At 45.5% G+C, this 72,089-nt stretch overlaps 3 protein-coding genes across 4 annotated transcripts in view; 2 read left to right on the top strand and 1 right to left on the bottom strand.

Moving 5' to 3' along the window:
* LOC123081004 (vacuolar-processing enzyme gamma-isozyme) overlaps window positions 1-2,259 on the top strand; it is a 5,664-nt gene extending 3,405 nt beyond the window's left edge. Inside the window, exons 5-9 of the mRNA XM_044503965.1 lie at window positions 1-186; window positions 543-591; window positions 675-887; window positions 1,017-1,223; window positions 1,647-2,259. The exon at window positions 1-186 is cut by the window's left edge and continues 14 nt beyond it. Of these exons, the coding sequence (XP_044359900.1) occupies window positions 1-186; window positions 543-591; window positions 675-887; window positions 1,017-1,223; window positions 1,647-1,829 (838 nt within the window). The 3' untranslated portion in view covers window positions 1,830-2,259. The remainder of the gene's footprint in view (window positions 187-542; window positions 592-674; window positions 888-1,016; window positions 1,224-1,646) is intronic.
* A 39,339-nt stretch (window positions 2,260-41,598) lies between these two features.
* Window positions 41,599-43,895, top strand: LOC123081002 (suppressor of disruption of TFIIS). Of its 2 annotated transcripts, none has more exons than XM_044503962.1 (9): window positions 41,599-41,819; window positions 42,043-42,124; window positions 42,273-42,338; window positions 42,510-42,607; window positions 42,699-42,736; window positions 42,848-42,935; window positions 43,023-43,295; window positions 43,388-43,453; window positions 43,545-43,895. In XM_044503962.1, exons 2-9 carry the CDS (start codon window positions 42,061-42,063, stop codon window positions 43,698-43,700), a joined length of 849 nt encoding a protein of 282 aa, XP_044359897.1. In that variant the 5' UTR covers window positions 41,599-41,819; window positions 42,043-42,060; the 3' UTR covers window positions 43,701-43,895. The 2 variants fall into 2 exon arrangements, with proteins under 2 accessions (XP_044359897.1, XP_044359898.1); XM_044503963.1 differs by lacking the exon at window positions 41,599-41,819 and adding an exon at window positions 41,918-41,937.
* A 15,869-nt stretch (window positions 43,896-59,764) lies between these two features.
* On the bottom strand, window positions 59,765-62,692 carry LOC123081001 (respirasome Complex Assembly Factor 1). Its single transcript, XM_044503960.1, has 4 exons — window positions 62,404-62,692; window positions 62,213-62,316; window positions 60,344-60,473; window positions 59,765-60,017 (listed from the first exon to the last, which is right to left on the bottom strand). The coding sequence occupies exons 1-4, from the start codon at window positions 62,524-62,526 to the stop codon at window positions 59,979-59,981; spliced, it is 396 nt and encodes a 131-aa protein (XP_044359895.1). The 5' UTR covers window positions 62,527-62,692; the 3' UTR covers window positions 59,765-59,978.
* Between the last annotated feature and the right edge of the window lie 9,397 nt (window positions 62,693-72,089).

The following is a 72,089-nucleotide window of genomic DNA, read 5'->3' as shown; positions in this document are numbered from 1 at the left end:
AGCCTGTGAAGCTGGGAGCGTCTTTGAGGGGCTTCTGCCAAATGACATCGGTGTCTATGCGACCACCGCGTCGAACGCGGAGGAGAGCAGTTGGGGAACGTATTGCCCCGGCGAGTACCCTAGCCCTCCGTCCGAATATGACACCTGCTTGGGCGACCTGTACAGTATTTCTTGGATGGAAGACAGGTATCCCACTTTGTTGTACCATGTTTTCCATTCATTCACATGCTAAAATCATGGTTTGATACGGTCAGTTCGAAGTTCGAACACACATGACTCATATCTGTTAGTACTTTCTGGTACTGTACAGGTGTGTCGTTTCAAAATGATTAACTAGTAACTGGTACGGCACTTATAAACTGCACTAGAATAAAATGTCACCTATATGTTATCATGTTGGCTGCCATGGTAGTAACTGTTGCATTCAGCACTTTATAGTTGAACCCTGAGTCAAAATCCTTGGGTCATTTGTTTGAAAGGAACTAGGTTTTTTGTTATGGTTCTTATGTGCTCAAATAACGTGCAACTTTCAATGTTGACAGTGATGTACACAATCTGAGAACTGAATCTCTCAAGCAGCAATATGACTTGGTAAGTGCTTAAATCTCAAAAAAAAATAGCTTATTAATCTTGGAGCAGTTCCTTCCCAACAACACTAATTAATGGTTGAGCAGGTCAAGAAGAGAACGGCAGCTCAGGACTCATACAGCTATGGTTCCCATGTGATGCAATACGGTTCTTTGGATCTGAATGATCAACATCTCTTCTTGTACATTGGGTCAAATCCTGCTAACGACAACACTACATTTGTTGAAGACAACTCACTGCCGTCCTTCTCAAGAGCTGTTAATCAGAGGGATGCTGATCTTGTCTATTTCTGGCGCAAGGTTCGTAATTATATCATAAGAAATATCTCATGCTACTTTACCCAGAACAATAGAGTATTCATAATAAACTCAGTAAAAAAAAGATGGATAAACTAACTGATTTCTTTCTTTCTTTTGTTCTGCATGTAGTACCAGAAATTGGCTGAGAGCTCCACTGAGAAAAACGATGCTCGGAAGCAATTGCTCGAGATGATGAGTCATAGATCTCATATTGACAACAGCGTCGAGCTGATTGGAAACCTTCTGTTTGGTTTTGCGGATGGTCCAATGGTTCTAAAGACTGTTCGCCCAGCTGGCGAGCCTCTTGCTGATGACTGGAGTTGTCTCAAGTCTATGGTAAGGATCTATTTGACATCGTTTTGCTTGCTCATCTATCAACATCTCTTATCTTACTTTTGCTTCTGTTGTGTTTTTTATATTGCCTATTGGTCATGTGTTAATTGTCTGGAACTACTGTGACCAAATTCTGTAGATAAAATTGTTGTTATTGGTTTACTGACAAATAGACACAATAGAATATATCCCAATAGTACTGGAATAACGGGATATATACTCAGGACTGACATTATTCAGGATCGATATTTTCTGGATTGAAACTTTGGATGCTCTAACTAGTTTCTTCACTTTGACATATTGCCAGCTCTCTATGCATACATACACGTGTCATATGGAATATACTATAATTAATGCGGTTACAGCATGTAATTTCTTCTGCCCCTGTTGTGCATATGACTAATCTTATGTCCTCCCTTTCTTCAGGTGCGTGCTTTTGAATCACAATGTGGCTCGTTGGCGCAGTATGGAATGAAGCACATGCGGTCCTTTGCAAACATCTGCAATGCCGGCATCCTTCCTGAAGCGATGGTGAAGATGGCTGCTCAGGCATGCACCAGCATCCCAACCAACCCCTGGAGTGCCACACACAATGGTTTTAGTGCTTAAACCATAGGTCCAGCAACTTGGCTACTATTTCAGCTATTGTACCATATACCAAAGTCCCTTCCTATTCACACAGGGTCAGTAGTGCTTGAACGAACCTTAGATGAATACGAATTATGCCATTACTTCAGCTATTCCCACCACACCAAATTACCCTTCCGTGTGCCCCGACTTATAATGTACATACACCATAGTAGGAAGGTGATTTCCTGTGATTGATGTACATATTCGTGATAGCCTGTGATCAGATGTGTAGCTCACAATTACATATATGAAGAATGCAAGCGCTGCTATTTTCTACGTAGATTGAGTAATCTCATAGTACTATGAGCTGCTATTTCCCCATCCATTTGAAACCCTGCAGCTACGTAGACAGCATGACATTGTAAATGAAACGATATTGTTATGAATAAGACTGTGATTATGTGCTGAAGGAGGTTTGGTGAGTCTCATGACTATTCAGGGTTCTGGTTTTGCCTATTTATGTGTGTAGATTTATTTTCTATGATGTGCAAATAAATGATGTGTTGTATATCCAGAACGAAAAGGTGCCACAGCACCTGGGAGTGCCGACTCCCCTTAATTCAGCCCTGTCAGATTCGTGTTGTGGTCTGCAGTGTCGGGCTAGTTAACCAGGCAAACAGTGGCGCTACAGCCGCACCTCCTAGGCTGCAGCAGGCAGGGTAGGTCCAACTACTGTAGCATATGGCAGAGGGACAGATAAGTAGTTTAAGCGACAACCCAGCTGCGCATGTCCCGCCACATAGTACTACTACTAAAATATTGTTTTAAATTCACTTTATGGCTTAGGATAGCTATACGATTGGACATGGCATGCTTGGCAGCCCTGCGCTGCATGCTTGCACAGTGATCAGAGGTATATCATGTGCACTTGTGGCAAAATTCCGTGTTTTGACCTTTTCACGTAGTTTAGCAGGATCGGACCCCGGTCTGATTTTTTTTTTGAGATTTAACCCTTTTGCTACCGCCGCCGTCCCTGGTGGTAGCTTTACACGGGCTACCGCCGCCGCGCCTGCCGGTAGGTGCCTTGACGGCGTCTGGCTGTTAACGGCCCCTGACACGTGGCAAAGGACCCTTCCGCCGGCGGTAGGGTCCTGGATAAGGTTGTGACTTGTGAGGGGTGGGGGTTGTGCTCCCCCACCCGCTCATTCACCCCCATTCTCCATTCTCACTCTTTCGAGGTCAAGGCCTCTTCCCCCCTCTTCTCCTCACACAAGGCGTCTCAAATCTCACTCATTTGCTTGAGATTTGTCCGGTGGATCCGGAGCACTTTCATCACCCAAGGTACCTCCCTCACTCCCACTACTAGGAAAAGGGCTATAGATAATATGGACATTAATGGCGCATCATGTATGTGGTGCGCCACTGCTATATAGCAGTGGCGCACCACATACAGGTGCGCCATTATTGACATATTACTAATGGCGCACCTGGTGTGTGGTGCGCCATTACTAGTTTTGAAAAAAAATTGTTAGCAGTGGCGCACCAGGGGATAGTGCGCCATTACTAGTTGACATAGTAATGGCGCACCTGTACAAAGTGCGCCATTACTATGTGTATGACTGGGTCAAACCTTGGTCAAACTTAGTAATGGTGCACTTTGCATAGGTGCGTCATTACTATGTCAAACTTATTTTGATGAATCTATGGCTAGTAAAATAGTTTATAAACCATAGAGAAGTTGAAATACAGTAGGTTTAACACCAATATAAATAAAGAATGAGTTCAATGCAGTACCTTGAAGTGGTGTTTGTTTTCTTTCGCTAACGGAGCTCACGCGATTTTCTGTTGTAAAGTTTTCAAGTTTTGGGTAAAGATTTGATGGATCATGGAACAAGGAGTGGCAAGAGCCTAAGCTTGGGGATGCCCATGGCACCCCAAGGTAATCTAAGGACAGCAAAAAGCCAAAGCTTGGGGATGCCCCTGAAGGCATCCCCTCTTTCGTCTTCGTCCATCGGTAACTTTACTTGGAGCTATATTTTTATTCACCACATGATATGTGTTTTGCTTGGAGCGTCTTGTATGATTTGAGTCTTTGCTTTTTAGTTTGCCACAATCATCCTTGCTGTACACACCTTTTGAGAGGAACCCCGTTGAAGATTTTCAGAATCCCCAAAAACCTAACAGAACGAAAGATACGGGGCTTTTAAGATCTAGAGGGGGGAAAATGGAAAAAGTTTCAAACTTACTAGTGGCGCACCATTTGATAGGTGCGCCACTAGTAGCAGAAAAAAATTGGTTTCAAAAGCAACGTCAGGAGTTTTATGACTTTACAATTTGAGCATAATAATTTCTTTAGGAACGAGCTTAAGGAACAAAAAAGCTTTATGGGTTATATGAATAAAGAGCTTGATGATATGTTTAAAGAATTTTATGGTTTGAAATCTCAGATTGCTCACCTCGAAAAATTAATAGTTGAGGTTTCGGATAAGCAAGCCACCTTAGTTAATAAGATGGCCGCTAAGCCGGAATTTTTTTGTGAGAATAAAGATGAAGATCTAAAAGTTATTGATGTATCCCCTATTAAATCTTTGTTTTGCAATATGAATCTTGATAATGAAGGGACTGGAGATGAGTCACCTTTACCTAGAAGGCGTCCCAAAAATTCGGAGTTTATAGATCTTGATGCTAAAATTTGTAAAAGTGGGATTAAAGAGGTCAAAACTTTAGATATCAATGAACCCACTATTTTCGATTTCCAGGAATTTAATTATGATAATTGCTCTTTGATAGATTGTATTGTTGCAATCCGTGCTAAATTCTCCTCATGCTTATAGCCAAAATAAAGATTTTACTAAACATATCGTTGATGCTTTGATGCAATCTTATGAAGAAAAACTTGAGTTGGAAGTTTCTATCCCTAGAAAACTTTATGATGAATGGGAAACTACTATTAAAATTAAAATTAAAGATCATGAATGCTATGATTTGTGTGATTTGTTAGGTTTCCGCGAATTTGATGATTGCTCTTTAAACTTACACCTTGCGGATTCCACTATCAAGAAACCTATGGGAAGAGTTAATGATGTTCTTATTGTGGCAAATAGGAACTATGTGCCCGTAGATTTCATTGTTCTTGATATAGATTGCAATCCTTCATGTCCTATTATTCTTGGTAGACCTTTCCTTAGAACGATTGGTGCAATTATTGATATGAAGGAAGGAAATATTAGATTCCAATTTCCGTTAAGGAAAGGCATGGAACACTTCCCTAGAAAGAAAATTAAATTACCTTATGAATCTATTATGAGAGCCACTTGTGGATTGCCTACCAAAGATGGCAATACTTAGATCTATCCTTGCTTTTATGCCTTGTAGCGCTCGAGAGAACCGTCCATCGAGCCTTGTAGCGCTCGAGAGAACTGTCCGGGCGAGTCTTGTGGCGAAACACCCACTTGCCAGAGATGATGTTGGCACGGAGGGTCGCGGAACAAGCTGCCACGTGCGGTTGCGCTGTAGGGCGTCGAACTCCTCCTGCATCGCAGCCAGCCAATGGGGATCCCGAAGGGCGGCACGAGCGGAGGTGGGGATGGGTGATGGCGTCGATGTCGAGGCAGCGCACGCATACTCGTCGGAGGAGTAGCGCGTACTCGGCCGATGCACTCCTGCACGGGCACGGGTAACCGGGCCGGCGAGGGCGGCGGGTGCCACGGCAGCGGGGGCCACAGCGGCGTCGAGGGCCGCAGCCACAACAGGGGCGCCCGCGGCGCCGGGGGCTGCGGCCACAGCGCGGGCGCCCGCGGCGCCGGGGGCTGCGGCCACAGCGCGGGGGGGGGGGAGGGGGGGAGGCGTCAGGAGCCGCGACGGCGCCAGCCGAGTGATACGTCTCCAACGTATCTATAATTTTTGATTGTTCCATGCTATATTATATTCTGTTTTGGATGTTTAGTGGGCTTTATTATACACTTTTATATTATTTTTGGGACTAACCTATTAACCGGAGGCTCAGCCCAAATTGTTGTTTTTTGCCTATTTCAGTGTTTCGCAGAAAAAGAATATCAAACGGAGTCCAAACGGAATGAAACCTTCGGGAACGTGATTTTCGGAACAAACGTGATCCAGAGGACTTGGAGTCTACGTAAAGCAATCAACGAGGAAGACACGAGGCAGGGGGCGCGCCCACCTCCCCCAGGCGCGCCCTCCACCCTCGTGGGCCCCTCGTTGCTCCACCGACGTACTTCTTCCTCCTATATATACCCACGTACCCCCAAACCATCAGATACGGATCCAAAACCCTATTTCCACCGCCGCAACCTTCTGTACCCGTGAGATCCCATCTTGGGGCCTTCCGGCGCTCCGCCGGAGGGGGCATTGATCACGGAGGGATTCTACATCAACACCATAGCCTCTCCGATGATGTGTGAGTAGTTTACCTCAGACCTTCGGGTCCATAGTTATTAGCTAGATGGCTTCTTCTCTCCCTTTGGATCTCAATACAAAGTTCTCCTCGATCTTCTTGGAGATCTATTCGATGTAATCTTCTTTTGCGGTGTGTTTGTCGAGATCCGATGAATTGTGGGTTTATGATCAAGATTATCTATGAACAATATTTGAATCTCCTCTGAATTCTTTTGTTTATGATTGGTTGTCTTTGCAAGTCACTTCGAATTATCAGTTTGGTTTGGCCTACTAGACTGATCTTTCTTGCAATGGGAGAAGTGCTTAGCTTTGGGTTCAATCTTGCGGTGCTCGATCCCAGTGACAGAAAGGGAAACGACACGTATTGTATTGTTGCCATCGAGGATAAAAAGATGGGGTTTATATCATATTGCATGAGTTTATCCCTCTACATCATGTCATCTTACTTAAAGCATTACTCTGTTCTTATGAACTTAATACTCTAGATGCATGCTGGATAGCGGTCGATGTGTGGAGTAATAGTAGTAGACGCAGAATCGTTTCGGTCTACTTGTCGCGGACGTGATGCCTATATACATGATCATACCTAGATATTCCCATAACTATGCTCAATTCTATCAATTGTTCGACAGTAATTTGTTCACCCACCGTAATACTTATGCTCTTGAGAGAAGCCACTAGTGAAACCTATGGCCCCTGGGTCTATTTTCCATCATATTAATCTTCCAACACTTAGCTATTTCTATTGCAGTTTATTTTACTTTGCATCTTTATTTCTCTTTATCATAAAAATACCAAAAATATTATGTTATCATATCTATCAGATCTCACTCTCGTAAGTGACCGTGAAGGGATTGACAACCCCTTTATTGCATTGGTTGCGAGGTTCTTATTTGTTTGTGTAGGTGCGTGGGACTCGAGCGTGGTCTCCTACTGGATTGCTACCTTGGTTCTCAAAAACTGAGGGAAATACTTACGCTAGTTTACTGCATCACCCTTTCCTCTTCAAGGGAAAACCAACGCAGTGCTCAAGAGGTAGCAAGAAGGATTTCTGGCGCCGTTGCCTGGGAGTCTACGCACAAGTCCAGACATACCAAGTACCCACCACAAACTCTTATCCCTCGCATTACATTATTTGCCATTTGCCTCTCGTTTTCCTCTCCCCCACTTCACCCTTGCCGTTTTATTCGCCCTCTCTTTTCCGTTCGCCTCTTTTTCACTTGCTTCTTGTTTGCTCGTGTGTTGGATTGTTTGCTTGCCACGATGGCTCTACCTAGATTTGGTGATCTCCACCTTAAAAGGTTAGAAGAGATCGAAAGCAACGTCAGGAGTTTTATGACTTTACAATTTGAGCATAATAGTTTCTTTAGGAACGAACTTAAGGAACAAAAAAGCTTTATGGGTTATATGAATAAAGAGCTTGATGATATGTCTAAAGAATTTTATGGTTTGAAATCTCAGATTGCTCACCTCGAAAAATTAATAGCTGAGGTTTCGGATAAGCAGGCCACCTTAGTTAATAAGATGGCCGCTAAGCCGGAAACTTTTTGTGAGAATAAAGATGAAGATCTAAAAGTTATTGATGTATCCCCTATTAAATGTTTGTTTTGCAATATGAATCTTGATAATGAAGGGACTGGAGATGAGTCACCTTTACCTAGAAGGCGTCCCAAAAATTCGGAGATTTTAGATCTTGATACTAAAATTTGTAAAAGTGGGATTGAAGAGGTCAAAACTTTATATATCAATGAACCCACTATTTTGGATTTCAAGGAATTTAATTATGATAATTGCTCTTTGATAGATTGTATTGTTGCAATCCGTGCTAAATTCTCCTCATGCTTATAGCCAAAATAAGCTTTTACTAAACATATCGTTGATGCTTTGATGCAATCTTATGAAGAAAAACTTGAGTTGGAAGTTTCTATCCCTAGAAAACTTTATGATGAATGGGAACCTACTATTAAAATTAAAATTAAAGATCATGAATGCTATGCTTTGTGTGATTTGTTAGGTTTCCGCGAATTTGATGATTGCTCTTTAAACTTACACCTTGCGGATTCCACTATCAAGAAACCTATGGGAAGAATTAATGATTTTCTTATTGTGGCAAATAGGAACTATGTGCCCATAGATTTCATTGTTCTTGATATAGATTGTAATCCTTCATGTCCTATTATTCTTGGTAGACCTTTCCTTAGAACGATTGGTGCAATTATTGATATGAAGGAAGGAAATATTAGATTCCAATTTCCGTTAAGGAAAGGCATGGAATATTTCCCTAGAAAGAAAATTAAATTAACTTATGAATCTATTATGAGAGCCACTTATGGATTGCCTACCAAAGATGGCAATACTTAGATCTATCCTTGCTTTTATGCCTAGCTAGGGGCGTTAAACGATAGCGCTTGTTGGGAGGCAACCCAATTTTACTTTAGTTTTTTTTCTTTTTGCTTCTGTTTAGGAATAAATATTTGATCTAGCCTATGGTTGGACTTGTTTTTATGTTTTAATTAGTGCTTGTGCCAAGTTAAACCTATAGGATCTTCTTGGATGATAGTTATTTGATCTTGCTGAAAATTCCAGAAACTTTCTGTTCACGAAAACAATTGTTAAAAATCACCAGAACGTGATAAAATACTGATTCCAATTTCAGTAGATCAATAAACAAATTGTCTAGTCGTCCTATTTTGGTAGATGTTTCTGAGTTCCAGAAGTTTGCGTTAGTTACAGATTACTACAGACTGTTCTGTTTTTGACAGATTCTGTTTTTCGTGTGTTGTTTGCTTATTTTGATGAATCTATGGCTAGTAAAATAGTTTATAAATCATAGAGAAGTTGGAATACAGTAGGTTTAACACCAATATAAATAAAGAATGAGTTCAATACAGTACCTTCAACACAAGTATTTCCTAATGAGTGGCGGTCGGGGGCGAGCGATGGTCTTTTCCTACCAATCTATCCCCCTAGGAGCATGCGCGTAGTGCTTGGTTTTTGATGACTTGTAGATTTCTGAAATAAGTATTTGAGTTCTCTATGACTAATGTTGAGTCCATGGATTATACGCACTCTTACCCTTCCATCATTGCTAGCCTCTTCGGTACCGTGCATTGCCCTTTCTCACCTTGAGAGTTGGTGCAAACTTCGCCGGTGCATCCAAACCCCGTGATATGATACGCTCTATCACACATAAACCTCCTTATATCTTCCTCAAAACAGCCACCATACCTACCTATTATGGCATTTCCATAGCCGTTCCGAGATATATTGCCATGCAACTTTCCACCATTCCATTTATCATGACACGTTATCATTGTCATATTGCTATGCATGATCATGTAGTTGACATCGTATTTGTGGCAAAGCCACCATTCATAATTCTTTCATACATGTCACTCTTGATTCATTGCACATCCCGGTACACCGCCGGAGGCATTCATATAGAGTCATACTTTGTTCTAGTATCGAGTTGTAATCATTGAGTTGTAAATAAATAGAAGTGTGATGATCATCATTCATAGAGCATTGTCCCAAAAAAAGAGAAAGGCCAAAAGAAAAAAAAGGCCCAAAAAAAGAGAAAATAAAAAGGGGCAATGCTACTATGTTTTTCCATACTTGTGCTTCAAAGTAGCACCATGATCCTTATGATAGAGAGTCTCTTGTTTTGTCACTTTCATATACTAGTGGGAATTTTTCGTTATAGAACTTGGCTTGTATATTCCAACAATGGGCTTCCTCAAATGCCCTAGGTCTTCGTGAGCAAGCAAGTTGGATGCACACCCACTTAGTTTCTTTTGTTGAGCTTTCATACATTTATAGCTCTAGTGCATCCGTTGCATGGCAATCCCTACTCCTCACATTAACATCAATTGATGGGCATCTCCATAGCCCGTTGATTAGCCGCGTTGATGTGAGACTTTTTTCTTTTTTGTCTTCTCCACATAACCCCCATCATTATATTCTATTCCACCCATAGAGCTATATCCATGGCTCACGCTCATGTATTGCGTGAAAGTTGAAAAAGGTTTGAGATTACTAAAGTATGAAACAATTGCTTGGCTTGTCATCGGGGTTGTGCATGATGCGAGCATTCTTGTGTGACGAAAATGGAGCATGACCAAACTATATGATTTTGTAGGGATGAACTTTCTTTGGCCATGTTATTTTGAGAAGACATAATTGCTTAGTTAGGATGCTTGAAGTATTATTACTTTTATGTCAATATTAAACTTTTATCTTGAATCTTTCGGATCTGAATATTCATACCACAATTAAGAGGGTTACATTGAAAATTATGCTAAGTAGCATTCCACATCAAAAATTCTGTTTTTTTGTCATTTACCTACTCGAAGACGAGCAGGAATTAAGCTTGGGGATGCTTGATACGTCTCCAACGTATCTATAATTTTTGATTGTTCCCTGCTATATTATATTTTGTTTTGGATATTTAATGGGCTTTATTATACACTTTTTTATTATTTTTGGGACTAACCTATTAACCGGAGGCCCAGCCCAAATTGCTGTTTTTTTGCCTATTTCAGTGTTTCGCAGAAAAAAGAATATCAAACGGAGTCCAAACGGAATGAAACCTTCGGGAACGTGATTTTCAGAACAAACGTGATCCAGAGGACTTGGAGTCTATGTAAAGCAATCAACGAGGAAGGCACGAGGCAGGGGGGCGCGCCCACCTCCCCCAGGCGCGCCCTCCACCCTCGTGGGCCCCTCGTTGCTCCACCGACGTACTTCTTCCTCCTATATATACCCACGTACCCCCAAACCATCAGATACGGAGCCAAAACCCTATTTCCACCGCCGCAACCTTCTGTACCCGTGAGATCCCATCTTGGGGCCTTTTCCGGCGATCCGCCGGAGGGGGCATTGATCACAGAGGGCTTCTACATCAACACCATAGCCTCTCCGATGATGTGTGAGTAGTTTACCTCAGACCTTCGGGTCCATAGTTATTAGCTAGATGGCTTCTTCTCTCCCTTTGGATCTCAATACAAAGTTCTCCTCGATCTTCTTGGAGATCTATTCGATGTAATCTTCTTTTGCGGTGTGTTTGTCGAGATCCGATGAATTGTGGGTTTATGATCAAGATTATCTATGAACAATATTTGAATCTCCTCTGAATTCTTTTATGTATGATTGGTTGTCTTTGCAAGTCTCTTCGAATTATCAGTTTGGTTTGGCCTACTAGATTGATCTTTCTTGCAATGGGAGAAGTGCTTAGCTTTGGGTTCAATCTTGTGGTGCTCGATCCCAGTGACAGAAAGGGAAACGACACATATTGTATTGTTGCCATCGAGGATAAAAAGATGGGTTTATATCATATTGCATGAGTTTATCCCTCTACATCATGTCATCTTACTTAAAGCATTACTCTGTTCTTATGAACTTAATACTCTAGATGCATGTTGGATAGCGGTCGATGTGTGGAGTAATAGTAGTAGACGCAGAATCGTTTCGGTCTACTTGTCGCGGACGTGATGCCTATATACATGATCATACCTAGATATTCTCATAACTATGCTCAATTCTATCAATTGTTCGACAGTAATTTGTTCACCCACCCTAATACTTATGCTCTTGAGAGAAGTCACTAGTGAAACCTATGGCCCCCAGGTCTATTTTCCATCATATTAATCTTCCAACACTTAGCTATTTCTATTGCAGTTTATTTTACTTTGCATCTTTATTTCTCTTTATCATAAAAATACCAAAAATATTATCTTATCATATCTATCAGATCTCACTCTCGTAAGTGACCGTGAAGGGATTGACAACCCCTTTATCGCGTTGGTTGCGAGGTTCTTATTTGTTTGTGTAGGTGCATGGGACTCGAGCGCGGTCTCCTACTGGATTGATACCTTGGTTCTCAAAAACTGAGGGAAATACTTACGCTACTTTACTGCGTCACCCTTTCCTCTTCAAGGGAAAACCAACGCAGTGCTCAAGAGGTAGCACCGAGCAAGCCGTGGAGGAGCCGACGGGCGAGGTCGAGGTCGAGCCCGTCGAGGAGTAGCGGCGTCGGCCGGGGTGGCGGGTGGGGTGACCGTGGGCTCGACCTCGGGCGAGGGAGCCGGGGACTCGGGGGCCCGGTCGGACTCAACCTCGGGTGAGGGAGTCGAGAACCCGGGAGGGGGCGGCAGAAGGTGCTGGGCTGGGGGGCGCCGAGGGGTGCCGCCGCGCATCGCACCAGGAAGGGGGCGCGGGGGCCAGAGCCGAAGGAGCCGCGGCCGGAGGAACCTGAAAAAAAAAGGAACACCGTCTCGACGAAGTACACGTGCCTCGAGGTGTACACACGATTAGTGACAGGATCATAGCACTGGTAACCTTTGGTGTTGGGAGGGTAGCCAAGGAAGATGCATGGGACGGAGCGGGGTGCAAACTTGTGTGGCGTGGTGGACGCGGTGCTAGGATAACAGAGACACCCAAATATGCGAAGACCATCATAGGACGGCGGTGTACCGAAATGAAGGTGGTGAGGGGCGTAGTTCCACCGGGGACGACACGGACGAATGTTGACTAAGAGAGAGGCGGTGGCGAGGGCATCGGGCCAGAACCGAGAGGGCCTCGGCGTGGCCGTTCTGCTGTGAAGTGTAGGGGCAAGTCAGACGGAAGGTGGTGCCGTGAGAGGCGAGAAGTGAGCGAAGAGCGACGTTGTCAAACTCTTTTCCGTTATCAGTTTGGAGTACAAGTATAGGGCGACCGAACTGAGTGGTGACGTAGGAGTAAAAGGTGGTGAGTGTGGCTAAAGCATCGGATTTACGACGAAGAGGAAAAGTCCACACATAATGAGAATAATCATCTAAAATCACCAAATAGTATAGATAGCCCGTGTTACTCGCAACGGGAGACGTCCAAACATCACTATGAATCAACTGAAACGGAAAAGTGGAAACTGAAGTAGACGTATTAAAGGGAAGACGCACGTGCTTGCCCAAACGACAAGCCTCACAAGTATGCTCGTCGAGCTTATTACATGAGAAAGAAAAACTCCTAAGAATCTGACACAAAACGGCGGGGTTGGAGTGGCCCAAGCGAGCATGCCAAAGGTCGACGCCGGCGGAGAGAGTGACGGGTGTGGAAGTGGAGGCGCCGGCGTGCACGGGATAAAGCTCGTCAGGGCTATCACATCGGTGAAGCACCATCCGGGTACGGGCGTCCTTCACAGAAAAACCAACACCGTCAAATTCAACAGTAAGAGGATTCTCATGAGTAAGACGACGAACAGAGACTAAGCTAGTGACTAAGTCAGGTGAAACAAGAACGTTATACATAGTGATAGGTGTGGAGCTAGAAGGAAAACTAGTGCTACCGACATGGGTGATGGGTAAAGAGGAACCGTTGCCAACGGTGATGCGAGTGGGAGTGTGAATGGGAGTGGAGGTGGAAAGGTTACCTGGATGAGCTGTCATGTGCGCAGTAGCACCCGAGTCCATGTACCAGTCGCCTCCACCACCATAGTTGCTCGGCGACGGCGCCGAGTGTAGGGCAGCCAGGAGGGCTGGGTCCCATGGTGCAGGTGCCGGCGGTGGCAGCTGGCCTCCATAGGGCGGCGCCTGGGCGGGCGCGCCGTAGCCACCAAGAGGTGGCGGCGCGAGCGGGGAGACGTAGGGCTGGTAGGGGGCGCCGACGAACGCCTGGTGGCCCGTTGGATGGGAGCCAAGGAGACCTGGTCCATGAGCCCGCGGACGGGCATATGATAGGCGTGGACGACGCCCGTGAAGGAAATATGCCTTAGAGGCAATAATAAAGTATTATATATTTCCTTATATCATGATAAATGTTTATTATTCATGCTAGAATTGTATTAACCGGAAACATAATACATGTGTGAATACATAGACAAACAGAGTGTCACTAGTATGCCTCTACTTGACTAGCTCGTTAATCAAAGATGGTTATGTTTCCTAGCCATAGACATGAGTTGTCATTTGATTAACGGGATCACCTCATTAGGAGAATGATGTGATTGACATGACCCATTCCGTTAGCTTAGCACCCGATCGTTTAGTATATTGCTATTGCTTTCTTCATGACTTATACATGTTCCTATGACTATGAGATTATGCAACTCCCGTTTACCGGAGGAACACTTTGTGTGCTACCAAACGTCACAACGTAAATGGGTGATTATAAAGGTGCTCTACAGGTGTCTCCAAAGGTACTTGTTGGGTTGGCGTATTTCGAGATTAGGATTTGTCACTCCAATTGTCGGAGAGGTATCTCTGGGCCCACTCGGTAATGCACATCACTATAAGCCTTGCAAGCATTGTGACTAATGAGTTAGTTGCGGGATGATGTGTTACGGAACGAGTAAAGAGACTTGCCGGTAACGAGATTGAACTAGGTATCGAGATACCGACGATCAAATCTCGGGCAAGTAACATACCGGTGACAAAGGGAACAACGTATGTTGTTATGCGGTCTGACCGATAAAGATCTTCGTAGAATATGTGGGAGCCAATATGGGCATCCAGGTCCCGCTATTGGTTATTGACCGGAGACGTGTCTCGGTCATGTCTACATAGTTCTCGAACCCGTAGGGTCCGCACGCTTAAAGTTACGATGACAGTTTTATTATGAGTTTATGTATGTTGATGTACCGAAGGAGTTCGGAGTCCCGGATGAGATCGGGGACATGACGAGGAGTCTCGAAATGGTCGAGACGTAAAGATCGATATATTGGACGACTATATTCGGACTTCGGAAAGGTTCCGAGTGATTCGGGTATTTTTCGGAGTACCGGAGAGTTACGGGAATACGTATTGGGCCTTATTGGGCCATACGGGAAAGAAGGAAAAGGGCCTCAAGGGTGGCCGCACCCCTCCCCTTGGTCTGGTCCGAATTGGACTAGGGAAGGGGGGCGCCCCCTTCCTTCCTTCTCTTTTTCCCTTCCTCTTTTCCTATTCCATATGGGAGGTGGAATCCTACTAGGACTAGGGAGTCCTAGTAGGACTCCATACTTGGTGCGCCCCCACCTAGGGCCGGCCTCCTCCTCCCTTGCTCCTTTATATATGGGGGCAGGGGGGCACCCCAAAGACAACAATTGATCCTTGAGATCTCTTAGCCGTGTGCGGTGCCCCCCTCCATCATATTACACCTCGATAATACCGTTGCGGAGCTTAGGCGAAGCCCTGTGTCGGTGGAACATCATCATCATCACCACGCCGTCGTGCTGACGAAACTCTCCCTCAACACTCGGCTGGATCGGAGTTCGAGGGACGTCATCGAGCTGAACTTGTGTAGAACTCGGAGGTGCCGTACGTTCGGTACTTGATTGGTCGGATCGTGAAGACGTACGACTACATCAACCGCGTTGTGATAACGCTTCCGCTATCGGTCTATGAGGGTACGTGGACAACACTCTCCCCTCTCGTTGCTATGCATCACCATGATCTTGCGTGTGCGTAGGAATTTTTTTGAAATTACTACGTTCCCAACAGCCCGTCCACGGGTTCTGCCCGGCGGCCCACGGCGGAGGTGGCTGTTGGAAGCGGGGCGCCCCCTGAACCTGGCGCCTGCTGCGGCGGCGGCTGCTGCTGGCGGCGGCCTCCGCCACCCCGCCTGTTGCGCCGGCCCCCACCACCTTGCGCCTGCTGGGGAGGCGCGGGGGGCGCGGGCGGCAGCGGGTAGTAGCCGGCGGGCGCGGGTGGCGCGGGCTGACGGGAGGCGGCCGGAGGAGCAGGGCCGCCGCGGGTGGTACCGGCGGCGAGCGCGGTGTGCTGGACCCGCTGCTTCAGCTTCGCCATCCGGCGCTCCTCAAGTTTGAGGTACGCGACAACGCGCTGGAAAGTGGGTTGCGGCAGCAGGGTGTGGTTGGACGCCGCGTTGCCGAAGTCCTCATTGAGACCGGCGGTGAGGGTGCTCAGCATGAGGTCGTCAGAGACCTTAGCGCCGATGCCGCAAAGCTCGTCGGCGAGCATCTTGAGCCTCATGCAGTACTCGTCGATGGTGGAGTTGTCCTGGTGACTGCCGAAGAACTCCTGTTGCAAGAAAACAAGGCGCTGAAGTTTGTTGTCGGTGAAGAGCGCGTTGATCTTGCCCCACACGGTGCAGGCGTCGTCGTCCTCGACGACGACCGTGTGGAAGATGTCCTTTGAGACCGTCTGGTAGAACCAACGGATGATCGTGGCCTCGATGGCGGACCACTCCGGGTCGCCGCGCATGTACGCGCTGTCCACGGAACCGTCGATGTGCTAGGTGAGATAGTACTCGCGGAAGACGAGGTTGAAGTAGGTCTTCCACGCGTAGTACGATGTGCTGGAGCTGTCGAGACGGATAGGGACCCGGGCCTCGATATTGAGGTCACGGATGGCAGCGGCGGAGGGATCGGGACCAGCGAACGGGTTGGACGAGTGAGTGGTGGAGGAACCGGGGGAGGACGGCCACGACATGGCGGCGGCATACGGGGTAGCGGCTAGGGTTAGGGTTGGGAGGGGGAGTGGCAGCAGCAGCAGATGCGGCTGCAGCGTGAGGCGGACACAACGGCTGAAAGAAGCAGGCGCGCGGGTGGGCAGACGCAGTGGCTGGCTCGGCGCGCGGGTGCGAAGGGAGCGGCGTCGGGCGTGCGGAGCGTAGCGGGGCAGCTGGCGAAGCGGTAACGCGGGCGTTGTTGGCTAGCGGCCGGTCAACGCGGGGCGCCAGGCAAGGCAGTTGCGGCACGGTCCTAGGAAACAAAACGGCTACAGCGGCTCGTCACGCGCGGGCGGCAGCGGCTTCGGGACGCGGGGGCGGAAGTGAGGCAAGGCGGCTGCGGCGCAGGTTAGTGGGAGGAGAGGCGCGGCAACGGGGGGTGCAGTGGTGGGAGGCGCGGCGGGGGCGGCTACCCTAGGGTTAGACCAAAAATGATGATACCATGTAGATAGATGATTTGCAATACGATGTATTGATTGAGGTGCTGGTGCACGCATATATAATACAAGGGAAGGCCTCTATCTCAATTATACAAGATTAGGAGGTGGGCCACAACTCCAATACACGTGCAATACAAAATACATACTCAACAATGAAGAATGGCGCACGTACATGGTGGCACCACGTGTTTGGCAATGTCCAAGATGATGGTCTGCCTTGGCTTCACATCCAAGTTACTTTCTCCGGTTCAAATTAATTGTCACAGCTTTAGTATAAGAAGTTATACTAAAGCCGAGACAAGTAATTTGAATTTGAGGGAGTAGCATTATTATCTTTTGTGGCGATTTGAAGGAGTTCGTTGGTTGATAATGACATGAGTCATGGTGTCTGGTTGATTAGGACAGCTAACTGCACACACTCACACGGACAAGAAGATATTAGTGACATTTTTTTCCTCTAGTGCTATGGGTAGATTCCGGGATATCACGAGACAATGAAGGAAAAAAAATGTCCAAAATAAACCTTTAACTTGTAGGTGAAAACTAAATCGGACCCTGAACTCTCAATTCCGAAACTAGCACACCAAACGCTCTGATCCTGATCTATTTTGAACCTTGAGAGGATTTAGCTGGTATTCGCTGAATTGGGCCGGCCCATTAACGTAGTCGCTCGCATTGCTCTAGTTTTTCTTTGTGTTTTTCTTTTTCCTTTTGTTTGTTTTTTCTTTGGTTTTCGTCTGTTTTTTCTTCATTATAATTTGTTTTTTCTCTGGTTTTTCTTTCTTCGTTGTACTTTTGGTATTTTGTTTCCTTTTTTATTTTCTTCATATTGTTTGTTTTTTTGCTTTTATTTTGTTTCTTTACCCGTAACTGATTTTCATTTTTACACAAGTCTAATTATTCTCAGTAACCAATATACATTTTCAGCGCAGACATGAAATATTTTTTGATATGCTTTGGACATTTTTCAATACATTACGTACCTTTTTAAAAAATACATGTTTTCAATACTTTTTGAATACACGGTAATATACTTCCAAAGACACATTTTACATTTTATTAACGCCAATAAACATTTTATAAACTACACGAACATTTCTTTACAATGTTACACATTTTTTAAACTGTATACACTTTTTTCAAACACATGTCACATATAGTCTTTTAATGGTATGGCACATTTTTTTATATCATGCACACATTTTTGTTACACATTTTCTAAATTGTATACACTTTTTCAAACACATGTCACATATACTCTTTTAAGGGTATGACACATTTTTTTACATCACAAGCACATTTTTTGAAAAAAGTTTAAATCACACGAATATTATTTTACATTTTACAACCATTTTTTTGAAATGCCACATACATTTATCTAAACTCGTTTTTTTAGATGTCACAAAAAATTTTACAATTTTCAAAAAGTGTTTGCACTTTCAAATTTTCTTCAGGTTTAAAAAATGTTTAAGTTTCAAAAAGTGTTTGCTTTTCACAAAATAGTTTTTTTCTTAAAGTATTCAGAATTTTGAAAAAGTGCTCACACTTTATAGAATGTTCGGACATTTCCAAAATTGTTTATGTTTTGAATATTTGTTTGCCCTAAAAAATGTTTTCAAAGTCCAACGCTTCGGTGTGTACTTAAATATTTCGGATCTTTTACTATATCACTAATAGTTGTTTGTTCTAGTGGCTAGTGGGATGAGCTCAACTTTGGCAGGTCCTGAGTCCGACTCTCTCCCAGTCGTGCTTTAATAAAGAGAAAGACTTTTTACGTCGCTTGTTAAGAAAAACAAAAAAAAACTCGCTTAGCGCCAGTTGGGCCGGCCCAGTCGAGTCCACAGCCAACAATCCCGGGATTTAGGATGCCACGTCGACAATCCCTGTTTGGAAACTCACTCATGGTAGAAAAATGGACCGTGATCATAGAGTTTTGGTGTGTTGATTTTTCGGGATTTAAAGTTTAGAGTTCGATTTAGCTGCCGTCTATAAGTTTAAGGTTTATTTTAGACTTTTTCCATGGAGTAATTACCTTCAAATAACAATACTGATGGAGTACGTAGTCTAATTTTTCTTTCTGTTTTGATTTGAGAATTTTTTACATTTTGTTGTGTCGGTATTGTACTAGTACTTCAAATCCAAAAAAATTCTCTTTTTTATACATAGGTCGTCGATTCGGCATTGGTTAAAAAAGGGCAGGGTGCCCCCTTTTTTTTCTAGTAAATAGTTCAAACCATTTTATCGATATGAGTGTTCTATATCAGATAAATTTTACATACCACGCTTAACGGGAGGGGACGGTTCCACTTTTCTGCTCCAAACGTCACCCTCTTTCCATCTTCCCAACACCGCCGACGCCGACGCGCCTCCTCTGGTCGGTCCGGTCTACATATACCTGCGGCCCAGGCCCGAGCCCATGGGTGTGCCACCTGTGCGCCCGCACAGGGCCTCCATTTTCCAGGGGCCCCGATTTTCGAAACTGCAGCCAACTGCACACGAGCAGGCCCAGTGGTTGGCTGGCAGCTTAATTCACTTTTGGGCCGTGCATGCAATGTGCGCGATGAAGCAGCCAGCAGGCCACCGATTCGATGCGACAACCCACAGTCCCCTGTCAAACCGTTCGTCTCGAGGAGATCCAAACCTCCGGCGACCACGCTGCAGCGGCGGCTCGGGATCTTCTTTTCCTCTCTTCCTCCGCGACGTTGATCGAGTCATCAGTCAGGACGACACCACCAAGAACTTCTTCTTCTTCTTCTTCTTCTTCTTCTTCTTCTTCTTCTTCTTCTTCTTCCTCAAACACGTGACGAAGGCATCCCAAAGATCACAATTTTTTTATTCTACTACAGGTTTGTTCGTTTTTCTCCCTACTCTCCATCTGATTCCATAGTATTGCTGCCTTAGTTCTCCCCTAATCCTCATATTCAATACGTTTTAGAGAGAGTTCAAAAAGGTGGGCAGCAGAAAGGGATTGTTGGCAGCCACATCCTTCTGGGCTGTCCAACTCTCCAAAGGCAAGGTCCCGTGGGATTTGGATTCATGTTATTAAGGCATGGGTTTATTCTTGCAGCGACACCACAGCATGCAGGACACAGGCGACAGACCTAGTCTTGATCCTTCAGGTGCTTTTATTTCAACTTCATTTTATAAGTTGCGTATTGTCAGTGTTACATGTTTCATAGTACTAAGATGCATGCCATGTACAAAGTATATGTCTGGGTACAGAAATTAAGAAAATGTACCAGCTGGTTTCTTCAATTCAACATTGTCATAATAAGATGATGAGTAGTTTCCATCCGGTTATTATAACTATAACTTATGATCCAAGATAATATTTATATGATATGTTCAATATTGTAGTGGTTACTGAAATATAAGCAAGCCTTCTGAAAATATCTATGTGGAGAGGCCTCGTTTTATTAAATTGCAAGAGAGGCACGCACGTGTCAAGACTAGCCTAGATAATACTATTGTTAGTTTTATGGAGATAGGCCTCATTTTAAAGTTTGGCACAGGGCCCCCGATTTTGCCGGCTCGGCCCTGCTGCGGCCTCACCATCCCCAATCCTCTCTCCAGACCGCCATTTTCCATCCTCCACGAGACATACGGTTCCCATCCCCGCCTCATCTCCGCCGACTGTCTTCTCCTTCGCTCACTCCGGGCAGGCCAAGTAATCTGGTAAGTACGCCCCGAGTTCTCTCCACTTGAATCTCTGCTCCACCCCGCCTGTCCTACACATCCTCTCTCGCCGTCGGCGCTGCGCTTTCCACAGGGCGTCGCCGCGCACGCTGTGGCCTGTAATGCGACGCCACAGATTCGATTCATTTCGGTTGAAGATCTGGAACGTGGATTAATTCATTGATTGATTGGGTGTTGGTTTCGTTGCGGACCGGCCGTTCGAAATGGGCGACGAGGGCACAAAGTACAGCGAGGACGGCCGCCCCAATGGCCCATTTAATAGCTCGGCGCGGCCGATATGCAATTTCAAAAGGCAAAAGCTCGATGGCTCATTTTGCGATCCGGCTGGTAGCATCACGGTTATTGACGATGTCATTTACTAGCACCTTTGAGGCCACAGTGATTGAACACTCTTGAAAGTAGTGCCACAGTTTACTAGAAGCCATGAAGACTGCATAAGTAACCTTTTCGTAATGAGGGTACCTCGTTTTGCATGGAGTAAGTACCTCAGAAACATAGTATACCAGATGCTGAAACTTGAGTTTATGCCCATTCATCTCGTGCTCGAAAACGAGGACTGCGCTGACAACTTGGTTTGTTGTCGAGATATATAATAACATTGGCTCACCCATGCTTGGGGCGGCCAAGACTAGATTAGTGGCGAGGAGCATCTTAATTTCTTCCACTGTGGCGCTCGCCTCGTCGGTCCATTTGAAATTCTTTGTTTGTTTGAGTTGTCTGTATAGTGGTAGGGCTTTTTCGCCTAGTTGTGAGATAAAGCGACTAAGGGAGGAAGTGCACCCTGCTAGTCTTTGGATGTGCTTAATCTCTGTTGGCACCTCTAGCCGTGCCAATGCTTTGATCTTATCAGGATTTGCATCTATTCCTCTATGGGATATGATGAAGCCGAGAAGTTTACCGGAGGGTATGCCGAAGAAAAACTTTTCCGGGTTTAACTTGATGTTATATGCCTTGAGGTTTTTGAATGTCTACCAAAGATCCTCGATGAGCTTGTTCGGCTGTATGGTTTTGATAACCACATCGTCCGCATATGCTTAAACTTTTTTGCCGGTCTACAGTTGTAGGCATGTCTGAATCATGCGCTGGTATGTTGCGTCGGCGTTTTTAGACCAAAAGGCATTGTATTAAAACAGAATGGATCATAAGGAGTTATAAAGGTCGTAGCCGCCTGGTCGGATTCCTTCATTTTTATTTGATGATATCCTAAGTAGGCGTCAAGGAAACAGAGTAAATCATGACCTGTTCTGGCATCTACTATCTGGTCGATCTGAGGTAAAGGGAAGGGATCCTTTGGGCATGACTTATTGACGTCTTTAAAATCGATGTAATGGCGCCATGACTGTCTTTCTTTGGCACCATGACTAAGTTTGCAAGCCATTCGGGATGTTTGATTTTGCGGATGAATCCGGCCTCCAATAGTTTGGCCAATTATTCTCCCATTGCCTGCCTTTTTGGTTCAGAAAACCTCCGGAGCGCCTGTTTAACAGGTTTGAATCCCTCAATTATGTTGAGGCTGTGCTCGGCCAGATTTCTTGGGATTCCTGGCATGTCGGATGGGTGCTTGGACAAAATGTCCCAGTATTCTTGAAGGAAGGTGCGCAATGCCTCGTCCAGTGTTGGGTCCAGCCGAGCTCTGATGGAGGCCATTTTAGAAGGGTTCTCTGGGTGCACCTGAATTTTAATGATCACATTAGGTGGTTTAAACAATGTAGATTTGGGACTTTTGTCAAGGATGACATCGTCCCTATCCACGGCTGCGCACAGAATTGTTAATTCTTCGCCATCAAGGGCCTCGGCTTCTGCCTCCAAGGCAAGTGTCGCCATTTTATTCTCGGCTTTAAGTGATCTCTCTGTGTTGCTTGTAGCTGTGATCACTCCGTTAGGTCCCAACATTTTAAGCTTCATATAATCATAGTGAGGGATGGCATGAAATTTAGCAAATGCTTCTCGCCCAACTATGGCGTGATAACCTCTTCGGAAGGGCATGATGTTAAAGGTTAAATCCTCAATGCGGTAGTTGTCGGGTCTTTCGAATACCAGGTCTAGCGTGACCCTACTACTGTATCGTACCTCTTTTCCTGGGATAATCCCTTTAAATGTTGTTCAGCTTGGCTCGATGTGTGATTTGTCAAACTGCATATTTCGCAGAGTGTCCTCATAAATGAGGTTTAAGTTGTTGCCGCCGTCCATCAAGACCTTTGTTAGTCCATAGCTGTCAATGGTGGGGTCGAGGACTTGGGCTGTGACTCCTCGGCTGGGGTTGGGCGTCAGTTGACCCTCTTGTCCGAAGGTGATTTGGTGTGTCTAGCCATCTGCGGTCTGAGCTTACCGCGTCGTGCATGTGGTCAACTTCTTGGAGAGCTCTCTTCCGTTTGTTCCTTGATGGGTGCGTCTCATATACAATTTGAATCTCATTGTCGTCGAACGACTATTCCTCCCAGCTTGGAGATCTTCCTCTTCTTTTCTGAGGTCTGAGGTTTTCTATGACATTGATCTCTCCTTTTGCCATATGCCTGACGACCCAGCATGCTCGAGGTCTATGAGTTGGTTTTGTATTCAGTGAGACAGAGTGTATGGCGCATGGTTCATGTAAGATTGCGTCAATTATATAATTTGGTCATTTCTCTGGTTACTTCTTTTGACCTGTTCGTCATCTCTAGGTCGCTTTTGTCTTCGGCCTGTGCGTGTGTTATTGGCTAAATCTAATAGACCCTGGATCGAATCCCTTTGCTCTTTTTCTGCTAGCCAAGTGTCTTCATGACGCGGTACCTTAATACGATGTCCGATAATGTGGAGAACGTTCTAACGCGTCACTGTGCCAAGACATTGGAGATGCCTTCATGGTGGAAGCTAAAGCGGAATGCCGCCAGGGCTTCACCATTACAACAATCTGGGATCTGTTTTTTACAAACAAGAACCTCACCCAGGATTGCCGATGTGTTTCTTTAGGTTTTTGTGTAACATAACCTAAATCCCAGACGTCGGTTGGTCCAAAGTTACTCGGGAAGTACGCAGCGTGGGGGTGGCAGAAAAAAATTGATTCTGGCCCGATCTGACATCGATCCCGAGGTAGTCTTCCTGAGGTTGGTTTAGGCTAGCCCCTGGTACAAAACGTGCAGCGACGTTGACTGAACCGTCTTCACGTGAATTCAGATCTGTGCTCCAGGCTTGATCCGATCTGTTGCAACCGGGGACCCCAGAAGGGTAGGGAACCGGCTTTTTGGTGGCGATCGCCTGAGAGACCTCGGCTGCATCCAAATATGCGGTGAGGGGGCGCGATCGCCTGATCTATTTCATCAGATGTTAAGTCCTGATGATGAATAGGAGTGCCGAAGTGCTCCCGAGCCTCGGTTGAATCGAGGTATTGGATTTCTGGCATGGGAGTCACGCAAATGTGGATCTAATTGTTGATCGATAATTCCATCATTCCTTCGTGATCACGCAGCAGGACCTGTATGGGCCACCAATGTCAGTGCTAACACAGGCGGATCTCGGGTAGGGGGTGCTGAGCTTGTGAGCTCAGCAAGATGGTGAACAGGAAGTAAAGGGGGGCACAGTTTTACTCAGGTTCGGGCCCTCTCTAAGAGGTATTATGAAGACGTGTCAAAGGGAAGGAATAGAACTTGTTTGGCTGTTCGACCCGCGTTCCTACATCCTGATTTAATTGTATTGATTGTCGGTGGGGTACAAAGTACAGATAATCTACCACGAGATCCTATGAATTTCTAACTTCTAAGCCTTGAATGCATGCTCTACAGACTAAACCCCTTGGCTTACATAGGCACTGAGGGTATCTAGGGTTTACACATGGTCGGTTATAATCTTGGGATAAACATGCCGATCATTCTAGTACAGCTTGAAGTGTACACCAAGTCGTCGGAGGATTCCATCTTGCGTACGCCAAGCGCCAGGGCATGCTGGGCCCATTCTTTAGTTGTAGGCGGGTCCTCGGCCCGGCTAAGAATGCCAAGTGACGTGGTGTGCAACCCTCCAATCCAGGACACCATCAACCCATGTGTGTGGTTCATTAGTAGCTTCAGCCACTCTTTTGTGACAAAGCATCGTGCTTGCCTCTTTGTTTGCAGGAGGCTAGCTATCCAACGTCAACCTGCAGGGCATGCTCAGCGAAAGCGTCGGACATCTTAGCCAGCTCATGTTCTTGTAAGTTGTTGCCTCATCCACCATGAAATTGCTACCTGCAAGCTGCCATTGTTTAGGCAATTGAAGGAGTCCGAGCAGAGCACTTTTGCTTCTAGATTATGAACTCTGCTTTCTTAGAGAATGACCAATTGCCTTAGCAAATTGCCAATTGCCCAGACATTGTTACTGTTTTCAATTAGATACATCCATGCTTGGATAAATCCATGCTTAGGCTATCTCTATATACTATCAAATTATTAAGTGAGGAGTACCGACTAAATTCAGTTAACAAACAGGTTTTGTTTTGACTAAATTAAGTGCGGAGTACTCACATTCATTCAGTTTGCTGTAGTCTGAATTCATTCATCAAAATTTAGAATGTTTCATGAAAATATTTTACAATGTTCAGAAATTGTTACAGGATATTTTGCACATAAGGTTAGAAAACAAGTTAATATTCATCAGAATGTTTTACTCAAAATCTGTCTCCTAGATTTTTGGATTCATGATGTTTTTAAAAAGTACATGCCTCTCCGAACGAAATTCTATGGACACTTTTCAAACCTGAATGTTGTTTCATGATTTTATTTCTCACTAGCCTGCTATGTACTATACTTAACAGATTAAATTTAAATTTTCTGCTTCTACAGTTTAATCCACTGAACAGACTGAATATGCATTCAGATTGATGAAATTTGTGTCAAGGCTTCCTTAGTTTCTCTCCCTGGTGACAAATTGATACATCTCAGATTGATAAAATGAACTAGTTCACTGTATGCATTTAGATTCAGCTAGGCCTGTAGGAAAAGAGGAAGATACAAATGGAGTAATCTGTTTGTATGATGCCATTCTATATTTTGTACAGAATCATAACTGAAGAATGATGACACCTGCTTACTGGATAAGATTGTGCTCTAAAGAATGATGATGCCGACGAAGAGCATAAACAGATCACCTAATTTGTCTCTCGTCCAGTACTAGTCGACAACAAATGAGGTGCTAAGTGCTAGTTTCTGCATTTAGAATTAATCTCTCTTTGTCTTGTTGTTTTAACAACCAAGATGATGTACTGTACACGTACAGTTCATGCTGATACTAGCCAATCATTTCAAACTGGCTCCAACACCTCTATGGCTCTACCTGGTTCTAGCCTTGGAGTCTCCAGCATGCTGGCTGGTACACCTAGCTCAAATCTCCCATTGTCTGTTTCCTTCCAACTGATTTCTGCAATGTTTGTTAGTGTTTTTGTTTGCTACAAACAGTTTTCAAGTGCTTGCCTGTCAGAGCAGAGTTTATGTATTCCTTGGAATTCCATTTCCAGCACCTGGAAAACTAGCATTTGTGCAAATATAGTGTTTCATTTCCCAACAAATTATCTGTTAGTGCATTGTCTTGCTAAAGATTATCAAGATACTTATTATCAAGTGCAACTTGTCTGTTAGTGTATTGTCTTGCTAAAGATTATCAAGATGCTTAGTTGGTGTAAGTGCAAATTAATTCAAATAAATTCAAGTAAATCCAAATAATCCAAATAAATCCAAATAATTCACATGACATTTCAATAAACAATTAATCCAATTATTGCCAAAATATTCCAATAGTCCAATACACAAGACGTAAAAATGATATACACAAGACATACACATGACTTCCTTCCTTTTCCTTTCTCTATCCACTCCTTTCCTTTCCCTTTGTCTACTGCCTTTGTTCAATAATGGCCTTGGTGTTAGCAATTAGCTCAGTGATGCAAGATACACCAATTAGTTCCCTTCCATCATTTTGCCGACGATCCTTGTGCAGATGTGGCATCTTGTAGCTATTTCCTCCTTGGTCTTTCATAACTTCAACCATGACTGCTTGCAATGTGACAAAGCTTTTGAACAACTTGTGGGCCTCATAGTTCTCAAATTCCTCTTCCACACCCTATACTCATTCCTGAATATTTGTAGGTGATCTGTAGTCGGTTAGGGATTGGAGAGAGTTGTGGAAGCAGAGGTCCAAAACATTGAACTCAGAGTTGTTTGGCGGTTGCTCTAACAATCGAATGTCGAGATCTGTTTGTTCCACAGGTTCTAGAAAACCTACATCGTTAGGGAGGACATGTGGACATGCATTATCCTATTTGATGAAGATTGTTGTCCCCTCGTCATTGTCGGGCCACTTTGTCTTGTATTGCTGGGATAACTTTATTGATTAGGTAATCTCTGCACACGGCAGCTCTGGTAACTTTCACTGATTTCAGCTCTTTCGTTTCTCTATCCCTATTGACTCGGCTTCCTCCTCTAGCTCACTCAAGTTGCACGTACTAGAAGAGCTACGGGTTGAACACCTCGCTGGATGGCATCACCTATGCCATGGCTATGTTTTCAGAGTTGAGCTTGACATAGGCTATGAATCACTATATCACTTGATTATACTAAACTTTTTTAACTTTTTGACAGATGATCTTAATTAAGATATTTATTCTATTGTACATAGAAGCATTACCCAAGAAGCATACTTGCAATATTCTTATTATAAAATTATAGTGCATATTATTATAATCCCTCCTATCTATATTATTTTTCACTGAAACGGATGTATCTAGACGTATTTCAATGCTATATACATCCATTTGAGCAACAAGTAATATGGATCTGAGGGAGTATGATACTTGCAATGGATTGGAAATGTATTTAGCTGCAAAAGCTATGTTTTAATCCAGATTTTGTTGAGATGTATTAATGTAATTTTAAATTAAAAAAACCTTAATTTTTCCCTTCATATACTACTTTTACCATTTAGGTGTAATACAAATAATTGTTTGTGTTTGCCTGTCCGTTAGAATCTTTGTAGAGGCATCTACAAATGTACATGTCTAAGAAAATATCTTGAGTCTATAATTCTCTACCTCACGTCTAATTAAATAGATAATTATAGATTGCTCCACCAATTCGTAGGGGAAGATGCTACGCAACAAAAAAATATCTCGCACGATCATGCCCAAGATCACTATGTGGTTACGCGTAATGAACATCTCACCCACAATTTTGCGCAGCGGATGTGGATGAAGAAGAGTTGATGAACCGTGACAATTCCCGCAACAAGGTTATACATCTTAGCCATGAGAATTTCTCCAGGATGATCCGTCGATCTAGAGTCGAAGTAGACAATTCCTCCGAGGTATCCATGCATATCGATCCAGAGGTACGGTGGCACTTCGTGGTCTAGCACAAATTTATGGTCGAGAAAACTAGAGAGTGAAGCATTCTACCGGCGTCCACCTAGAATAAATTTAGACGGATGGAGAGAGAGGCATACGGAAAAGGGAGGTGCGGCCTCGAGGGGATTGGTATACCTCTTTGTGTGCACTGGCCCCCTTTGTATAGGAGGCCTAAACGTCTCCAACGTATCTATAATTTTTTATTGTTTCATACTATTATATTATCAATCTTGTATGCTTTATATGAAATTTTATATCTTTTTGGGAACTAACCTATTAACCTAGTGCCCAATACCAGTTTTTGTTTTTTATTGTTTTGCAAGAAAACAGTACTAAACGAAAGTCCAAACATGATGTAACTTTACGGTGATTTTTTCTGGACCAGAAGGGACCCTGGAAGCTTCCGGAGGAGGCCAGAAGAAATACGAGAGAGCCACAAGCTCACATGGTGCGCCACCAGGGGCGCCACCTGAGCTTGTGGGCCCCTTGTAGCTCCGTTTGACCTAATTCCGCCTCCATAAATTCTCTAAAATTCAGAAATCACCAAAGCGAGACCCGAAACAATTATTCCACCGCCGCAAGCCTATGTTCTCCCATGATCCCATCTGGAGGACTCCGCTGATACTCTGCCGGGGGGGATCGATCACGGAGGGCCTCTACATCAACCATTCTGCACCTCCGATGATGTGTGAGTAGTTCCCCATGGGACCTATGAGTCCATAGCAGTAGCTAGATGGTTCTCTCTCTCTCTCTCTAGCTCTCTCTCTCTCTGATCTTCAATACAATGTTCTCTTCGGATCTCTATTCGATGTAACCCTTTTATGTGGTGTGTTTGTTGGGATCGGATGAATTTGGGTTTATAATCAGATTATTCATTGAAAGTAAGTTAGTTATATTCTGAACATTATTATGTGTGGTTGTTATAGCTATGTAATGCTTTCCGATCTATGAGTTTTCTTTTGGCCAAGTTGATGATTAGATCTTCAGTGGAAGTGGTGCATAGTAGTAGGTGCAATCTTGCGGTGTCCTCACTCTGTGATAGGAGGAGTAGCGAGGCACGTATATGTATTGTTGCTACTAAGGGTAAAACGACGGGGTTTAATCATATTGATTGGTTTTATTTTGTCTACATTATGTCATCATGCTTAAAGCGTTACTCTGTTATTTATGAACTTAATACCATAGATGCATGCTGATAGCGGTTGATGGGTGGAGTAATTGTAGTAGATGCAGATGGATGTCGGTCTACCTGTCACGGACGTAATGCCTATGTACTGATCATGGCATGAATAACATCATAACTACGCGGTTTTCTATCAATTGTCCAACAGTAATTTGTTCACCCATCGTATTGTTATGCTTATGAGAGAGATGCCTCTAGGGAAACATATGGCCCCCGGTCTATTTAAATTATAATATTAAAACCCTAAATACCTTGCTGCAATTTATTTACTTTTATTTTACTTTGCAATTTATATATCTCCTATTATCAGATTTGGTCCTTGCAATTAACGAGTAGAAGGGGATTGACAACCCTGTTGCTCGCGTTGGGTGCAAGTATTTGCTCTTGTGTGTGTAAGTACTGCTAAAGGTCGTTTGGATGAATCCCCTACTGGTTCGGTAAACCTTATTGAGGGAAATACTTTGTGCTACTATATTACTTCACCCTTCCTTTTTAGGGAAATCCCAATGAATTCCATAAATAGCAAGGCCCAAGGAGGGTTCCGCAGACCTTGGCGGAGGGACTTTCCGTCCACGCATGGGGGGGGGGGGGAGGTGGTCCTAGTACGACTCAACTCCCTTTGCCTTGCCCCCCAGCCTCCTCCTATGGGCTGCCCGACCTAGGATGGGACACTGTGGAGCCTTGCCCCCCAAGGCGGCAAGGATAGTGGGTAGGCCCAGTATGAACCCCTAGAATATTCCCAAAAGTTTTAGAACATTCTAGACCCTTTCAGAGCCTTCTAGGGCCTTCTGTGACCTTCTCGGGCACTTCTGAGACACTCCCGACATCACCCGGACGCTCCTAGGACCTCCTGGAAGACTTCCGAGATCATCCAGAACACTGTCGGTGCCCATTCTATCATTCTCCCTTGTTTCCTAGTTCTCTTAAAGACAGCTAGTCATTAAGTGTGTGACCCTATAGGTTTGAAAACATGTGGACGTGTTCGAAACACCTTTCGGTCAATAATAATTATCAATGGATCTAGACACCCTTGATTATTCCTAATATTTATGATGATTACGATCAAGCGAACCTTTAGTTATCATACACAATTCCCTTTGCTTCGTGATACAATTCAAAACCGATGCGAGATTTTTATCGGTATCCTCGTGATCAACACTTTGATCACTATATTATTTACTCTCATGACCGGTTTGTACTCTTTTCTCCTTTTTTGTATTCTGGTATCCTTGTGTCTAATACATGGTCACTGCATCTAGCCAGATGATGATGGACACCATAATACCGAGTGTACCCAGAGTGTGGTTCTCTATCGCCGGAGTAGCAAATCCTAGTCTTGAACTATCAAGCAATACAACATATTTTTCCAGCATACTCGTAAGTTATCTTTATGATCACTCAATTATGGTATGACATTTGGGATCCCACAATAACCTTCCTATATCCGCGTCTATGATATTCTCATGGCCCAAGTATGCAAGTAACATTAACTCTTAATCAAAAATACCGACAACATATTGACGATGTTATCCTGCAGTATAACATATTTTGGGTCTATCCAACACCACTGTTACCCTAACAATGTGTTCTGATTATTGCATCAACAATGCCCATGGTAAGAAAAATAGAACCATCAAAAATACATGAGCTAGTCTAGAGGCCTGACTAGAGATTAGTTGGTTGTTTATCTTTCCACACATGCAAACATTCAAGAATACCAGAGTTGGAGTTTGTGTTTTTCGTAAGGGCTGCACTACGCATCCACCGGCGGAAAATTAAGGAATATCGGCTGCCTTACCAGCCATGTGATCCATAGAAGTCGGACGGCTTGGATTATTTTTCTTTACCTCTAGTGCCGAGGCCTAAGCGCTCTAATCGGATCAGCCCAACACGCATCGGCCGGCTCACTATCGAATTGATTAACTAATTTTCCGTCGAACTCCAAAACCTGCAGCTATTAAGTGCTAGCTTCAACTAATTTCCAGTAGCTCTTGCAAATGCAAGAATAATTTTGGAATCTGGTCTATTGCAATATGAAAAATGAAAGGCACGAACTACATGACCCATGTTTCGCTTGGGGGTTTGCAACATAATCCATATTCACTCAGGGGTTTGCAACATGACCCATGTTGCGTTAGCATTGTGAACACTCATCGACGGGTCATGCGTATCTTTGAAAGTTGCGACGTGTCAAATGTTGTCACCGCAACAAACCCTTTCGTTGTTGGTCGGTCCGCAACACGTCTGTCGGTTGATATAAAAAACATCCGCCGCCTCCGGGGCCATCCGATTGACGCAAGAACAACCATCAGATATCCGCAAAATGCGTGTCACGAATTGCAACAAGCGGGTTGTTGCGATGTTCGCTTTGCAACAGCGGCTCCACTCTGAGCGTTTTTAGCTTCACATGTTTCTTAAGCATTGTTTTTGCAGCAAAGGTCTTGGTGCAGGTTTTTTTTTGTAACAGAGGTTGTGTTGCAGAGAAAATCGTATTTCACCTTTCTGCAACATAGATGATGTTCCGGGAGGATTTTTGCAATAGAGGTCGTGTTGCAGAAAAAAATCGTATCTCACCTTTCTGCAACATAGATGATGTTGCGGGAGGATTTTTGCAATAGAGGTCGTGTTGCAGAAAAAAAAAATCGTTTTTCACATTTCAGCAACATAGATGATGTTGCGGGAGGATTTTGCAACAGAGGTCATGTTGCAGAAAAAACGTTTTCACCTTTTTGCAACATAGATGATGTTGTCGTAGGATTTTTGCAACAGAGGTCATGTTGCAGAAAAAAAAACCATTTTCACCTTTTTGAAACATAGCTGATGTTGTGGGAAGATTTTGCGACAGAGGTCGTGTTGCAGAATTTTTTTTGTCTTCACCTTTCTTAACATCGGTGGTGTTATGGAAAAAACTTATATAATATAGGTAATGTTACAGAAAAACTTGCAATGAAGATGAAGTGCTGAAACTCCGGAGCACAACCGTCGTTCGCCGAGGTTTGCAACCCGGCATTCGGTCCAACCGAACCGATCGGTTCGGTTCCTCGGGTTATTGAGAAAATCGGTTTTCAAATAAACATGACCGATCGGTCAGTTGAGGAACTCCTAACCGAGGCTTCGGTGAACCGAGAAATCGGTTCGGTCCTCGGTTTAACTCTGAACAAAATCAATCTTGCTTGACAGCAAGGAAAACTGTAAAAGTTTCTGAAAATTTGAGCTGTGGAAGAAAGATAGGAAGCAAAAATAGATCGGATAGGCAAGAACTTCTAGTGTGTCCTTATGAGGACGTGATCCACCAAAAGATAATCCCAACGGGATAGTAAAGGAGATTAGTAAGAGAAGAAGATGCAGTCAAAGCAGACACAGGAGACACTAAGGAAGGGAAGACATAAGGCGTTCACGCGTTGGGCGCTGGTTGCCAGACGGCCGGGCCGCCTGCACTGCCGGCGTTGGCGGAGTTTTCCTCGCTGTTTGCTTTTGTGCAGCAAGGGTGGGCTGTGCGTTCTTTGTTACTCCCTTCATTCTAAAATAGATGACTCAACTTTGTACTAATACGATTCAATACGTTGTGCATTTAATTGGGTCACATGGGTTGCTGGGCTTTGCTAGTCTATTTGGGCCAATGCATAGCATTTCCGTATATTCGGTCAGTTCGGTCAATCCTGTGTGGAAACCGAGACCACCGAACTAATTTCGGTTTTTCACACCTCAGGACCGTGCAGAGGACCGAATTTTCAGTCTTCGGTCTATTCGGCTTCGGTGTCGGTTTTCGGTCCTCGGTTTATTTTCCCACCCCTAACCGCCGGTGTCCTAGTAGCATACTAGTATTAGCTGGCTAGTATGGTGTGAAGCGCTGAAATTCAAAGACACAGGGCCATGCAAAAAGGTAGTATTACTGTGTGAATGCACGCCCAGCATAAAAACGTGATTAGCGTCGTCGGACGGTGCAGCGCGGGCGGACGCATGCCTAAAATCGGCCGACTGTTCGCAAGCTTTTCCCTTTTCGATCGTAATGACTGTGTTTTTAATAGAACAAGAATAGCATAACTTTTTTTAGCAAACATTCAAGGGGGGCCCTAACGATCACTTTGGGCCACGACTTTGCCGCTCTTTTTTCATTGACACTGCCACACTGGCATCACGTTTTTCCTTGATAGCGATTAGGCAGATCCTAATTTGGCACCCAGTTTGACACGATTCGCCCCCCCTGTGTGACGCATCGTGAAACTCCTCAGGACTCATCCCCAGGCCCAGCCCATGTACAATAGGTTACAGACTACTGTAAAAGCTAGCCAAGGAAAAAAGCCCACCATCAAACGCGAAGCCCAGCAGGCAGCAGAAGCACGCGCAGCCCCTTTGTTTCCTGCCATTCCATCGACAGATTTGACCGCAGATCGTGGCTTCGTGCGACCTTCCTACCCTTGGTCCGCTAGAGTCTCCGCCTACCGCCGCCAGGATGAATTTTCTCCAGCCTTCAAGCAAAAGATCAGAAAGGGACTGATCAAGGTCTAGCACGGCTGCATAGGTGCAGGTTAACCCTAACTCCTTTGCTTATCTCTTGATTTTTATTTTGTTAAAATCTGCACTGCTGTGCAATTAAAAAATCTACAAACATTACAAGTTAATTAGGAAATGCTTGATTGTCTAATTCTAATTCTGTATATAAGAAGAGGAAGTGAACAATGAAAAAAAGTGGCATTTGCGTCCAACCATTAAAGCTTCAATCCCCAATCGGTCATATCATCGTCAGCCAGCACAAAGAGGATTAGGGAAAACACCATCCACCAAGAGATACCACGGATCTGACGACATACCACATCCAATAATATGCCTATATGGTAAGTCCACTCTGACAATTAGCCTCAGTTTCAAATCTCAGTTTTTTGTTGTCCATATGAATGAATGATTGACTCGAAAACTAGATTCGGAATCAACTCGTTCTAGTACCATGCACTAAAATTTTCTATATAGCAAATCCAAAAACTATTTTTTTTGTAAAAATTAAATAATTTGGCAGTATTTTTTAGTGCTTTTTGCACACTTTAAACTGTTCTTCCACTCGACCAGTGCTCATTAGTCCGTAAGAGAGCGTAAGTGTGGAACTCGCCCCCCCCCCCCCCCCCTAAAATTCCTGGCTCCGTCCCTGACACTGGTGTATAATACTGCCATGAAATCCGACGCGACATTCTGTTTTCGCGCTGGAGAGTTGATACGGGGCATGTGGCGGCGCGGCGGCCACAAGGAGGGTGCTGGATCTGGCTTTACACCATTCTTCTTTTTTAGAAAAAGAGCTAAAAGAAAACCATTGCAGTACAGATGGCGCCTCATTCGGAGTATGACAGCCAACTCGTTTGCGCGTACCTCTTTTTTTATCATGCTACTGTGCATGTATATTGGTACACTTTCTCCGTTTACTTATACAAGGCCACCAACAGTAACCGAGAGAAAAATTGATGACGTTGTCCTGCTACCCATAATTTAACTACTCGTATGCATGTAGTGGATGATAATAACACTCTCAACTACCTCCTCTTGTATTATTCCATTTTTAAATACAAGGCCACTTTGTAAAATATATTTTGCATCCAATCGGCGCTGCTACTGGCCCTCCTTGTCTCATCTGTCCTTAGGGCCATATGAGTCCCGCCTCTCTCCAGAAAAAAAAAAAAGCATAGTCCCTCCTGTGGCCTTATGGCCATGGGTGCGTGGTGCATCACGGCCCTTGCCGATGGGAGGGCTCTGTTAGATGCTTCTTCAAGTTTCGTTAGGTTTCGTGTCTTGCTCAGGACGGTGAGACGACGGCGGCTCTCTAAATGGAATAAGTTTCTCCCCGTCTAGCCCCCTCCCCCCCCCCCCTCCCGATGGTGCATTTAGTATTGTCGGTGGGCATGTGAAGGTGTGTCTAGCGGATCTGTCTTTGATGCATTTGCTCGGGCCTGGTCATCGTTCGTCTACGTTCGTGTATTTTTAAGGTGAATCCTTCCGACCTATGCTAGTCTTTATCGGCGGCGGTTGCTATTCTGGTGCACTAGTCCTATGAGGCCTTAGCACGACGACTTCCCAATTATATGCCACAATAAGTTTTGTCTGGCTCTGGCGAGGGAGGGGCAATGACGGCGTGCGCCTTGGGCTCGCTTTAGTGCTTGTGTCGTCACTAGGTGGTCCATGGATCTGGATGCAATTTTTATTATTTCTGGTGTTCGTTGTATTGCCATGGTAAAAGATGAATAGATCGGAAAAAAATTCCAGCCAAAAAAGACGCGTGGTGGCCCCGGCACTTGCCGACGGGAGGATCCTGCTTCGTTTTTAAATGTTTTTAAGGTGTGTTTGGCTTTGTGTCCTGCTTAGGAAGGCAAGGCGATGGCGGCTCCCTGAAGAAGAAATACGATTCTCCTCGCCTAGTCCGCCCTAGTGAAGCGTCTAGTATCGTTGAGGGTGTAGAGATGTATCTCCGACAGATGTCACGATATTCGGTCGGTACCGGTCTTTGGTGGATCTATTTGAATCGAGTCTTCATTCGTCGGCATCATGTGTTTACGCATGTTGGACCCTTCCTGTCTATATACTCTTCATCGCCGACGTTTGCCGATCTGGTACGCTAGTCCTTATGTCTCTTTTATATGCTAGACAATTGTATGTGCCTTGAAACGAAACACAAATGTTCTACTCCCTCTGTAAAGAAATATAAGAGCGCCCATGAACCCATATTAATGTGATTATATAATAAATGTTTATCAAATTTTGCCACGATTTACCTACCTAAATAACCTTATTCTTTTATTTGGTAGAACTATTAGTTTGCCAAATAAAATATACATAATTTTATTTGGTAATGGAATAAAAGATGGACAGTTAAGACAGTTTTCAAGAGAAACTGGTGGAAAAGAAAAACTCGAAGATAAGAGAAAAAATGAATAAAAAAACGTATGTAAGGTTCGACAGAGCGTTTTGGCTGACACGAAAGGAAACCTTACGGCTTTTTAAAAAAAATTGTAATATAGTGTATTAATTTTAAACTTTTGAATCACAAAACCAGAAAGCAGTGTGGGCCCTTGACAGAGGCCGGCCATGAGATGGTCCAAATTACTGGATTCACAGCTACAGTGCATGCTCCAGTAAAACGAAGTTACTACTGTTGTTTCCTAGAAACATAAACATACTAGTATAATTGATCTGTCTGCTTTGCCGCTACCGTCCATCTATGCGTGTAGCGCCAACCGCTCCTCTCACCATACGCGCGCGCGCGCACACCACACACTGGCAGACGGCTTGTGAAACTGGCAGCGCATACACCAATCGTTTTAGTAAAAAAGAAATAAGAATAACCGAGGAGAGAGGATCCTCATCTGAATGCATTACTCAAAGTGTCCATAGAGCGTGAGGATAGGTATTGTTGCCTAGACATAGCAACCAGCTAGAGGTCCAGAAGGACAATCATCAACAAAGTTTGTAAAAATGTATGCCTAGAATCATGATTTTGTGCCCGGAACACCAAAGCAAGGTTGCGTTCCTGGTCTGCTAAATCCATCCTCCCTATATGGTCCACGGTGTGCAATTTAAACTTTGGAGTGGTTTGAACTTATCAATGTACTCGATGGCAGACCTAAGAGCAACTCTAGTAGACCCCGCAAAAGACGCGAAACCGTAAAATTCCGGCGAGTATGCGGGCTCGGCCCAATTTTCCGGTCAGAACAGAGCCCGCATACTCGCCCGACCCGTAAAAAAAATTGCCGCGGCCCGCAAACCGCACGCCCTGACCATTATATCTACGGTTCCGCGGCGCGTTTGCGGGTCAAAACCCTATCCCCCGCCGCCCCGGAGCCACGCAATTCCCCACCCCCCCCCCTTCTCCACATTTCTTGCCGCCGGCGACCACCTTCCGCCTCCAACCGCCATGTGGGGCAGCATGTGGAGCTCCGGACGCGGCTCCGGCAGCAGATCCGGCGGCGGAAGCGACCCCGAGCGCGAGCGGCGCGTCCGGTCAGACGGCGCGAGGAAGCACGGGGCGAGGAAGTGGACCAACTGCGGCCTCTCGCGGCCGGCGAGCTTCCGCGTCCGCGAGACGGACGAGTACGACCGTCGGCACGGCCGTACCCCGTCCTCTTCGCGTCCTTCTCCTTCGCGGCGAGATCTTCCTACGCCGGGAGCTCCTCCTCTTCCGGCGCGGGGCGTCTTCCCGTGAAGAGGGAGTGGTCGGAGGAGCCGGAGGACTTCGAGTTCGTCCCCGTCAAGGAGGAGCTCGGCCGCCGCGGAGTCGTCGGGCCGGAGGACTTCGTCGCTGATGTCGACGCGGTTGCGGCCGCCATTGCCGAGCGGAGCGTGCGTGAGGAGGCGGAGCGCCTGGGCCACCCCGAGGAGCTCGAAGACCTCGAGTGGCGGCAGGCGGTCGCAGCCAACCTCGCCGCCAAGGAGAAGGACGACGAGTGGCGGCGCATCCGCGAGGAGCAGAGGGCGAAGTACATCGACCTCTGCACCTCCGGCGAGGAGGATTGAGCTCCTCCACGGCGTCGTCCATGGCCGCGAGCTCGCCGCTGTGAGATCCCCACCCCTCTAGTACTAGTACTGATGTAGTATGTAGTATGAACTAGTGTTTGTAGTGTTTGATCATGTAAATATATGTAGTACGTGATGAACTACTATATATGATGCACTTTCTCTCGTGAAACTGTTTTTTCAAATTATGCAGTTTCATCACCGGTTTCTGCTCGGCCGCGCTCGTTCTCGACCCGCAAACGAGATCTTCGCCAAACTGTAAACGCGTTTACGGGTCGGAATTTTGCGGGGTCTGCTAGAGTTGCTCTAAACATTGAGGTTTGCCCGGGAGTTGAATGGTGAGGCCGCGTGAGAGCGCTCAATTGCGCTGCACCCAATGGACGCTAGGCAGGACAGGTACCTGCAACGCCGTCGACGACCTGGGCGGTGGCCCCTGCTCTCAACTCAGCCCCCTGTCGTTGAATGTAAAGATGAACGGTTTTGCTAGAACTCATCTAGCTGAGTTTTAGTTATGTCTCATTCATCTTTATAGCCATTGGATGTGACTATAAGATGTGTGTGTGCTGACGTGGCCTGTTGTACTACTTTATATCTGTTTTTATTTTTCAGATGAATGAGGTCAAATTATATCTCATCTAGATGAGTCCTAGGCACTCCCAAAGATGAATTATGCTTCGGTTGGGGTGCTATAAGTCTACATGTTGTTTGTTTCTCCAAGTAAAAATGCCAGCACACAGTGTTGGTGGGAGGAGCAGACAGCGGGCATCAGATGCTGCGTCACGTTGTTGCTTCTGGAGGAGAATAAGAAGAATGAAGAGTAGGATGGTAGAATCTGAGTCCGGCCGACGAGGAGCACCGTGGTGGGCTGTGGACGGTGGCGAAGCCATAGAAGCTGGCTCTGGTGGGCCTTTTTTCCGCGAGAAGCTGCTGTTTATTGAATACTGAATCGACGAAATCTTGCTGGCCAAAAGCGTTGCCAGCATGGAGGCCAACACGTCGCCTGCACCGGCTCCTCTAGTCGAGGGCCAAACGTACTGGTGGATGGCCAGTGTGCTCTTCAAAACTTGTATGTATAAGGGTTGAGGAATCAGACTCGAAGAGGATTTGATTTGCCACAGGTTCAGAATGCAAGGCACCTTTTTTTTTCCGAAATAGCAGTTATCCTGCATTCATTAAGAAGAAAATAGTTGCTCGGTTGATTAGGGAAACCCGAGTGAAAATCAGATTGCCCAGTTAATTATGGAGGACCGGAAAAATACCATCACAACCGCTGAGCGGCACACATAAGACACCACACGTATACCACTCCAAAGAGGACCATAGCCAGACAGCACACATGCGTCATCGTCGTCACTCCTCCCCTAGAGGCGTCATCGCCATCCCTACACTCTGAGCAAACGATTCCGACATCGCCTCATGCGATCGTCGACTCGACCCACACTGTAGCGGACGCACGAAGCTGCATGAAGATCTGCGCCCAAGCTCAGCCACCCATGGACAGGTAGCGCAGCTCGGACTCCGACCGAGAGCTCTGAAGGACAAATCCAGGCACGGTTGGCGCCGCATGAGATCATCGAACGGGTTACCTGCGGCCGGTCATCGTATACCATAGCGCCCCGCCGCCACAGCTTCGACTCCACGACAACAAACAAACCGGGGCAATACCGCGAGCACGCCGAAGAAGAGCCCACTGCCGCAACCATTGTCGCGCTGCCTCCATCGCCTACACCATCATCGTTGCCACAAAAGACTGGCCCACAACCATCGCAAACCACCGGTCCCTCTTGCTGAAGCCGAGCTCCGAGACAAAGCCCCAAAGACGGAAAACGACACAACAAAGTGTCGCCATCATCCGATCATAAGATCAATGATTTCCCTTGGAGAGGCCGCAATGGCAGGATCCGTGCGGGAGGGGTGCGGCAGCAAATCGGCGATGCCTCCAAGGAGGTCAGCGATGGCCACAGACGCCGCCATCGCTGGTCACGGCACAAGGCCAAGACAGGGTCGTCACCCGAGCTCCCACACTACCTCAACCGCACAACATCCCGCATCAGCGTCGACAAGCCCACCAACCGCCACCACCATCGAAGCTACCCCGTCACCGAAGAGGCACCTAGACGACCGCAGCCAACCGCACCGCGAAGAGTCCCCCGTCAGTCAACCTCCAGCGCGAGGGCCTACCGCATCGCCCCTGCCACCACCACCGAACAAGAACCGCGACCACCCGCACCTCGCAGAGACCACCGCCGGCCCTCCCGCCACACAATTCAGCAGATCCGGCGATGCCCGACCAAAGCAGGACCACCGGCCGCGGCACGAGCCACCGCGCCGTACCGAGCACCATGCCGGCGAGGAACGGAGTAGCGTCACCCGAGGCCATGGACCACCACGGTCCCTGGCCGTAGCCCACGCATCCGCCGATGACAACAAGAGCAAGCACCTCGTGATGAGCCACCTCCCAGGGCTACACCGAGCCTGCAAGAAGTCGAAGCCAACCGTGACAGCACCAGACTGCAGCTCCATCCAGCCCAAAGACCCACGGCGTCCATGCCGCGCCCAGCGCACGCACGCTGCACACCTCCCCGACTGGGCACGCCGCCGCTTGACACGACCACCCCGTACTAGCCCGCGCTAGAGCCGCGCTCCGCCTGGTGCAAGAGAGCACTGGCGCCGCCCCTCGATACCACCCTAAGCCGCCGACCCGACGCTCCTTGCGGAGCCGCGCAACACCACAAAGGCCGGCCGGCCCGCGTCGCCTGGACGCCTCGTGGGGAGGGAAGAGTCCCGCTGCCGCCGACGCACGCACGGGCTTTGCCCGGCGGCTCCCCCTGGCGACGGTGTGGGAGGGGATAGGCAAGGTAGGCGGCGGCGGCGGCGGCAAGAAGCTAGGGTTGTGCCCTGGCCGCTCGTAGGAGCGGCACGGGGCACTTTTCCTGCAAAGCACTTTTCAGGTTCATGGATTTTACCCGCACCAGCGTCGACAAATTCGCCAGACCGATCGCGGACCACATAGCCCGAGAGGCCCCAACCAAAAGTTTCAAGGCTCCCTGGTGTTGTGTTCAACATCACTATTGAAGTGTTGAATGGATCCTTGTTTGCTGCTGTGAAAACACTATTCTAATGGGTGCGAAATTCTGTTTCTGTGATCGAGAATGGCGGCACCACGTGGCTGGCAACGTCCAACATGATGGCTTCCTTGGCTTCACACCTAAGTTTGAGCTTAGTTTTTAATATTTTTGGGGTGATTACATAGAAGGGGAAACTCGTTGGTTGGTTGATAGTGACATGAGTCATGGCGCCTGGCTGATTGATTAGGACACCTAACTGCGCGCACTCACACCGACCACAACATCAGTGACATTTCCTTTTTTTTTTGTTGATCGAGTGGTACGAGTAATTTTGTGGAACGTCACGAGACAAAGGGTAAATAAATCACGGGCGAATAACTATTTTCAAATAGTAATAAGGATCATCGTAATACTCCAAAACACACACATACCGACATAGCGAAACCGGAAAGGCAGAAGGATGCTAGCCTTTGCGAGAGAAACACACGCCAAAAAGTAATACCACAAATAAGACCGAAAAATTCTCTAAGCTAAGCTCGGCAACATCACAGCAGCCACCAAAGAAGAAAAAAGGACGGACCGCCTTCGTCCCGAGCTCGACGCGACTCCACTGCTGCTATGCTGCTGAAGCAGGAGTACTGCTCCCTCCGTCGGTCGAGTAATTACGGACGGACGGCGGGAGAAGTAACTGTTTTTTTGTTCTCGTCGGTGATTTTTCCATTTTTAATAGTATCGGTTTTGTACTCGAACCACGCTTGACGGGAGGAGGGGACGGTTCCACTTTTCCTCTCCCAAACGTCACCTTCTTTCCACCTTCCCTCCCCACGCCGACGCCGCCGACGCCCCTCCTCCGCTCCGGCATACATATACCCGCGGCCTCACCGTCCCCATTCCCTCCCTCCCTCCCCAATCCTCCACCCCGCGCAGCGCCATCTTCTCCGCTCCCCCAGCGCAGGCCAACTAATCTTTCTGGTAAGTGCGCGCTGAGTTCTCTCTGCACCTGAATCTCTGCCCCTGCCCGGCCGTCCTGTTTATCTTCTCGCCGGTGACGCCCCCGTTCTACCCGGCGCCGCCGCGCGCGCTGGGGCCTGTAATGCCACGTTGCAGATTCGATTCATTTCGGTTAGAGATCTGGGCCGCGTCCCCGGCCGGCCGTGGATTGATTCGCTGACTGATTGGGCGCTGGTTCTTGCAGATCGCCCGGACGGTCGAAATGGGCCACGAGGGCACCAAGTACGGCGACGACGGCCGCCCCACCTGCGACTGCCTCCTCTTCGGTACTACTTTGTCTCTCTTCCCTCTGCTGCTGCCAGATATCTCTCTCTGTCAGGCTAATTTCAGTTTCAGAACATCTTGGGTGGTACTGCCCGTCTGATACATGCTATGCCTTTGTGTGTGTGTTCTTTTTTCTCTTTTTTTTTTCAGACCTCGATGACACGCTCTACCCGGTGGGATCAGGCATCGGCCTCGACGTCATGAAGAACATCCAAGGTACATACATACATAAGCCAAACTCTGCTTGTTAGTTCTACTGAAAATCTGCACTAGTACATCAGTTTGCTGGGAGAGATGTCAGATGCATGCTTGCTCTGTCTATGTATGTATATATGGTGTTGATGAGTTCTTGCTGCTGTCTGACTAATTGGCTTCCTGGTGCTCCAGAATACATGGTCGAGAAGCTCGGCATCGACAAGAGCGTCAGCCACGAGCTCTGCATCCTGCTCTACAAGCAGTACGGAACCACCATGGCTGGGCTGCGGGTGCGTGTGTTCTGAATCCGCAGTGAAAACTGCTTCTTTTGTTTGACTCTGGTGTTGACAATGTATCCATTTTTGTGATCCTTTGATGTAGGCTGTCGGGTACCAATTCGACTACGATGATTTCCACGGGTACTGCCTACAGGCTTCTCTCCAAACTTGTTGTTTCAGTGTTCTTTTTGGCCTGTAATTTGTGCAAAAAGAATGGAATGCCATAGTCTGACTGTTTCATTTGTTCTGCAGCTTTGTTCATGGTAGGCTGGCCTATGAGAAGCTCAAGCCTGACCCTTTACTCAGGAACATCCTCCTGAGCTTACCAATCCGCAAACTCGTACGCATGGCAAAAGCCCGAAACGTTTCATCAGAACCCAAGTGTTTGGATGCAACCATAACCATGTTATTTTTGTTGTGCTGCTAGGTGTTCACGAATGGTGACAGGCTCCATGCTTCGAGGGCCATGAAGAGGCTTGGGATCGAGGACTGCTTTGAGGGAGTTCTGTGCTTTGAGACATTGAACCCGCCATCGCCCACTCCTGCGCCAGCCAACAAAGTTGAGATCTTCGATATAATGAAGCACCTGGCTCATCCAGAGCCTGGGGTTGAGCTGCCAAGGTCGCCAATCCTGTGCAAACCGAATATAGATGCAATGCTGCATGCCCTCAAGCTTGCCGACATCAATCCTCAGACTACTGTAAGTACCAAATAACTCAATGGTCAATTTTCAGAGATTCATAGGTACCTCATGTTGTATGGTGTGCTCACTGGCTACGAAACACGTACCAGATATTTTTCGATGATAGTGTCAGGAACATCCAGGCAGGGAAGCAAATCGGAATGCACACTGTCCTGGTAAAAATCTCAACTCAGGTTACGTTGTGGGAATTTTATTGTCGATCAAGAGGCTAATGTGGTGAATGTGTTGAATCAATCGATGTACCAGGTTGGAACTTCTGAAAGGATTAAAGGTGCTGACCATGCCTTGGAGAGCCTTCACAACATGAAGGAAGCGTTTCCGGAACTGTGGGTTGAGGCTGTGAAGGATGAGGACGTCAGGAAGTCAAGCAAAGTTGGAATCGAGACATCGGTGATCGCGTAAAATCGTCATGAACTGACTCATGGTTTTGGGCGAATGGGCACATGAGACGACCAGAGGCAATCTTAATTATGCAGTATCTGTTTGTCTGACAGTAGATGTACTGATTAGAACAAGAGAAAATTGCTGTAATCGTTAAGGGAACTGATGCCACTTTCGTTATGTTTGTCCCCTATAATAAGAAATAAATGTTGTGAACCTCGCTGTAACTCCGTTCACGGGGCAATAGACCTTCAATGCTAGTACTATCTGACATTACAGAGCATCTTGGTTCAGCTTGCATTATAAAATGAGCGAGTTTGACTTGGCTCGAGCTAAAAGCCCGAGTTGCGGGATGGGCTCATACTCAACTTGTAATGATGTTCATGGAGCCCAGCTTCAAGAGATTAATGAGCACGAGGTGTAGAACGAGTGTGCCATCGCCACCTCACTCGAGACTCAATGCGAGGAGCAGGAGTGGCTCCTGGCTCAGGAGGAGAAGCTGTTTGAGGCTTCACAAAGCTCTGGCGCTGCCACTACTTCAGGCACTACAACGATGTAGTGCCACTACTTCAGGCACTACAACGATGTAGTGCCACTACTTCAGGCACTACAACGATGTAGTGCTTGATGAGGGCGACGAGATCAGCCTCTACATCTCATTGGACGACGCTGCGGCATAGGGCGGCAGGGCACCGCGGCGGCTATTCTTAATTATGTGCAGTAATAGTCTTTGTTTAGAGCGTCAGTCTTTTGTTAGAGCTATATTTACGTCAACTAACTTAAATTAGTAAGTGTGAACTAGGATGGTTAAGGTTGTTTAGTCTTTTATTTTGAGCTATATTTTCTCAAAGGAAAGTGCTGCTGCAACATGGTTGAAACTGCAGTTTAATTATGGGTTTATGCAATGGTGTGGATGATCATAACATTTAATTAGGAAAATCTTTTCCACCAAAATTTCTATGTTCTTATTCATCGCATACGGTAAATTAGGAATATCGTGTGTGTTGACCAGCTAACGCACACAATTGTTTCGAATGATCGTGTGCGATGACATTTTCCGTGCCCGTTTTCTCCTATATGTGGCGAATTTTTTTTATCAGACGTGCCAATATTCTTCTTTCCCCTTCTTCTTCCCCACAAAAACACACATTTCCCCGTCTCTAGCTTCATACACGCCAATTATACCCAATGAAGCTATTAATGTGATGTTTTTGTGCTATTTAGATATAGTTGACATGGACAATTGCACTGATGATGGATCCATATCGCCCCTCCTTCAGTCACAACCCATAGATCGCCCCTCATTCAGTCACAACCCATAGATCACACAGAGCAGAAGAGGCGGCGGGAAAGGGGAAGGATATGCATAAACGAGTACTGATAAGTAAAACAGACTACTAACAAGAAACATGTTGCATATCAACAAAGGAAATAATTGGCAGCTAATGATTGCACACGTAAATGGTAGATCGTCCAGAATGGACAATTGAGCTATCTTCAATGAACAATGTGAAATCAAGAATGCTAACAAAATCCCTTGACCAGATCGACGAGTTGTTTTCTCTAAGAATGCATCTTTACTATAAACTGGTAGACAAGAAAACAAAGAAAATCTAGGGAATCTATATCCAATCTACATCGAATATGCAACCAAGAACCAAAAAAGAATCTGGAGTATGGTGCAGGGTGGGTGTTTCCTTTGTCTGACGAAGTCTACAAGTGTAGGTGAGTGGGCCTAGGGTATCCAACATGAAACCGTGACATGTTTGCCTCTGTGTCACGTCCCGATGGTCTCGTCGCCATTTTTATTATTTCACTAATGTAGAAATTCTAGAAAGTCAAATTCATGTGGTTTGGACAGATCTCAAAGTAACCTTGCCCCAGTGGATGACTGAGATAAGATATGTACCCGCATGTGTTCATACATATGCATTTCCATTCATATAAAGTATTAAGTAAAACATTTTTGTTATGATTGTATTTATACAACACTTGGGAGAAAGTGGAGACATATTTAACTGGAAATAGATATGTTTTTATTTAGAATATAACGTCTTGGAATTTAGACATATTTAACTGGAAATAGACATATTTATACAACGTCTTGGAATTGTGTGACAGCTCAAAGTCCCTTGTTGGTTTGTAACAACTAACAAGTCATCGTGTGCCCAACGGCTAGCCGCGGCCCAGCCCAACTACTAGCCGCTGCCCCTCCCCTCAAAACCACTCAAAAAAACTAGCAGCCTCGCCCTCGCCTCCTCCCTCGTCTCAAACCCTAGCCTCCGCCTCCGCCTCCGCCTCCCCCTCCCCGCCGCCGCGTCCCCATCCTCCGTCGCTGTCCGCGTCCCCGTCCGCAAGCGCCGCCGTCCTTCTCTGCCGCCAGAAGCCAGAAAGTGCTCCTCCTCATACTCTTCCTCCTCGCACCTCTTCCTCCTCTCTTAGCACCTAGGGTTGGTATGAAAGAAGTTGTTTCTTTTACAGGAGGATATCCCACCATGGCCCAAGTCAGAATAGTTTCCAACCTTGCTGATGTTGATGTTGCGCTTCAAGATCTGCACATCACTGAGATGAATCAAGCTGGTCTTGTTCGATTTCAATTGGATGAGCAAGCCCCCCTTCAAGAAGAAGCAAAGATCAATGTGAAGACCCATCCAAGAAGGCATGGATTCATATTGGTTAATCCAGAGTTGTTGAAGTGCAAGTCTAGTGCCAAGACGGCACTAGAGACGTCCTTCAACACCATGCTTGACGCATCCCTGGAGCGGATTGATCAAGAGCTGCAGGGAGTTGAAGCAAGCATCGTAGCACTGGAGGTCCTTGTGCTCTACGATGACAATCAGATGGCACATAATGGACCTTCACTTCTGAAAGAAATCGGGGAGTAGAACATGCCATCTATCCACACCCTCATGTATGTTGTTCTCTTTCTTGGGATAATAAAGATCACTTTAAACCAGTTTTGAGTACATCTTATATGTTCGCTTGCCTGCTGTTGGAAATATGCTCTGTTACTATAACATGTTTAGAAAGAATTATACAAGTGCTTGTTTTGTCTCTGGTTTGCTCGTTTCCATGTTATAAGCCATGGTTTTCATGTCACATCGTCTGAATGCGTCTACTACTACTTATATTGGGTGCATTTCATTGAGATAACAACTTACAACCAGATGTGTCTGTATTAAGAGTAGCATTTATTATTATTTGTCAACTGTTGTGATATGTTTGCTAGTACTGTGCTATTGTTTGTCTAGAAAACTATTGGTTGTGGTATGTTTGCTTAGTATTGCATTTTTCTCATTATCAGTTCCCAAGATTTCCTAATTTTGAGCATGGCACACACCAGCAGAGAGTCTCATATCAACCTACTTATGGTACACAACAAGAGAGGGATGAGGCAGCTGCTCGTGACAGGCGTGCCCAAAGGGCTCTCTGGCATGCCAAACTCCGTATTTTGAAGGCGAGGCAGTCCATCTTGAAGGAGAGGAGGTCTGAGATGATGTCAAAGATGAGGGTGGAGTTCAAGAGGATTATGGAGGAACAATCTGACTTAGGGGCTGGTTACGCGGATGATGAATTTCCTCCACTAGCGTAGGTAAGTCACCTTTAGTACAAGTTTTAGACATGTTTATATATTAAATTATACTCCGGTCCCTGTAGAGACGACCATGACTACTTAGAATAAAGTGATGTCACTTGTTTATACTGAACTTTTTTAATCCTTCATAATTGTTTTTTCTCGTCACATAGTCTTATAAAAATATTTATGGTATTATGCATACTAAAATTAGCTAAAGAACCATATTAAAAAAATATTAAGTAAAAATTCTTGTTATGATTGTAATTTGGTTATTATAAGAAACTTGTGATGAGCTTGAAATGTATTTAGTTGTAAAAGCTATGTTTTAATTGAGATTTTTTTGAGATATTTCTAAATACATAATGTTACATAGACAAAATTTTCTTTCTTTGTAAACTAATTTTACCATTTTAGATATATTGGTGTATTTATTGGTTTTGGCATAACCTTTAATATCTTTGTAGAGAGATCTACAAATGTATATGATTGTCTACCTTACCTCACATGCAAGTAAATAGATAATTCTAGATTGTGTATGTAAGTGATGTGTGTGTTTCTCCAAGTGACTTGTTGGCCTAGAATACATGGTCGAGAAGCTCGGCGTCGACAAGAGCGTCAACCTCGAGCTCTGGATCCTGCTCTTCTAGCACTATGGAACCACCATGGCCGGTCTGCGGGTCCGTATGATCTGAATCCACCGTAAAGCCTAGTTCTTTTGTTTATCTCTAGTATTGACCATGGATGTCTCTTGTGATCTTTGATGCAGGCCGTTGCGTAACAGTTATGAAGGAAATATGCCCTAGAGGCAATAATAAAGTTATTATTCATGCTAGAATTGTATTAACCGGAAACATGATACATGTGTGAATACATAGACAAACAGTGTCACTAGTATGTCTCTACTTGACTAGCTCGTTGATCAAAGATGGTTATGTTTCCTAGCCATAGACAAAGAGTTGTCATTTGATTAACGGGATCACATCATTAGGAGAATGATGTGATTGACTTGACCCATTCCGTTAGCTTAAAACTTGATCGTTTAGTATGTTGCTATTGCTTTCTTCATGACTTATACATGTTCCAATGACTATGACATTATGCAACTCCCGTTTACCGGAGGAACACTTTGTGTGCTACCAAACGTCACAACGTAACTGGGTGATTATAAAGGTGCTCTACAGGTGTCTCCGAAGGTACTTGTTGGGTTGGCGTATTTCGAGATTAGGATTTGTCACTCCGATTGTTGGAGAGGTATCTTTGGCCCACTCGGTAATGCACATCACTTAAGCCTTGCAAGCATTGCAAGTAATGAGTTAGTTGCGGGATGATGTATTACGGAACGAGTAAAGAGACTTGCCGGTAACGAGATTGAACTAGGTATTGAGATACCGACAATCGAATCTCGGGCAAGTAACATACCGATGACAAAGGGAACAACGTATGTTGTTATGCGGTTTGACCGATAAAGATCTTCGTAGAATATGTGGGAGCCAATATGAGCATCCAGGTTCCGCTATTGGTTATTGACCGGAGACGTGTCTCGGTCATGTCTACATAGTTCTCGAACCCGTAGGGTCCGCACGCTTAAAGTTCAATGACGGTTATATTATGAGTTTATGTGTTTTGATGTACCGAAGGTAGTTCGGAGTCCCGGATGTGGTCTCGAAATGGTCGAGACGTAAAGATCGATATATTGGACGACTATATTTGGATACCGGAATGGTTCCGGGTGAGATCGGGATAATACCGGAGCATCGGGAGGTTATCGGAACCCCCCGGGAGGTATATGGGCCTTAATGGGCTTTAGTGGAAAGGAGCAAGGGAGGGGGCGCCCCCCCCCCAGCCCAATCCGTATTGGGAGGGGGCCGCCCCCCCCCCTTTTCCTTCCTCCCTCCTTCCTCTTCCTTCCCTCTCCCTCTCCAAATAGGAAAAGGAGGAGTCCTACTCCCGGTGGGAGTAGGACTCCCCCCTTGGGCGCGCCTCCTCCCCTTGGCCGGCCCTCTCCTCCCCCCTTTATATACAGAGGAGAGGGGCACCCCATAGACACAACAATTGATCTCTTGGATCTTTTAGACGTGTGCGGTGCCCCTCTCCACCATAGTCCACCTTGATAATATCGTAGCGGTGCTTAGGCGAAGCCTTGCGTCGGTAGAACATCATCATCGTCACCACGCAGTCGTGCTGACGGAACTCTCCCTCAAAGCTCGGCTGGATCGGAGTTCGAGGGACGTCATCGAGTTGAACGTGTGCAGAACTCGGAGGTGTCGTGCGTTCGGTACTTGATCGGTCGGATCGTGAAGATGTACGACTACATCAACCGCGTTGTGCTAACGCTTCCGCTTTCGGTCTACGAGGGTACGTGGACACACTCTCCCCTCTCGTTGCTATGCATCACCATGATCCTGTGTGTGTAGGAAACTTTTTGAAATTACTACGTTCCCCAACAGTGGTATCAGAGCCAGGTTTTATGCGTAGATGTTATATGCACGAGTAGAATACAAGTGAGTTGTGGGCGATACAAGTCATACTGCTTACCAGCATTTCATACTTTGGTTCAGCGATATTGTTGGATGAAGCGGCCCGGACCGACATTATGCGTACGCTTTCGCGAGACTGGTTTACCGACGTGCTTTGCACATAGGTGGCTGGCGGGTGTCAGTTTCTCCAACTTTAGTTGAACCGAGTGTGGCTACGCCCGGTCCTTGAGAAGGTTAAAACAGCACTAACTTGACGAACTATCGTTGTGGTTTTGATGCGTAGGTAAGAACGGTTCTTGCCAAGCTCGTAGCAGCCACGTAAAACTTGCAACAACAAAGTAGAGGACGTCTAACTTGTTTTTGCAGGGCATGTTGTGATGTGATATGGTCAAGGCATGATGCTAAATTTTATTGTATGAGATGATCATGTTTTGTAACCGAGTTATCGGCAACTGGCAGGAGCCATATGGTTGTCGCTTTATTGTATGCAATGCAATCGCCCTGTAATGCTTTACTTTATCACTAAGCGGTAGCGATAGTCGTAGAAGCATAAGTTGGCGAGACGACAACGATGCTACGATGGAGATCAAGGTGTCGCGCCGGTGACGATGGTGATCATGACGGTGCTTCGGAGATGGAGATCACAAGCACAAGATGATGATGGCCATATCATATCACTTATATTGATTGCATGTGATGTTTATCTTTTATGCATCTTATCTTGCTTTGATTGACGGTAGCATTATAAGATGATCTCTCACTAAATTTCAAGATAAAAGTGTTCTCCCTGAGTATGCACCGTTGCGAAAGTTCTTCGTGCTGAGACACCACGTGATGATCGGGTGTGATAGGCTCTACGTTCAAATACAACGGGTGCAAAACAGTTGCACACGCGGAATACTCAGGTTAAACTTGACGAGCCTAGCATATGCAGATATGGCCTCGGAACACTGAGACCGAAAGGTCGAGCGTGAATCATATAGTAGATATGATCAACATAGTGATGTTCACCATTGAAACTACTCCATCTCACGTGATGATCGGACATGGTTTAGTTGATTTGGATCACGTGATCACTTAGATGATTAGAGGGATGTCTATCTAAGTGGGAGTTCTTAAGTAATATGATTAATTGAACTTAAATTTATCATGAACTTAGTACCTGATAGTATTTTGCATGTCTATGTTTGTTGTAGATAGATGGCTCGTGCTGTTGTTCCGTTGAATTTTAATGCGTTCCTTGAGAAAGCAAAGTTGAAAGATGATGGTAGCAATTACACGGACTGGGTCCGTAATTTGAGGATTATCCTCATTGCTGCACAGAAGAATTACGTCCTGGAAGCACCGCTAGGTGCCAAACCTGCTGCAGGAGCAACACCAGATGTTATGAACGTCTGGCAGAGCAAAGCTGATGACTACTCGATAGTTCAGTGTGCCATGCTTTACGGCTTAGAACCGGGACTTCAACGACGTTTTGAACGTCATGGAGCATATGAGATGTTCCAGGAGTTGAAGTTAATATTTCAAGCAAATGCCCGGATTGAGAGATATGAAGTCTCCAATAAGTTCTACAGCTGCAAGATGGAGGAGAATAGTTCTGTCAGTGAGCATATACTCAGAATGTCTGGGTATAACAATCACTTGATTCAACTGGGAGTTAATCTTCCGGATGATAGCGTCATTGACAGAATTCTTCAATCACTGCCACCAAGCTACAAGAGCTTCGTGATGAACTATAACATGCAAGGGATGGATAAGACAATTCCCGAGCTCTTCGCAATGCTAAAGGCTGCGGAGGTAGAAATCAAGAAGGAGCATCAAGTGTTGATGGTCAATAAGACCACCAGTTTCAAGAAAAAGGGCAAAGGGAAGAAGAAGGGGAACTTCAAGAAGAACAGCAAACAAGTTGCTGCTCAAGAGAAGAAGCCCAAGTCTGGACCTAAGCCTGAGACTGAGTGCTTCTACTGCAAGCAGACTGGTCACTGGAAGCGGAACTGCCCCAAGTATTTGGCGGATAAGAAGGATGGCAAGGTGAACAAAGGTATATGTGATATACATGTTATTGATGTGTACCTTACTAATGCTCGCAGTAGCACCTGGGCATTTGATACTGGTTCTGTTGCTAATATTTGCAACTCGAAACAGGGACTACGGATTAAGCGAAGATTAGCTAAGGACGAGGTGACGATGCGCGTGGGAAATGGTTCCAAAGTCGATGTGATCGCGGTCGGCACGCTACCTCTACATCTACCTTCGGGATTAGTTTTAGACCTAAATAATTGTTATTTGGTGCCAGCGTTAAGCATGAACATTATATCTGGATCTTGTTTGATGTGAGACGGTTATTCATTTAAATCAGAGAATAATGGTTGTTCTATTTATATGAGTAATATCTTTTATGTTCATGCACCCTTGAGGAGTGGTCTATTTATATTAAATCTCGATAGTAGTGATACACATATTCATAATATTGAGGCCAAAAGATGCAGAGTTGATAATGATAGTGCAACTTATTTGTGGCACTGCCGTTTAGGTCATATCGGTGTAAAGCGCATGAAGAAACTCCATACTGATGGACTTTTGGAAGCACTTGATTATGAATCACTTGGTACTTGCGAACCGTGCCTCATGGGCAAGATGACTAAAACGCCGTTCTCCGGAACTATGGAGCGAGCAACAGATTTGTTGGAAATCATACATACAGATGTATGTGGTCCAATGAATGTTGAGGCTCGCAGCGGGTATCATTATTTTCTCACCTTCACAGATGATTTAAGCAGATATGGGTATATCTACTTAATGAAACATAAGTCTGAAACATTTGAAAAGTTCAAAGAATTTCAGAGTGAAGTGGAAAATCATCGTAACAAGAAAATAAAGTTTCTACGATCTGATCGTGGAGGAGAATATTTGAGTTACGAGTTTGGTCTACATTTGAAACAATGCGGAATAGTTTCGCAACTCACGCCACCCGGAACACCACAGCGTAATAGTGTGTCTGAACGTCGTAATCGTACTTTACTAGATATGGTGCGATCTATGATGTCTCTTACTGATTTACCGCTATCGTTTTGGGGTTATGCTTTAGAGACGGCTACATTCACGTTAAATAGGGCACCATCGAAATCCGTTGAGACGACGCCTTATGAACTGTGGTTTGGCAAGAAACCAAAGTTGTCGTTTCTTAAAGTTTGGGGCTGCGATGCTTATGTGAAAAAGCTTCAACCTGATAAGCTCGAACCCAAATCGGAGAAATGTGTCTTCATAGGATACCCAAAGGAAACTGTTGGGTACACCTTCTATCACAGATCTGAAGGCAAGACTTTTGTTGCTAAATTTGGATCCTTTCTAGAGAAGGAGTTTCTCTCGAAAGAAGTGAGTGGGAGGAAAGTAGAACTTGATGAGGTAACAGTACCTGCTCCCTTATTGGAAAATATTTCATCACAGAAACCGGTTCCTGTGACGTCTACACCAATTAGTGAGGAAGTTAATGATGATGATCATGAAACTTCAGATCAAGTTGTTACTCAACCAGAGTAAGATCCGCACCAGAGTGGTACGGTAATCCTGTTCTGGAGGTTATGTTACTAGACCATGACGAACCTACGAACTATGAAGAAGCGATGGTGAGCCCAAATTCCGCAAAATGGCTTGAGGCCATGAAATCCGAGATGGGATCCATGTATGAGAACAAAGTATGGACTTTGGTTGACTTGCCCGATGATCGGCAAGCCATCGAGAATAAATGGATCTTCAAGAAGAAGACTGACGCTGACGGTAATGTTACTGTCTATAAAGCTCGACTTGTTGCAAAAGGTTTTCGACAAGTTCAAGGGATTGACTACGACGAGACCTTCTCACCCGTAGCAATGCTTAAGTCTGTCTGAATCATGTTAGCAATTGCCGCATTTTATGATTATGAAATTTGGCAAATGGATGTCAAAACTGCATTCCTGAATGGATTTCTGGAAGAAGAATTGTATATGATGCAACCGGAAGGTTTTGTCGATCCAAAGGGAGCTAACAAAGTGTGCAAGCTCCAGCGATCCATTTATGGACTGGTGCAAGCCTCTCGGAGTTGGAATAAACGTTTTGATAGTGTGATCAAAACATATGGTTTTATACAGACTTTTGGAGAAGCCTGTATATACAAGAAAGTGAGTGGGAGCTCTGTAGCATTTCTGATATTATATGGACATATTGTTGATTGGAAATGATATAGAATTTCTGGATAGCATAAAAGGATATTTGAATAAGAGTTTTTCAATGAAGGACCTCGGTGAAGCTGCTTACATATTGGGCATCAAGATCTATAGAGATAGATCAAGACGCTTAATTGGACTTTCACAAAGCACATACCTTGACAAAGTTTTGAAGAAGTTCAAAATATATCAAGCAAAGAAAGGGTTCTTCCCTGTGTTACAAGGTGTGAAGTTGAGTAAGACTCAATGCCCGACCACTGCAGAAGATAGGGAGAAAATGAAAGATGTTCCCTATGCTTCAGCCATAGGCTCTATCATGTATGCAATGCTGTGTACCAGACCTGATGTGTGCCTTGCTATTAGTTTAGCAGGAAGGTACCAAAGTAATCCAGGAGTGGATCACTGGACAGCGGTCAAGAACATCCTGAAATACCTGAAAAGGACTAAGGATATGTTTCTCGTTTATGGAGGTGACAAAGAGCTCATCGTAAATGGTTACGTTGATGCAAGCTTTGACACTGATCCGGACGATTCTAAATCGCAAACCGGATACGTGTTTATATTGAACGGTGGAGCTGTCAGTTGGTGCAGTTCTGAACAAAGCGTCGTGGCGGGATCTACGTGTGAAGCGGAATACATTGCTGCTTCGGAAGCAGCAAATGAAGGAGTCTAGATGAAGGAGTTCATATCCGATCTAGGTGTCATACCTAGTGCATCGGGTCCAGGCAATACTAGTGCAATTGCCTTGGCAAAGGAATCCAGATTTCACAAGAGGACCAAGCACATCAAGAGACGCTTCAATTCCATCCGGGACCAAGTCCAAGTGGGAGACATAGAGATTTGCAAAATACATACGGATCTGAATGTTGCAGACCCGTTGACTAAGCCTCTTCCACGAGCAAAACATGATCAGCACCAAGACTCCATGGGTGTTAGAATCATTACTGTGTAATCTAGATTATTGACTCTAGTGCAAGTGGGAGACTGAAGGAAATATGCCCTAGAGGCAATAATAAAGTTATTATTTATTTCCTTATATCATGATAAATGTTTATTATTCATGCTAGAATTGTATTAACCGGAAACATGATACATGTGTGAATACATAGACAAACAGAGTGTCACTAGTATGCCTCTACTTGACTAGCTCGTTGATCAAAGATGGTTATGTTTCCTAGCCATAGACAAAGAGTTGTCATTTGATTAACGGGATCACATCATTAGGAGAATGATGTGATTGACTTGACCCATTCCGTTAGCTTAGCACTTGATCGTTTAGTATGTTGCTATTGCTTTCTTCATGACTTATACATGTTCCTATGACTATGACATTATGCAACTCCCGTTTACCGGAGGAACACTTTGTGTGCTACCAAACGTCACAACGTAACTGGGTGATTATAAAGGTGCTCTACAGGTGTCTCCGAAGGTACTTGTTGGGTTGGCGTATTTCGAGATTAGGATTTGTTACTCCGATTGTCGGAGAGGTATCTCTGGGCCCACTTGATAATGCACATCACTTAACCCTTGCAAGCATTGCAACTAATGAGTTAGTTGCGGGATGATGTATTACAGAACGAGTAAAGAGACTTGCCGGTAACGAGATTGAACTAGGTATTGAGATACCGACGATCGAATCTCGGGCAAGTAACATACCGATGACAAAGGGAACAACGTATGTTGTTATGCGGTTTGACCGATAAAGATCTTCGTAGAATATGTGGGAGCCAATATGAGCATCCAGGTTCTGCTATTGGTTATTGACCGGAGACGTGTCTCGGTCATGTCTACATAGTTCTCGAACCCGTAGGGTCCGCACGCTTAACGTTCGATGACGGTTATATTATGAGTTTATGTGTTTTGTTGTACCGAAGGTAGTTCGGAGTCTCGGATGTGATCACAGACATGACAAGGAGTCTCGAAATGGTCGAGACGTAAAGATCGATATATTGGACGACTATATTTGGATACCGGAATGGTTCCGGGTGAGATCGGGATAATACCGGAGCACCGGGAGGTTATCGGAACCCCCCGGGAGGTATATGGGCCTTAATGGGCTTTAGTGGAAAGGAGGGTAAAGTAGCAAGGGAGGGGCACCCCCCCCCCCAAGCCCAATCCGAATTGGGAGGGGGGCCGGCCCCCCCTTTCCTTCCTCCCTCCTTCCTCTTCCTTCCCTCTCCCTCTCCAAATGGAGTAGGACTCCTCCCTTGGGCGCGCCTCCTCCCCTTGGCCGGCCCTCTCCTCCCCCCCTTTATATACGGAGGAGAGGGGCACCACATAGACACAACAATTGATCTCTTGGACCTTTTAGCCGTGTGCGGTGCCCCTCTCCACCATAATCCACCTCGATAATATCGTAGCGGTGCTTAGGCGAAGCCCTGCGTCGGTAGAACATCATCATCGTCACCATGCCGTCGTGCTGACGGAACTCTCCCTCAAAGCTCGGTTGGATCGGAGTTCGAGGGACGTCATCGAGTTGAACGTGTGCAGAACTCGGAGGTGCTGTGCGTTCGGTACTTGATCGGTCGGATCGTGAAGATGTACGACTACATCAACCGCGTTGTGCTAACGCTTCCGCTTTCGGTCTACGAGGATACGTGAACACACTCACCATGATCCTGTGTGTGCGTAGGGAATTTTTTGAAATTACTACGTTCCCCAACAAGTTCGACTACGATGATTTCCACGGGTACTACCTGCCTGTCGGTTTCTCGCCAAACTTGGTGTTGTTTTGGCCATAATTTGGGCAAAAAAGAATGGAATGCCAGATTTTTGACTGTTTCATTTGTTTTGCGGCTTTGTTCATGGACGGTTGGCCTTAGAAAAGAAGCCTGACTGGGTGCTCAGGAACATCCTCCTCGGCTTACCTATCTGCAAACTCGTATGCGTCGTGCAAGCCCGAAACTTTTCATCAGAAACCAAGTGTTAGGATGCAAGCATGACCATGTAATTGTGCTGTGCTGCTAGGTGTTCACGAATGGTGATAACCTCCATGCTTCGAGGGCACAAAAGAGGCTTGGGATTGAGGACTGCTTTGAGGGGGTTTTGTGCTTTGAGACACTGAACCCGACATCGCCTACCCTGTGCCATCTGAAAAAGTTGAGATCTTCGATATAATGAAGCACCTGGCTCATCCAGAGCCTGGGGTTGAGCTGCCAAGGTCACCAATCCTGTGCAAACCGAATATAGATGCAATATTGCATGCCCTCAAGCTTGCCGACATCAATCCTCAGACTACTGTAAGTACCAAATAACTCAATGGTAATATTCAGAGGTTCATAGGTACCTCATGTTGTATGGTGTGCTAACTGGCTAAGAAACATATACCAGATAGGTACCTCATGTTGCGGAATACTACTAACGTAGGAGGACTAATACAGTGGAACGATGTGACAGTGAAGCGACTCCAATCCAACGGGGGACTGCTAGGACACTTCCTAGCTGGCACCCTCGACGTCCACAACTACGACTTCTCCTGCATCTTGCATGATAAGCTAGGTGAATACTTTGAATGTGCTCGCAAGCCCACAAACAATCCAAAGCAAGCAAACAAGCAAGGACAAGGCATTTAATATGAAACAAGCTAAAGACACTAAAGATGATTAGTAGAACGCATGTGCATTGTTACGGGCCTTTTAGTCTTTTTTCTAATTGCATATATGTACCCATATTGTTGTATAAAGCTCAGGAAATTTTCAGCCCCTTCCGACGACATTGCCTCGGGACCCTTGTCGATGGATTCTTTTTGAATGTCGATATAATCCATATCTCCATCTCTCTCATACTCTGCAAAAATAAACATATATAGAAATACATCTTTTGTATTATCATGTGCAAAAGATATATAGGGAGAGAAATACACCTTTTTTATTATCATGTACAGCATATATACAAGGAAGAACAATTATTTGTATGCATCTCAATGTGTAAAACTCGATGTGTTTTGAATCCATTCCATCATAGTTACGTCAGTGACTTTGTCAATCGACATTTCGAAAGCATACCGTTTTATTCGAATGCATCAGTTTTATCTCAGACCTACAAACGTGAACATACAAACATATATTAAAAAAAGTATGCTAAATGTTGCTAGCTAAGTGCTCGTGCGTTGCAACGGCATTTAACCAAAATATATACGACACTTCTAATTCAGAAAATGTATGTCAAACATCCCCAGAGAACCATCTGTAACATGCAAGGGAACTTAGAAACTTAATCTATAGTTGTAGTAATTAATTATGGGTCCAGGTATTTTTCTTCGATTGACCAGTTAATCCTGAATACAAATCAACTTAAGCGCCCCCTGGACCTCCAGAAACCAATCCAATATGCAAGATGTATGCAATTATATATTTGGAAAACCCATCTATCCTATCAGAAGCCATGGATGCGCAGTGTTGGAACTACGACTAAAAGTTCATCTATGATCTATACATAGATGAAAAAACATCAATCCAATCCTCTAAATCACAGGAACCATAATGACCGGGAATCTACATGCCAATGCAAACTTAACGTTGACAACCTTGATGTTGGAATACAAGAACCAATTACTCAGGCACAAGCAAATTAACTTAGGCCTCCCCTGCAAAAAAAAAACTTAGGCCTGGAGTACCACTTGGAATAAGCGGGTAGGTATCTCAAAAAGAAAAACAATCAGTAACTTTGGGCTGGAGAAACATAGGAATTTTAGAGGATATGTTTTCTTTAGGAAAAAAAATCATTTGATAAACTTTGGAACACAAGAATTGCTATTTCAGATTCTCTTGAAATTCCTATGGATTCAAATCTACACGGATTTAGGAGGAAACTAAACACGAGGGTTCTCTGATGTTTTCCTCGTGTTTTCATGCATAACATCCAAGCAATACTTTCGGAGTTTTCCTTTATGATACATGCCACCTCACTTCCAACGATTTGCATATATGTGTAGTTTGAGTTCCGGTGCTTTTATCAAATACTCCCTCCGTTTCCAAAACGTAATATCATTTTTGACACTAGTACCATTTTTGACATGATTTACATTTTGGGACGGAGGCAGTAGTGACTTGTTCTACGAACTATATATGTCATCTCCTAAACCACATGATACTATTCTTGGGAAACAGGATCGCAAAGGCGAGTTCAACGGCCACGTGGCCTGGCCCATGCGCTGCCTCTCCCTTTCCCCTATCTCTTTGCACCAACCGGTTTTGGGCCGCACAAATTTTATCTCCAGGACGTCACTGTCTCTACTCTTTCTTCTACCTTTCGCATCCCCAACCTCTCCTTCACCCCGCGAGCTTTTTCTTCCACACTTTCCTCCCCTGGCAACAAAACCACCATGAGGCTGGTACAAGGACGCGTCGCTGGTCATCGGTCTCATGGCAATGCTCGCCGCCAATCTCCTCTCTGTCTTGGCGGCGAGCCCTCGATGTTGCTACAACCAAGGCATCGTCGCCGGCGTGGGATGTGCTACAACCATGGTGAGGCGGTGTTGCGACCGGCGTCGCGCGCTGCTACGACTGCGACGTTGCGGTGCTACAACCGGCACGTGGGGGTGCTGGAACCGGCGCGGGCAAATGCTGGCAAGTGGCAACCCGGTGTGCACCCGCTCTAGAACTAGCACATGGTGATGCTGCAACTGGCCATGTGGTGTGCTCGAATCGGCGACAAAAAATGATGCAGTCGATGAGACTCTGCTGGGAACCGGCCGCCGGAGCTTCAGGGGGAAGGAGAGAATCATGTGGCTCTGGGTTTGTTTGATCCTACTGTTTTGCCCAAATTTGGGCCGGCCGACCGGCGCGCAGTAGTGGCCAATTTTGCACCCCTGCATGGAACAATGATAGATAGATTGTAAGTATTTTTTAGCATGACTGGGTAGACCAGGCAATCTATTTTCCTCACTGAAGTTTAAAGGGATTCTATCCACATTACAGTTATAGCTCGACGACGACGTTGTTCTATATGACCATGCCATTACATCCTTGATAACTAATTTTACAAGATGGTGAATGAAAATTAACAACGAAAATCCGACGCCATGTTTCTGCAGACAGGCTTCTCAGAAGTGAGCCAAGCTGTATACTAGAGTCCACGAAAGCTGCAACCGAGAGAGAAGAATCTGTTAGTAATCCATGGCACCCAATTTATTCAATGCGCGAATACAAAGACGCAAGAATTAAGGAGTTGATTTAATGTTACAAGCTTGTATTGTTTGTTTGACAGCTCCTACTGAAAAAGCAGAATCACATGATGTCGTGATAGTGCTAGTTTATGTGCCTGTAGCACTTGCTAGTTTGGAGGCAAACTGAAAACATGTCAACAGAAGACATGTGCATGTGTGGTAGAAATGAGTTCGACGTTGGTGCAACTAGGAGGCAGTGATGGAAGTCTGGAAGAGACACGATTATGGACGATAGCTTATACCAGGAAAAGGGTGAACGAAGCAAAGAGCCCCTCCTGAAGTAGGGCGGCGTGGCCTCCAAAGTCTTCCTCATCAATCTTCAGCAAGTGTGCATAGTACAAATGAACTATCACGGTGGAAATAGTAAAGAATCTGCAACAGAGAAAAACAAAATATGCCACGTGGTCAGTTATGCTGAAAAGAGGTAAATCATTCTGCACTTATCGAAAGGGTGCTAAAGTTATCCTAAGACGGCATGCAGATTTCTGAAAATGACCCTGTTACTAAATTCCCTGGCTAACTTGTAACAAAAAAAATACTCCTCCGTCCGAAAAAACTTGTCCCAAGCTTGTCCCTCAAATGGATGTATCTAGCACTAACTTGATGCTAGATACATCCATTTGAAGGACAAGCTTTTTCGGACGGAGGGAGTAGAAGTTATGATAATCCTGAATTGCTGATACTAAAATACAATCCTAATCCAGTATGGCATGTGCTATAAGCAAACGGGCATATCAATGGCCATGGGGAATGTCAAGCCATGATTTTGAAGTGTCTGGATATAGAAAATGCTCAGGAGTTCAGAAAAAAAAAATCAGCAATCAGGCAATGTCACCGCTCACAACACAAATTTGCACCAGAATTTATCCCCTGCTGAAGGGAGCAGATAAATACACTCTCATGGAATGAAGAAAAAGTACAACTCATATCTAAATGTCAAAGTTTGCATTTTGTTTGAGAATGTTAATTTTTCCAAGGAACTCTAGCAAGGTGAACAGAACCGGCCAATCATACATTAGCAGCCCTTTGCCAATTTATTCACTAGTGAACACCTAGAAACTCAGAGCAGTTAATATCCAACTGTGCGGCAATTGTGTTTGTTTGCTAACGGTACAAATGAACTATCACGGTGGAAATAGTAAAAAAATCTGCAACATAGCAAAAGAAAATATGCCACATGGTCAAATTGTCTGAAAAGATCAGTCTTCATTTATCGAAAGGGTGCTAAAGCTATCCTAAGACAGTATGCACATCTTGAAAATGGCACCATGTTACAAAATTCTCCAGCCAACTTGCAATAGACCATCTATGTTATGAACTTATGATAATCCTGAAATTCTGTTACCAGAAATACAATCATAATCCACTACGCTATGTGATGTAAGCAAAGACGCATATTGTTGGACATGAGAAAGGCTGAGCCATGGTTTTAAGTGTTTGCATACGTGCTCAGCTGTTCAGCAAAGATCAGCAATCAGGAAATTCATCACTCACAATGCAATATATACTCTCATGGACGGAATAAAGGGCACCTCATTTGGTTTGAGAATGCTAATATTTCCAGGGAACTCTAGCAAGACAAACAAAACTGGCCAACCATACATCAGCAGCCCTTTGCCAATTTATTCAACTAATGAACACACAGAAACTAAGAGGAGTTCATAAACCACTAAGTATGCGGCAATTGTGTTGGTTTGCTGACGGATGGCCACTCCAAACTAAGAGCTGATTGAACAGCTCATGTCACATCTAATACCAGACAAAGCGAAAACCATCGCGATTCTGGTTGCCAAGCTGGTGACCAGCACTCAAAGACGATGCGACGGAACCTCCAATTCGCAGCGAATCTAACACTCGCTGCACCTCCTCTGGCCAATCATAGCGATCAATGAACGGCGGAACAAATCAGCCTTCTGAAATTATGCAGTTAAGCACACAATGCACGCGTGACTTACTAGAAGTATACCACACGATGGGAGAGAGATCCTGAATTCAGTGTGAGATGAGCTCTTGAATTCAGTTAACAGTGAACCTGAATCTATGCCTATGTCTGAAGGAAAAGAGAGAGACCAAGATGGGGGCTTTGAGGAAGGAGGGAGGGAGGGACTGACAGGGCGATCCAGAAGGCGCCGACGAGGGGGACGGCGCCCCAGAGCAGGCCGCAGGCGAGCCCCACCGCCTGCCGGATCCAGTGCACCGCGTCCAGCAGCTGGTCCTGCAAACCAAAACCCAAGCACCGAACCAATCAGAACCCCCACGGAGTCGCTCGGGGACACGCCGGCGGCGGCGGTGGCGTACATACCTTGTCCAAGGACGCGTCGGGGTCGAGGTACCGGGCGAGCCGGGACGGGAGGGCGTGGCCGTTCTGCGCCGCGTGGTGCGGCTGCTTCGCGGCCGCCGCCGCCGCCGCCTTGGACTTCCTCATGCCTCCGGCTCCGCCGCGGCGGCGGTTCTCCACGCGGGCGGCGGCGAGATGGGATCGGCGGTGAGATGGGATCGCTGGTGGGCGTGGGAGAGAGAAAAGACGGAGCTTTGCTCGGTCAGGTCGCCGACGGACTCCTTTTGGCTTCCGCCTTAGCAGGCCGTTGGCGTATTCCAGGACTCCGTTTTGTTATCCAACAAGATCATTCTATCGCACGTTCTAAGTTCTAACTGAAATCACCATTTTTCCCTCAAGAAAGCTGAAATCACAATTAAAAACTTCCCTTAACTGATTTGATTGAAACAGAAATACCATGCCCGTCTGTCAGATAATTTGCCTCTTGAAAAAGTTTGTGTGTTGTATAATTCTTAAATCAAGCCGATTCAGTGAGTGTGTCTCGTCCTCTTTGTGTTGTCGCTCCAACCCATCATTCCGGCTCTGTTGAACCCTCCGAGCTCGCCTAAACAGCTTCGGTGATGTCTTCTTTCTCGCTCCAGCAATCATGACGTCACCGACACACCACCTTGTTACGGTAACCAGTTGGTAGGGGTCTGCTCTATAGACTATATATAGTCTCTGTACCCAGCCGTCGTCGATGGTCTCGACTGCTCTTCACCCTCTCGGAGGTTGATGGTCGACCACGCTTCATAGAAAAGTGCAAGCGGTGATTCATTTTACCAAAACTTTTAACAAATTTCATTCCTATATAACCTACCCCACTGTCCCATAATATAAGATCGTTTTGTAAGGTATTCGGAGTAGTTGTAAAGAACAAACCTTTCTCTACCATCAAAATGCGCAAACGAGGTTGCTAGCAACAAATAACAATTTGAGTAACAACAATTCGAAGACGCCATCGAACTCCAGATTTGATACCCCTACATGACTAAGATATCGAACGAGGAAATCATACCTGCCATCCAACCACGAACTCAGCACACGATCCACCATCTTCTAGTTGCCACCAATGCAGACCACAATTTGCATCCGCTCCTGGACTACCTCCCAAGCTCCGCACGGGCGCTAGAGCAAACACTGTTGCAACGGCGGAGCACGAGGACACAGATCCACCATGAGGTTGCCGCCGCCGCCGCACCATCCTTGCTTGAACAGACTGGAGTTTAAATTCATCCCTAACTGTTGGACCGATCGCCTCATCAAAATAGGATCTAAAGAAACTTTATCCAGTGACGATGAACAACCTAAAAACTAAGCTGCCCTGGCCTAAAATTATCCACACGTGTGGATCCGGCGAACCCCTCATCACCGATGACCGAGGTCGTCAACGGGAGAAGCTGCCGGAGGTCGTCAACGGAGGAACTCCCTGGTGATGCCCCCGAGCGAGATCGCCTTTTCCTTTCAGATGAAGAAAGAACAATACGCTAAGTAGGAATGGATTACCAGCAACAAAATACAATGGTGCAGCTATATGTGCTAGTAGAAGGTAGACAAAAAAAAACTAAGAAATTAAGACGCCAGCAGTGCGAGATGGGATCGAAGGTGTCGCCACAAGCAAAAAAATTAAACTTAGTGGATCATCACCATCAGCGTCATCATTTTTCCTTAGAAAAGTTGTGTGGTTGTCCCCCCACCAAACGTCTATGCACCTTCGTATCTGCCCAAAGTCTCCATGCATCTACCTATCTGCTGGAGAACCAACCACTGCCTAGCTAGCTACAAATTTCTCTTCTCACTCTAGTTACTAGAACACAATAATGTAGTTTTCTTGAATTGATCTCACAGGGTGTAGCTAGCTAGCTGTTTAGTTCGATCTCAAAACCGTGTCAATTCGTGTTCAGTTCGAGGTTTAAGTTTACAGAATTGCTAAATCTCAGTCGACTAAGATTTAACCAAGTCTCAGTCGATTCTATATTCATGGGATTTTACGTTGAGATCCGTGCAATTTTTTTTGTTTTTCTTTTTTCTTTCTTACATGTTATGTCACTTGATTTAGCCTTAGTTAAATCCCAATCAACTGAGACCTAGCCACACTCTTAAGTTTAATCATTAATCTGACCAATAAAACCCTGCTTATATGCAAAAGGAATTTATACCGTCGAATTTGTGCTCGAAAGAAGTAACCAGGAATGCTCATTTTATAATGGAGTCCCAAAATAAGTGTCGTTGATTTGTACAACTTAGTACTAAATCAACGACACTTATTTTGAGACGGGGAAAGTATGACATTACGTACATACTATTGATGTAATAGATGACCAATTGAAAAAACTATTCGAAAAAAATCCCGGCGTCACCCTCCTCTGGAGACATCGGAAAACCCTAGCCATCCTCGCCGGCAGGGCCGGCCGACGTGCCGCTTCTGCGACCACGAGCACTCTCTCTGTTGTGGGGTTCGAGTATCCGGGGTAGTGTTGTTTATTCCTTGTTTTGGCGGTTCTGGTCGGGTTTTCTCCTTATGTCGGCCATGTTGGGAGGCCTACGGGCCATGAGACATGGAAGGGGTCTTAGAAATATGCCCTAGAGGCAATAATAAAATGGTTATTATTATATTTCCTTGTTCATGATAATTGTCTATTGTTCATGCTATAATTGTGTTATCCGGAAATCGTAATACATGTGTGAACACATAGACCATAACATGTCCCTAGTGAGCCTCTAGTTGACTAGCTCGTTGATCAATAGATGGTTACGGTTTCCTGACCATGGACATTGGATGTCATTGATAACGGGATCACATCATTAGGAGAATGATGTGATGGACAAGACCCAATCCTAAGCATAGCACTAGATCGTGTAGTTCGTTTGCTGAAGCTTTTCTAATGTCAAGTATCGTTTCCTTAGACCATGAGATCGTGCAACTCCCGGATACCGTAGGAATGCTCTGGGTGTACCAAACGTCACAACGTAACTGGGTGGCTATAAAGGCGCACTACAGGTATCTCCGAAAGTGTCTGTTGAGTTGGCACAGATCGAGACTGGGATTTGTCACTCCGTATGACGGAGAGGTATCTCTAGGCCCACTCGGTAATGCATCATCATAATGAGCTCAATGTGACCAAGAGGTTGGTCACGGGATCATGCATTACGGTACGAGTAAAGTGACTTGCCGGTAACGAGATTGAACGAGGTATTGGGATACCGACGATCGAATCTCGGGCAAGTAACGTACCGATTGACAAAGGGAATTGTATACGGGATTACATTAATCCTCGACATCGTGGTTCATCCGATGAGATCATCGAGGAGCATGTGGGAGCCAACATGGGTATCCAGATCCCGCTGTTGGTTATTGACCGGAGAGTCGTCTCGGTCATGTCTGCGTGTCTCCCGAACCTGTAGGGTCTACACACTTAAGGTTCGGTGACACTAGGGTTGTAGAGATATTAGTATGCGGTAACCCGAAAGTTGTTCGGAGTCCCGGATGAGATCCCGGACATCACGAGGAGTTCCGGAATGGTCCGGAGGTGAAGATTTGTATATAGGAAGTCCAGTTTCGGCCACTGGGAAAGTTTCGGGGGTCACCGGTATTGTACCGGGACCACCGGAAGGGTCCCGGGGGTCCACCGGGTGGGGCCACCTATCCCGGAGGGCCCCATGGGCTGAAGTGGGAAGGGAACCAGCCCCTGGTGGGCTGGTGCGCCCCCCATGGGCCTCCCCTGCGCCTAGGGTTGGAAACCCTGGGGATGGGGGGCGCCCCACCTGACTTGGGGGCAAGTCCCCCCCTTGAGATGGGATCTCCAGGGGCCGGTGCCCCCCAGGGCCCCTATATAAAGGAGGGGGGAGGGAGGGCTGCGCACCTAAGCCCCTGGCGCCTCCCTCTCGCCCCGTAACACCTCTCCCTCTCGCTGAGCTTGGCGAAGCCCTGCCGAGATCCCCGCTGCTTCCACCACCACGCCGTCGTGCTGCTGGATCTCCATCAACCTCTCCTTTCCCCTTGCTGGATCAAGAAGGAGGAGACGTCTCTCCCAACCGTACGTGTGTTGAATGCGGAGGTGCCGTCTGTTCGGCGCTAGGATCATCGGTGATTTGGATCACGACGAGTACGACTCCATCAACCCCGTTCTCTTGAACGCTTCCGCTCGCGATCTACAAGGGTATGTAGATGCATTCCTCTCTCTCGTTGCTAGATGACTCCATAGATTGATCTTGGTGATGCGTAGAAAATTTTAAATTTCTGCTACGATCCCCAACAGTGGTATCAGAGCTAGGTCTATGCGTAGTTTCTATGCACGAGTAGAACACAAGTTGTTGTGGGCGTTGATTTTGTCAATTTACTTGCCGTTAGTAGTCTTATCTTGATTCGGCGGCATCATGGGATGAAGTGGCCCGGACCGACCTTACACGTACGCTTACGTGAGACAGGTTCCACCGACTGACATACACTAGTTGCATAAGGTGGCTAGCGGGTGTCTGTCTCTCCCACTTTAGTCGGATCGGATTCGATGAAAAGGGTCCTTATGAAGGGTAAATAGAAATTGGCATATCACGTTGTGGTTTTGGCGTAGGTAAGAATCGTTCTTGCTAGAAACCTATAGCAACCACGTAAAAGTTTGCAACAACAATTAGAGGACGTCTAACTTGTTTTTGTAGCAAATGTCATGTGATGTGATATGGCCAGAAGGATGTGATGAATGATATATGTGATGTATGAGATTGATCATGTTCTTGTAATAGGAATCACGACTTGCATGTCGATGAGTATGACAACCGGCAGGAGCCTAGAGTTGTCTTAATTTATTTATGACCTGCGTGTCAACTGAAACGTCATGTAATTACTTTACTTTATTGCTAACCGTTAGCCATAGTAGTAGAAGTAATAATTGGCGAGACAACTTCATGAAGACACGATGATGGAGATCATGATGATGGAGATCATGGTGTCATGCTGGTGACGATGATGAACATGGCGCCCCGAAGATGGAGATCAAAAGGAGCAAAATGATATTGGCCATATCATGTCACTATTTGATTGCATGTGATGTTTATCATGTTTTACATCTTATTTGCTTAGAACGACGGTAGCATAAATAAGATGATCCCTCGGCAAAATTTCAAGAAAGTGTTCCCCCTAACTATGCACCGTTGCGAAGGTTCGTTGTTCCGAAGCACCACGTGATGATCGGGTGTGATAGGTTCTAACGTTCGCATACAACGGGTGTAAGCCAGATTTACACGCGTAATACACTTAGGTTGACTTGACGAGCCTAGCATGTACAGACATGGCCTCGGAACACAAGAGACCGAAAGGTCGAACATGAGTCGTATAGCAGATACGATCAACATGAAGATGTTCACCGATGATGACTAGTCCGTCTCACGTGATGATCGGACATGGCCTAGTTGACTCGGATCATGTATCACTTAGATGACTAGAGGGATGTCTGTCTGAGTGGGAGTTCGTTAATAATTTGATTAGATGAACTTTATTATCATGAACTTAGTCTAAAAATATTTACAATATGTCTTGTAGATCAAATGGCCCACGCTAATGTTGCCCTCAACTTCAACGCGTTCCTAGAGAAAACCAAGCTGAAAGACGATGGTAGCAACTACACGGACTGGGTCTGTAACCTGAGGATTATCCTCATAGCTGCCAAGAAAGCATATGTCCTTGAAGCACCGCTAGGTGATGCACCTGTTTTCCCAGCAACTCAAGACGTTCTGAACGCCTGGCAGTCGCGTAGTGATGATTACTCCCTGGTTCAGTGCGGCATGCTTTACAGCTTAGAACCGGGGCTCCAAAAGCGTTTTGAGCAGCACGGAGCATATGAGATGTTCCAAGAGCAGAAAATGGTTTTCCAAGCTCATGCCCGGGTCGAGAGATATGAAGTCTCCGACAAGTTCTACAGTTGTAAGATGGAGGAGAATAGTTCCGTCAGCGAACACATACTCAAAATGTCTGGGTTGCACAACCGCTTGTCTCAGCTGGGAGTTAATCTCCCGGATGACGCGGTCGTTGACAGAATCCTTCAGTCGCTCCCACCTAGCTACAAGAGCTTTGTGATGAACTTCAATATGCAGGAGATGGAAAAGACCATTCCTGAGGTATATTCAATGCTGAAATCAGCGGAGGTGGAGATCAAAAAGGAACATCAAGTGTTGATGGTGAATAAAACCACTAAGTTCAAGAAAGGCAAGGGTAAGAAGAACTTCAAGAAAGACGGCAAGGGAGTTGCCGCGCCCGGTAAGCAAGCTGCCGGGAAGAAGACAAAGAATGGACCTAAGCCTGAGACTGAGTGCTTTTATTGCAAGGGAAACGGTCACTGGAAGCGGAACTGCCCCAAATACTTAGCGGATAAGAAGGTCGGCAATACCAAAGGTATATGTGATATACATGTTATTGATGTGTACCTAACCAGCGCTCGTAGTAGCTCCTGGGTATTTGATACCGGTGCGGTTGCTCATATTTGTAACTCAAAGCAGGAGCTGCGGAATAAGCGGAGACTGGCGAAGGACGAGGTGACGATGCGTGTCGGGAATGGTTCCAAGGTCGATGTGATCGCCGTCGGCACGCTACCTCTACATTTACCTACGGGATTAGTTTTAAACCTCAATAATTGTTATTTAGTGCCAGCTTTGAGCATGAACATTGTATCTGGATCTCGTTTAATGCGAGATGGCTACTCATTTAAATCCGAGAATAATGGTTGTTCTATTTATATGAGAGATATGTCTTATGGTCATGCCTCGCTGGTCAATGGTTTATTCTTAATGAATCTCGAACATGACGTTACACATATTCATAGTGTGAATGCCAAGAAATGTAAGGTTGATAATGATAGTCCCACATACTTGTGGCACTGCCGCCTTGGTCACATTGGTGTCAAACGCATGAAGAAACTCCATGCAGATGAACTTTTGGAGTCTCTTGATTATGAATCATTTGACACGTGCGAACCATGCCTCATGGGCAAAATGACCAAGACTCCGTTCTCCGGAACAATGGAGCGAGCAACCAACTTATTGGAAATCATACATACCGATGTGTGTGGTCCAATGAGTGTTGAGGCTCGCGGAGGATATCGTTATGTTCTCACTCTCACTGATGATTTAAGTAGATATGGATATGTCTACCTGATGAAACACAAGTCTGAAACCTTTGAAAAGTTCAAAGAATTTCAGAGTGAGGTTGAGAATCAACGTGACAGGAGAATAAAATTCCTACGATCAGATCGTGGTGGAGAATATTTAAGTCACGAGTTTGGTGCACACTTAAGGAAATGTGGAATAGTTTCACAACTCACGCCGCCTGGAACACCTCAGAGAAATGGTGTGTCCGAACGTCGTAATCGCACTCTATTGGATATGGTGCGATCTATGATGTCTCTTACCGATCTACCGCTATCATTCTGGGGTTATGCTTTAGAGACTGCCGCATTCACTTTAAATAGGGCTCCGTCGAAATCCGTTGAGACGACACCGTATGAATTATGGTTTGGAAAGAAACCTAAGCTGTCGTTTCTTAAAGTTTGGGGATGCGATGCTTATGTCAAGAAACTTCAACCTGAAAAGCTCGAACCCAAGTCGGAAAAATGCGTCTTCATAGGATACCCTAAGGAAACCATTGGGTATACCTTCTACCTCAGATCCGAAGGCAAGATCTTCGTTGCCAAGAACGGGTCCTTTCTGGAGAAAGAGTTTCTCTCGAAAGAAGTAAGTGGGAGGAAAGTGGAACTTGATGAGATGACCCCTCTCGAACCGGAAAGTAGCGCAACACAAGAAAATGTTTCTGTGGTGCGTGCACCGACTAGAGAGGAAGTTAATGATGACGATCATGATCAAGTTACCACTGAACTTCGTAGGTCCACAAGGACACGTTCCGCACCAGAGTGGTACGGCAACCCTGTCTTGGAAATCATGTTGTTGGACAACGGTGAACCTTCGAACTATGAAGAAGCAATGGTGGGTCCAGATTCCAACAAATGGCTTGAAGCCATGCAATCCGAGATAGGATCCATGTATGAAAACAAAGTGTGGACTTTGACAGACTTGCCTGACGATCGGCGAGCGATAAAAAATAAATGGATCTTTAAGAAGAAGACGGACGCGGATGGAAATGTTACCATCTATAAAGCTCGACTTGTCGCTAAGGGTTATCGACAAGTTCAAGGAGTTGACTACGATGAGACCTTCTCACCCGTAGCGAAGCTGAAGTCCGTCCGAATCATGTTAGCAGTTGCCGCATTCTACGATTATGAAATATGGCAAATGGACGTCAAAACGGCATTCCTTAACGGCTTCCTTAAGGAAGAATTGTATATGATGCAGCCGGAAGGTTTTGTCGATCCTAAGAATGCTGACAAAGTATGCAAGCTCCAGCGCTCAATCTATGGGCTGGTGCAGGCATCTCGGAGTTGGAACATTCGCTTTGATGAGATGATCAAAGCGTTTGGGTTTACACAGACTTATGGAGAAGCCTGTGTTTACAAGAAAGTGAGTGGGAGCTCTGTAGCATTTCTCATATTATATGTGGATGACATACTATTGATGGGAAATGATATAGAATTCTTGGAAAGTATAAAGGCCTACTTGAATAAGTGTTTTTCAATGAAGAACCTTGGAGAAGCTGCTTACATATTAGGCATCAAGATCTATAGAGATAGATCGAGACACCTCATAGGTCTTTCACAAAGCACATACCTTGACAAGATATTGAAGAAGTTCAATATGGATCAGTCCAAGAAGGGGTTCCTGCCTGTATTGCAAGGTGTGAGATTGAGCACGGCTCAATACCCGACCACAGCAGAGATGAGTGTCGTCCCCTATGCCTCGGCCATAGGGTTTATTATGTATGCCATGCTGTGTACCAGACCTGATGTAAACCTTGCCGTGAGTTTGGTAGGAAGGTACCAAAGTAATCCCGGCATGGAACACTGGACAGCGGTCAAGAACATCCTGAAGTACCTGAAAAGGACTAAGGATATGTTTCTCGTTTATGGAGGTGACGAAGAGCTCGTCGTAAAGGGTTACGTCGATGCTAGCTTCGACACAAATCTGGATGACTCTAAGTCACAAACCGGATACGTGTATATTTTGAATGGTGGGGCAGTCAGCTGGTGCAGTTGCAAGCAAAGCGTCGTGGCGGGATCTACATGTGAAGCGGAGTACAGGGCAGCCTCGGAGGCAGCACATGAAGCAATCTGGATGAAGGAGTTCATTGCCAACCTAGGAGTTATTCCCAATGCACCGGGGCCGATAACTCTCTTCTGTGACAACACTGGAGCTATTGCCCTTGCCAAGGAGCCCAGGTTTCACAAGAAGACCAGGCACATCGAGCGTCGCTTCAACTTCATTCGTGAAAATGTTCAAAATGGAGACATAGATATTTGTAAAGTGCATACGGATTTGAATGTCGCAGATCCGTTGACTAAACCTCTTCCACGAGCGAAACATGATCAACACCAGAACTCTATGGGTGTACGATTCATCACAATGTAACTAGATTATTGACTCTAGTGCAAGTGGGAGACTGTTGGAAATATGCCCAAGAGGCAATAATAAAATGGTTATTATTATATTTCCTTGTTCATGATAATTGTCTATTGTTCATGCTATAATTGTGTTATCCGGAAATCGTAATAAATGTGTGAACACATAGACCATAA

The sequence above is a fragment of the Triticum aestivum genome, chromosome 3D (assembly GCF_018294505.1).
Source record: "Triticum aestivum cultivar Chinese Spring chromosome 3D, IWGSC CS RefSeq v2.1, whole genome shotgun sequence".
NCBI classification, from domain to species: domain Eukaryota; kingdom Viridiplantae; phylum Streptophyta; class Magnoliopsida; order Poales; family Poaceae; genus Triticum; species Triticum aestivum.
This window is presented reverse-complemented; position numbering and strand designations above follow the sequence as displayed.

Excerpts from the sequence above, each read along its gene's own strand:
- LOC123081002 (XM_044503962.1), top strand. The coding sequence starts at position 42,061 with ATGGGCCACGAGGGCACCAAGTACGGCGACGACGGCCGCCCCACCTGC. Across the intron at positions 42,125-42,272 it reads CTGCGACTGCCTCCTCTTCG|ACCTCGATGACACGCTCTAC; the intron begins GTACTACTTTGT and ends TTTTTTTTTCAG. Across the intron at positions 42,608-42,698 it reads CCACCATGGCTGGGCTGCGG|GCTGTCGGGTACCAATTCGA; the intron begins GTGCGTGTGTTC and ends CCTTTGATGTAG.
- LOC123081001 (XM_044503960.1), bottom strand. The coding sequence starts at position 62,526 with ATGAGGAAGTCCAAGGCGGCGGCGGCGGCGGCCGCGAAGCAGCCGCAC. Across the intron at positions 62,317-62,403 it reads CCGACGCGTCCTTGGACAAG|GACCAGCTGCTGGACGCGGT; the intron begins GTATGTACGCCA and ends TTTGGTTTGCAG. Across the intron at positions 60,018-60,343 it reads CTTCGTTCACCCTTTTCCTG|CTTTCGTGGACTCTAGTATA; the intron begins GTATAAGCTATC and ends TCTCGGTTGCAG.